General features: G+C 44.7%; 1 protein-coding gene across 1 annotated transcript; it reads left to right on the top strand.

Moving 5' to 3' along the window:
• The first annotated feature begins 15,050 nt into the window (after positions 1-15,050).
• On the top strand, positions 15,051-30,152 carry LOC143925735 (telomere length regulation protein TEL2 homolog). The gene is made up of 4 exons (XM_077450187.1): positions 15,051-15,085; positions 17,855-18,135; positions 28,750-28,818; positions 29,985-30,152. The coding sequence occupies exons 1-4, from the start codon at positions 15,051-15,053 to the stop codon at positions 30,134-30,136; spliced, it is 537 nt and encodes a 178-aa protein (XP_077306313.1). The 3' UTR covers positions 30,137-30,152.
• The last annotated feature ends 34,906 nt before the right edge of the window (positions 30,153-65,058 follow it).

Consider the following 65,058-nt stretch of genomic DNA (forward strand, 5'->3'; position numbering starts at 1 on the left):
CAGAGCTCTGAACTGTGATTGGCCAGGATTTCTTGATCGAAGATCACCGCGGAGTAGCAAGAGGCAGATTAGGAAGACTGGCTAGCAACAGGGGTTTGTGGTAAGGTAAAAAAAAAAATCCCAATTTTTTTCAGAATATTACTGCTGTTTTTTTTGTTGTTTTTTAGGGTGGCCCTCCACTTTAAGCTCATCACAGAGGACAAGAGGCACTCTTTAATCTGGAGCCTGTATTGCTTCTTTAATTTAATGTACATAATATAATTGGGTACTAACATTTATAAGTAAAATTGATCCAGGGAATATCCGATTGCCTCACCCGGAGTCAGGAAGGATTTTTTTCCCCTGCTGTAGCAAATTGGATCATGCTTTGCTGGGGTTTTCGCTTTCCTCTAGCTCAACTGTGGATGAAGGACTGTGTATATAGGATTGCATGATTCCCCCCCCCCCCCCCCCCCCCCTTTTATTGGTTGAACTAGATGGATTTGTGTCTTTTTTCAACCACAGAAAATATTTTAGTCTATGAAATTAACACTGAGTGGAGGTCATTGCCCAAACCTGCACATGTAGCTCTCCTATAACTTGTGTCTATTTGCCCCATATTGGAATTATATCCACTGGAGCATTTGCATTTTGCAGAGCAGAGTAGGGACTGGCCAGAGAGGGATTACTTTGACGCAGTTGGCCAGCTTAAACATGTATTGCAATCAGAGCTTTTTTTCTTGGAGAATAGGTGCAGGAACCCCACCCCCCCATCTGAGTCACCCCTTGTCTCTGCCCCCTACCCACCTCTGACCACCGTCCCTTGATTCCACCCCCTACCCACCTACCAGTACTGTCCCTTTTAGAGAAAACAACACCAAGTATAATTTTCAATGATAAAAAGAAAAGCAGTAAAATAGATCCCCTGCTGCCAACAACAATAGAATCCCAGCAATAGATCCCCACACAATAGACTCCCCTAGCAACAATGGACTCCACCCCCAACTACAATAGATTCCCTGCAGCAACATTGAACCACCCACAACAAAATATCACACCCAGTAACAAAATATCCATCCAAGCAACATTAGACACCCCCCAGTAGCAACAACAGATCTTCCAGCAGCTAGCATCAATAGATCCTCCAGCAGCCAATAAAAATAGACCTCTACCTCAACAGTAGATCCTTTCCAGCAACATAATACCCCCCCAAGCAACAATAGATTCCCCATCAGCAATAATAGACCCTCACACAAAATCAGATCCCCACCAGTGAGAATCCCCCAGCAGCCAACATCAATAGACCCTCCAGCACACCCCACGTCCATTCAGCGCTGGAGGTGCCGGAACTGCGTTCCCCTACGTTCCCACTGAAAAAAGGCCCTGATTGCAATATATGTGAACAAAAAAATCCCTGCTTTTGTGCAAAGTTTTTGCTAGAAAGGATGTATAGCAGTGTGCAAAGGGTTCATTCTGAATAATTTGAGGTGAGTTATGTTTCTCTTTCTGATGTTGGCCAGCAAGCACAAGGAGCAGAACAATCCACAGATTATGTCTGGTTCAGATGCTTAGGCAGGAACATGGTACAGAGATGTGCAGATGGATCAGTACAGAGGACAGGCAGAGAATACCTGTCATTCCAGGAGTACACATATCTTCAGAGGATGGCTGGTTCAGATCCTTAGGCAGGAACATGGTACAGAGATGTGCACATGGATCAGTAAGCAGAGGGTCAAAAAACAGGCAGAAGGTCTGTCCAGGCGGCAGCCATAAGACTGGTCCCCAAACAGGCAAAGGGTGAGTTCTGGTGGCAGGCACAGACGTGGTCATGGGTCGGTATACAGGACAGGGGTTCTTAACCTGAGGTCCATGTATAGGTTTCAGGGGGTTCTGTGAAATGTAATTAATTCAAATGTAAATAGCATTTGCATTTACTATACAGCCCTCCTCCTTGTCCCAATCAATGGTTTCCCATTGAAATAAAAAAAAGTACCCTGCCACTGCTAATGGCGCTGACCGCTAAGAGTCTCTTGACTCGTTGTTGGCCCATGTTTACCATTTAAATTTGAATCGTTCTCTGCACAACCGCCATCTAGAACCACTCTATAATAGCAAGTACTAATTCTAATTTTCTATTATTAGGCCGGGTTCACACTATTGCGAATTGGATGCGGAATTCCCTGCATCCAATTTGCAATAGCAGGAGAATGTGCCTGGCTCTCTATGGAGCTGGTTCACAAATCTCCGATGCGGCTTCAGTGCGGATTTGCACAGGAGCCCTGTGTGTCTTTTAGTCCCTTTCAGGTCCGAATTCAGCCCAAAATTCAGGCTGCAATCGGACCTGAAACGGTGAACCAAGACGCACAGGACCTCTGCTGTGAGACATCCAGTGTAAACTGTGCCTAAGTTGTAGCAGTAGTAGTAGATTTGAACAGAATTAAAATAATTTTGTTTAATTTGCAATTTACAAGATGATTGTATTTCATTTTGTAGTCTGTGGCCATTACATTTTGCATGAAGATGTGGGTTTTTGTCATATATGCAAATTTCAATAAAATAAAGTACTATTCGTTGCATGCAAGTTGTGTTTATGTGAATATTTCCGGGGGATGGGTCCATAGCTTTCATCAGATTTTTAAAGGGGACCTTGACTCAAAAAAAGGTTAAGAACCACTGACATGGGAAATAGAAAATACAGCCCAATGGCAGCGAGTTAGACATTGGGTAGAACCTAAAACAAGTCCATAGGGTTTGTGATGGCATAGGGCAGTGATTCTCAACCAGGGTTCAGTGAAACCCTAGGGTTCCTCCAGAGGTTGCTAGGGGTTCCTACAGCTTTGGGCAATTTCTGCCTCTCAGATAAGTTCCCTTGTAAGGAGGTAATTCTTCTCAATGACCACAAGTGTAAGGACCATTCTTCCCACTGACCATCACACTAATGTATCATGAGTTGTAGATTTCTAATTTTTAGCAGGGGTTCCCTGAGACCAGAGAACCATTTCAAGCGTTCCTCTGTGTTGAAAAGGTTGAGAAAGGCTGGCATAGGGTCTGTGATGTAAATTCACCCACTGATTTTGTTTCCAAAAAACTTTCCATTCAAGGCATATCATAAGTGTCAGGGTGTGGGTCAATGCAGCCGGGTATACAGAGTGTGAAAATGTGTGCAGTGTTTTGGTAAGACTGAAGGAACAGGCAAGGGGCTGGAAGTGAGGCCAGAGAAGCAGTGCTGCAAAGTGGAAGCCAGGGGGCTGAAGGTATTTTTATTATGGCAATAAATGGCAAAGACCCCTACAAGGGTAATCCTTTCATGTGATTATGAACTTTCTTTGAATAAATATGAGCAAGAAAGCCCCCCAAAAGCAAACGCACCACATAAACAAACTCCAAAGTGTTGTATACTGTACATTATTAGAGAATCGGAGGAAAATATCCATATTCAGAACAATCGTTCAATTTTCTGTTCATTATCATATTTCTTTTCGAGAACTGATGTCGACTATTCAGACGAAAACATCCAAAAAAATATGCTGTAAAATTTGTCTTGTTAGTTAACATAATGAACGATTTTCGCTTAATTAGTACAGTATTTATCCTAAAACAAATGAGCAAGGCTGCACATGATAAGAAACGATCTACCCTGGAACATAACTGCATAGGTGGAAAGTTTTCCTCCATCATTCAAGAATTTTTGTACCATTAATGGCATTCTTCGTTTTCAAACAAGTGGCCACTGCCCCCACCTATAACTGGTCTTTGCAGCAAGGAGCATTGGAAAGGCAACGTATGTCAAACAAAACCAAAGAAATTTCCAAGCTCAAACTTACCAACCAACCTGCAACCAAGTGAATTGACTTGTCTAACAACAAGTGTTAAAAACAGGTGTTTAGTCTGCACACATTTGCAAAGTCAAGGCACCCCATTTTCTGTAGTCCCTAACTCTAACTATTGAGAGTCTCCACAATGGAAGCACGTGCATTTTAATGGATAAGCAGAGGGCAGGTGAGCCTGGGAGGTGCCCACTCCTCCCTAAAAGCACAGGGGCCCACTGAACACTCAGCACATAGCACTATGGCGGCAAATGTGTCAATGTATGCCTGACCAATATATTATGGTAAAACCTTGAGGCCAACCAAATGTTCCAAGTTGCCTGATCCAGGGTCTTGCCCAGGTCAGCTTCCTGTTTCACCATGTACAAACGTTTCACACAGTTGGAGGTATTCACAAAGTAGGCATTAAGATCAGCCCTTTGAAAATGGATCTTTCTGGCACTGATTTTTAAAAACAGGTTAATTGCCTTGGGCGACCAGGCTGGTTTTTAAGGAGGCCTCTAATGTAATGGGAAAGCCTCAAAGGGCAATAAGTCCCAGTGTTCCCAGAAGATTGAAAGATTTGATGGAGAGTGTGGAGAGTTCATAAACTTATGTAACCCCTTTCCTTTGCCACCAGCAAAAATTCAACGTATTATCATGGGCCAGGAAGAATTGGGGTGTGTTGAGAATACACAATAAAAGAAGATGCATGGAGCAAAGACAGATCTTAGAGCCGGGGTCCATGTGCAGAAAGTGTCCAGAGAAGGTTATATATGGGGAAGGGGGAGCACTCACAAATCGGCAAGTGTACCCATATAGGCATTTCAGACATTGCGTGAAACAAAGCAGATGGCGCGATTTGGGCTGCAGTGTAATAGCGTTTGAGGCTAGGGACCACCATTCCACCCACAAACCTATGGTGATAAAGTGTCGCCGCCAGAAGCTGCGGGTGCCAAATGAAGCGCAAAATATTGCGCTGTTCAATGCACAGGATATAACTGGGCATGGGAACCGGAATGACCCTAAAGAAATATAAGAGTTTGGAAGGAAGGTCATGTGGAGAGCGTGAATCCTCCCAAACCATGATATTGGTAGGGAAGATGAAGAGGCAGAACAATGGAGGATAATTAGTGTGGTGGGAATATTTTTTTTTAATAACTTAAGTTCAACTTTAACTCATATTTCTTTTTTATAAAGATCCAAAAACTTTGGTAACTGACACAAAAAATGAGTAAATTATCATTAATATACATGTAAAATTAAACAGAATCGAAAAAAAATATATACAAAATAAAATAATAAAAATATTCACAGAATAAATGAACAATAACTTCACCTGCATGTCTTTGGAGTGTGGGAGGAAACCGGAGCACCCGGAGGAAACCCACGCAGGCACAGGGAGAACATGCAAACTCCAGGCAGGTAGTGTCGTGGTTGGCATTTGAACCAGCGACCCTTTTTACTGCTAGGTGAGAGTGCTAACCACTGCACCACTGTGCCACCCATCATTGATGTTTCATTAATATTTTTGAAATTTAAAAATGAATGAAAATGTTCATAGAATAATTTTCCAATAATTTCACACTATCAGAAACATGTCCACAGTGACATAATCAGTATTGTGCTGACACCACTGGAAACGTCCTCAGAGAAGGCATCGGTACTGATCACGGGCATTTTCTGAATGCGGTAGGCCTGCGTGTGAGATAACAAGTTGGACGCCTTTCCCAACAAAAAAAAAAGGCAAACAGTGGGAATGGTTTGCATTGTGCTAATTAAAATTAAAATGACCCCTACAGTAAACGAAATCAACACATATGAAAGTAATCATTTCCAGTTACATAAATCAGGTGAAAAATAAAACCAATGTAAAATGAATCAATAAAGTGCAAATGAAGCAAAATGTACACACAGTGTCAAAACATCAAACTACCAATATATCCAATGAGGGCAATAAACACAGCACCAATTTAAAAAATAAATGACCAACGTTATGGACCCCATGAAAAATGTTCATAAAAATAATTACGGTAATAACCACAACATCAATGTAAACTCATATTACCGTAAGTGAAAAAAATGGCATTATTTGGTGGAACAAAGCGGAGGTCCACCCTAAAATGGACCTCCGCTCATCGGAATCCCCCCCCTCCGGCGCCACAATCGGCACCTTTCAGGGGGGAGGGGGGTGCAGTTACCTGGATAATCCAGGTAACTGCACCCACTTCCGGGCTAGCTCTCTGCGGAACGGGCCGTACGTTACGCCCCGTTCCGCAAGCGCCCGCCCCCTTCAGCAAGTGCCCCGCTGCCTGCTGGGAAACACACAGCTCCCAGAGGCAGCGGGGACCGTCCGGATTGCGCCGCGCGGCTCGCGCATGCGCAGTAGGGAACCGGGAAATGAAGCCGAAAGGCTCCATTTCCTGATTCCCATACCCAAGATGGCGGCGGGACCCGGCAGCCGAGCGAGCGATCGGCTTCGGGTGCCGACATCGCGGGCGCGCTGGACAGGTAAGTGTCACTATTTAAAAGTCAGCAGCTGCAGTATTTGTAGCTGCTGGCTTTTAAAAAAAAAAAAAAAAAAACGCGGAGTCCCGGTGGACTCCCGCTTTAAAAGGGTTTTAGGTTTGGTTAAATAGAGTCTGAGAGCTCAGATATGTCTCTCTCTCTCTGATGTTGGTTGGGCACATGGTGTAGAACAATTGTGAATGAAGAGAACCTGTCATTCTAGGAGTACAGATGTCTGCAGAGGATGGCTGGTTCAGATCCTTAGGCAGAAGCGTGGTTCGTAGATGTGCAGATGGATCAGTACAAGCAGTACAAGCTGTAGGCAGAAACATGGTCAGAAATCATGTAGAAGGCCCGGTCCAGGTGACAGGCAGAGAAGAGGTCCATAAACAAATAGTGGGTCCGTTCTGGTGGCAGGCATAGCTGTGGTCAGAAAACAGGCAGGGGGTTGGTACATAGCACATCACAATATAGTCCAGTGGTGGCTGGTCAGGCTCTGAGCAGAACCCAAAACAAGGCATAGAGCCCATGATGAAGTCAAAACTTTACCCATTGATTTAGTTTCCCAAAATCATTCCATTCAAGGCATGCCAGGTATGATAACTGTCTCAGTTGCTTGTGCTCTCAACCAACCTGTCCAACCATCAAATGACTGGTGCCATAACTGATCACACATGCAGCACCATGGCAACCGCAGATCAAGCAGAGGCTAAGATGGCAGCTTCCTAGGCTGTAAAGGATATGAGGGTTTAGTTCCTCTTCAAAACAGATGCCCTTGGATGGGTGAACCAATAAAGGAAAGGTGTTGCTTAGCAACCAGGATGCCAAGAAGCTGAATCATAGGCATACTTCTCACCTGCATGACCCGGAGACCAATGGGGGGGGGGGGGGGGCAGGAGGAAGTTACAGGATTTATATATCACTAGCAGTGCGCAGGCGAAGGAAGGACCAGCCTGGGACACAGGAAGGGAGTGAGCCCGATGGAAACAGTTGCAAGTGAATGCCTGCACGCAGTTGAGGGGCAGATGCAGGCATCAAAACAAATACCTCATGCATGCGGTATCAGTGCCAGCACCCATCTGAATGAAACTTTATTCAGAAAATGAGTAGTACATATTCTGAAAAATAAAGCAGAATACCTATGATGAGGGCATCATCTATTTCCAAGATGACGTCATTCTACAATTTGAATTCATGGGTCCTCAGTGTCAAGGTTGCTTACCACCTAACGCACGATTCACATTTGTTTTGTTTTTTGACTCTAGTTCCAATTTTTTTTAATTTGAACAAAAAGGTCTAAAATAAACAATGTGTTAATGAAACTCAAGTAAAAAAAAAAAAAAAAAAAAAATTCTTACAATAAATTATCATTAATATACCCATAAAAATGAATACACATACTGTATATGAGGTACATTAAATGCATTACATCTGTACTATATATGCTATGCTATAAATTCAACTCATTACCGCTGTACTGTATTATATTTTATATTGTACAATAAATGTATTACCTCTGTACTGTATATGATACAGTATGTTGCACATTAAATATATTTTAAACCCAAGCAATATTCATGCTCTTGCTAAAATATATTTAAATCACCTTAGTGCATAAACTAAGTGACAAAAAATATATTTTAAAATTGATTAAAAGTACTGATGCATCTAAACCACAAAACCGGGTAGGATGTGTAATAAACAACAATAAAACAATATTCCAAAGTGTGCTTTCCTTCTACAAATGAATAGATCTCATAAGAAACACTGTAAAGTACATTAAACATATAAAAAACTAATTTTATATTAGCATATCCATATAAATCAAGTTGATATATAATGTGAAAAAACTATAGTGCAATTATTTTATAAAGTGCAAAAAGTGCTTAGTTCCAAAACATCAGCATTTCTTCTCTCTTGTGGTGAAAAAATGATGATGATGATGATGTGCACCACTATGAAAAGTTCTCCTGTGAGCCTCAGATCCCCAGACGACACTTGTTACTGAGCAACGCGTTGGGAGGGGCATCACACGTGACGTCATTCTGCAAGTCGAGCTGACTGTTTGGACCTGCTGGCTGTTTGTAACACATGCTGTGTAATTTCCTTGGAGATTGTAAGTGTAATTTCATTGTTCTATTAACCACTTGACAACTGGGCACTTAAACCCCCCTCATGACCAGACCAATTTTCAGCATTCGGTGCTCTCACACTTTGAATGACAATTACTCAGTCATGTAACACTGTACCCAAATTAACTTTTTGTCCTTTTTTTCATACACACAGAGCTTTCTTTTGGTGGTATTTGATCACCTCTGGGTTTTTATTTTTTATTTTTTGCGCTATAATTAAAAAAAGACCAAAAATTTTGAAAAAAAAATTTGTTTTCTTAGGTTCTGTGATAACATTTTGCAAATTATTAATTTTTCTTCATAAATTTTGGCCACAATTTATACTGCTACATATCTTTGGTAAAAATAACCCAAATTAGTGGATATCACTCTTGTGAAAGTTAGAGAATCTACAAGTTGTAGTGCAAATCTTACAAAATTTATCACACCTGATGTACTGGTGGCCTATCTCATTTCTTGTGACCCGAACAAGCCAGAAAAGTACAAATACCCCACAAATGACCCCTTTTTGGAAAGTAGACCAAGGTATTTAGTAAGAGGCATGGTGAGGTTTTTGATGTCATCTTTTTCCCACAATTCGTTGCAAAATGAAGATTGGCACTAATACGTGCCACTGATGACACGGTACACTGATGACAGATGGCACTTATACATGGCACTGATGACACGTTGCACTAATATGTGGCACTGATGACAGATGGCACTAATATGTGGCACTGATGACAGATGGCACTAAAACGTGGCACTGATGACACGTGACACTGATGACAGATGGCACTGATACGTGGCGTTGATGACACGTGACACTGATAACAGATGGCACGTGACACTGACAGGTGCCAATGACAGATGGCACTGATACGTGGCACTGATGACAGATGGCACTAATATGTGGCACTGATGACAAGTGACACTGATGTGGCACTGATGACAGATGGCACTATGTGGCACTGATGGCACGTGGCACTGATGACAGATGGCACTTATACGCGGCACTGGGGACAGATGGCACTGACAACAGGTGGCACTGGGGACAGATAGCACTGACAAAAGGTGGCACTGACAACAGGTGGCACTGGGGACAGATGGCACTGACAACAGGTGGCACTGGGGACAGATGGCTCTGACAACAGGTGGCACTGGGGACAGATGGCAGTGGGGACAGATGACAGTGGCACTAGATGGCAGTGGGGATAGATAACCACTGGCACTAGATGGCAGTGGGGACAGATGGCACTGGCACTGACAGTGGGGACATGTGGGCACTTCATTTTATTTTTTATTTTTGTTTTGTTGTATACTCACTGCAGCGTTCATCTCTCCCTCCTCACACGCTGTCTCTGTGTGAGGAGGGAGAGCCGGCGATGAGAGATGATCTCATATGTTTACAAGCCCGTGAACGAGGGTTGCCACCTGTCCAGGATTCACCCAGACAGTTCGGGTTTGGAATCATCCGTCTGGGTTTCAGACTGTCTGAGACTCGGACACATTATTTAATCGGAACTATGGACTCCCAGCAGGGTTTTTGGCTGCAGTTGTCTAAGCTGAGAGTGTCTGTAATGCCCCGTACACACGAGCGGACTTTTCAACATCCAAAGTCCGAAGGACCGAGTCCGTCAGACTATCCGATCGTGTGTGGGCTGCAACGGACTTTTGATTCGCCAAAGTCTGACGGACTTTAGAAATGAAGCATGCTTCAAATTTTCCCGAAGGAACTCCGCCGGACCCGGTCCCCTTCGAAAACTCCGCTCGTGTGTATGCTACTCCGACGGACTAAAACCGACGCTAGGGCAGCTATTGGCTACTGGCTATGAACTTCCTTATTCGAGTGGGGTCGTACGTCATCACGTTCGAATCCGTCGGAGTTTAGTGTGATCGTGTGTGGCCAAGTCCGTTCGGCCGAAAAGTCTGTCAGAACTCCGTCGGAACTCCGGCGGAACTCCTTTGGAAGTCTGTCGGACATAAGTCCTCTCGTGTGTACGGGGCATAACACTCTCTTTCACACTGCCCAAAGCCAGCACTAACAATTCCCCCTCCCCCCAAAAAAACACACACAGACGGGAGAGGAGAGAGGGCTCAATCTGCACCTCTTCCCCCACCCCTACCCCTCTGTGTCTGCCCACACGCCAATCCCTGGTGCTGTGCCTCAGAAAAGGATAGTGGGGGCTGGAAATTTGAAGTCCAGCAACCTCAGATACATCTGGATGAGAGGTGCTGACTGCCAAAGGGTGAGTGAGCTCACCATCCATCCCTGTCTGTGACTGAAGTCTCCCTCCTTCTCTTTTCTGCCTCTCAGTGAGTACACTAAGACAAACCAAGGTTCTCAGAGTACCCCTTACATCAGAGTTCTCCTTTACACCAGAGGCCACAGTGTTCACACTTACATCAGAGTCCTCTCCATACATCAGAGTTCTCAGTGTTCCCCCTTAAATCAGGGTTCCCAGAGCATCCCTTATGTTAGAGGCCCCAGAGTCCCGCCTTACAGTGAAAGGGAACTCTGGGAGTTCAGATGTAAAAGGGGAACGCTGTGGACTGTGATGTAAAGGGGGACTCATATGATTAGAAATGTTATTTAATTTCTGTGCGCCGCTAAGGTGTTCGGGTTTGACTTGAAGAAAAGGTGGCAACCCTACCGGCTGAACATGGATCTTATCTTTTTTTTTTTAAATAAACTTTATGCTAAGTTTACCAAACGTACACTTCATACATTGCAATGTAGAGCAGTGCGCTGCCTTACTTACAGTGCGATTTGGCACGGTGAACGGCAATAAAATGCAGCATGTCTACATTTTAGCGCAGCGCTAGGCTAGGTTGCAGTGTGCATGGGACATATAGGAAACAATTGTTCCCTTTGTGTCCCTGCGGTGATCTGGTGACAGACGTTTTACAATATGGTCGCGTAGAGAGAGAATTAGCCCTTAGTAAAGTTGAAATGTGCCTTCACTATAGGTGTAGGCCAATGAAGTGCCGCATGAAGCCTGACACTCTTTTGCACAGCTACTAGCCAGCAAATCTTAGGATTTCTGACAAGATCAGTAGGCAAGTTCAGTGATTTATTATCTTTGCACCCATAAAATTATTTACAATATCACCTGACACATTTTATGAGAAGATTGGTATTAATATGCTATAGTAATACTATAGCAATTAGTTCTGAGCTGTGTACTAGTTCAGAACGAGGCTTGGTTGTAGGCGGATCAGCTGTACTGTGATCCCAGAATGAGGCTTGGTCCTAGGCAGGTCAGTGTTCTGCCGTATAGTGTCCGGCCATCATATAGCGTCCGCCCCGTACTGCGCATGCGCAGTACGGAGCAGACGAAGCTTCGGAAAATTTCCGAAGCTGAACGGCGCCTGCGCCGTGAGTGGAGGTGGTAGCCCCACCATCCAAGCGGACATAGGGTTGTGAGTATTAAAGGGACCCTCGCGGGCGAGCTTCGCTTGCCACGCTTCGGGCTCGGCCTCGCTGCGCTCGGCTCTTTTTTATTCCTACTCTATGTCCACTTGGATAGTGGGGATAGAACCTGGACTCACGGCACAGGCGCCGTTCATCCTGGGCAATTTTCGGAATCTGTGTTTCTGTGTACTGCGCATGCGCAGTACACAGCGGACACTATCCAATGGAGGACGTTATTAGACAAGACATCAGCTGTGCAGAGGTTCCAAAAAGAGGCTTGGTTGCAGGAAGGAAGTAGCTTAGTACACAGTGTGGGAGATCCAATGAGGACTCCAAGCTGATCTCTCGACTGGACTATAGAGAGGAATCCTGGGGACAGGTACTGGGAGGTGCTGCTGCAGGGTTATCAGCCAGAGTGGGGTGGTGTACAGAAAACACTGGGGGGAGGGGATTATTGATGAGCATACATGTGATAAGGTGACTTTCCTGGCTGAGAGCTGTGTGACCACCATGAGGCTAATATGTATATATCCCAGTATGACATGAATTGCATTAGACTGGCATACGGGGCATTTCCAGGGACACTGTGCTTAAAGAGGAAGTAAACCCTGATGAGTTTACTTCATCTTTCATTCCCTGTAAAGGCAAAGCATAATGGACTACTATGCATCGCATAGTAGTCCATTATGTGTCACTTACCTGACACAGGAGCCAGCGATGTCACCGCTGTCCCCTGTAGTTCCGAGCGTCCATCTTCTTGGTGGGTCTCCGTGGGTCTCGCTGCTCCGGTGCTGTGATTCGCCGGAGCAGCGATGACGTCACTCCCGCGCATGCGCACAGGAGCCGAGACTCGTGGCATTGCCGTCATCGACGATGCCCCGCTCAGTGCGCCTGCGCGCCGCTGTCTATGGCGCATGTGCCGTAGATAGCGGTGCCCGTCTTCGGGCAAATATCTCCTAAACCGTATAGGTTTGGGAGATATTTATTGGACCTACAGGTAAGCCTTAATCTAGGCTTACCTGTAGGTCAAAGTGGTTTTTAAGGGTTTACAACCACTTTAATATCCCAGTATGACATAACTGTCACACATGGCATTTCCAGGGACACTGTGCTATATATCCCAGTATGACATAACTGGCACTAGACTGGCATACGGGGCATTTCCAGGGACACTGTGCTATATATCCCAGTATGACCTGAATGGCACTAGACTGGCATACTGGGCATTTCCAGGAACACTATGCTATATATCCCAGTATGACATAACTGGCACTAGACTGGCATACGGGGCAATTCCAGGGACACTGTGCTATATATCCCAGTATGACCTGAATGGCACTAGACTGGCATACAGGGCATTTCCAGGGACACTATGCTATATATCCCACTATGACATGAATGGCGCTAGACTGGCATACTGGGCATTTCCAGGCACACTATGCTATATATCCCAGTATGACATGAAGGGCACTAGACTGGCATACGGGGCATTTCCAGGGACTCTATGCTATATATCCCAGTATGACATGAATGGCACTAGACTGGCATACGGGGCATTTCCAGGGACACTGTGCTATATTTCCCAGTATGACCTGAATGGCACTGGACTGGCATACGGGGCATTTCCAGGGACACTGTGCTAAATATTCCAGTATGACACGACTGGTACTAGATTGGCATACGGGGCATTTCCAGGGACACTGTGCTATATATTCCAGTATGACATGAAGGGCACTAGACTGGCATACAGGGCATTTCCAGGGACACTGTGCTATATATCTCAGCATTCCCTGCATGGCACCAGGCTTAGATACCAGTCAGGAACACTTCTATATATCCCATTATATGATCTGTGACACCGGATTTACATACCAGTCATTTCCAGGGACACTCTCTTATATATCCCAGCATATTATGAATGGTATACAGGCCAATTTCCAGGGACACTCTGATATCCACATGAAGTGTGGGAGGGAAGATAGAAGCATGGTGGTGTAGATACTATTAGTTGCACATGTATTGAGTATCTTCACCTGTCAGAGATTCTTTGGCAGGAGAATTATTGGGGCAGACTCATGCAGACAGTGTATGTTGGCATGGCTGCATGTGGTCCCCATCAGGAGAGAATGTTAGAGGGTGACAGCGCTGGCGAACAGTCCAGGGGCACAGCGTTGTCACCTTATAGCAGGATGTGCTGGCACAAGGTCCTTCATGGCAGGATCACCAGCTGTTATATCTAATGAAAGCCACACATTTTAGAAATATTGTAAATGACTTCTGACTTGGCATGTGACGCCTTCATGGCATCGTAGTGATTCTATTCATTCTCTGATAGAAGGTCATCGTTTTCTGTACATGCCTCTGACTTGCCTGTGTTTCATGTTGTAGGTTACAGCGCCCCCCTATGATGGATCAGGACATTCTGTCTGTGCGCTCTGCTGTCTATGGTGCCCTCACCGACTTGTCAAAGATCTCTGATGGAGATAGATTGGTGGAAGTTCTGACCGGCATCAAACGTTTCCTTGGGCAGGGCGAGAATCCGGCAACTGCGCAGGAGATGGTCGAGTTTTATAGAACACACTACACTCCTTTTCTTAGGTTTTTGGTGACCAAAATGGGTCCCCAGTGGTTGGATCTTCTGACTTCAGAACATTTGGATCTTTGGGACAGTTTCTTCTTGGAGGGTCCTGCAGACCAAGCCTTCCTGGTGCTGGTGGACAGTCTGAGGCAAACAGGGTGAGTGTCTGAGTCAAGTAGAACTAAAGAATCAAGTGCAAAACTTTTTTACTTTTCATTTTAGATAGAATAAGGTCCCTTTCACACTTGTGCGACTTGTCCTGTGACTTGGCACTGCAAAGTCGCATGACAAGTCGTACCCCATGATTTCCAATGAGTACCATTCATATCTGAGCGACTTCAAAGTGGTCCCTGTACTAATTTGGTCCGATTTTCATACGAGTCGAGGTCCATAGACCTCAAGTTTGAACAGGCATTCCCTGAAATCGTGCGACTATCAAGTCGTGGCAGTGTGAAAGGGGCCTAAGGTAAAAATGTGGGATTTTCTTTCACTTTCACCATTAAGCTGCCATTGATGATTCATAAAAAATTTTGTCTAGCCGGTGCGGGAGAGGCTGTAGCTGCTGGAAAATGTTATATGTTCCATCCCAAATTCGGAAAATTTCCGAAGCTGATTTTTGGCTTTCATTAGATATAACAGCTGGTGATCCTGCCATGAAGGACCTTGTGCCAGCACATCCTGCTATAAGGTGACAACGCTGTGCCCCTGGACTGTTCGCCAAAATCACTTGCGGCTAAATTGTCGGGTCTCCGTAATACAGAAAACACTCAATGAGTGTTCTCTGTATTAGCCGACAATTCATTCATTCATTGATAAAAAAAAAAAAGCGCGGGGGTTCCCCTAAATTCAATTACCAGGCCCTTCAGGTCTGACATGGATATTAAGGGGAACCCCGTGTCAAATTAAAAAAAAAAATTGACGTGGGGGTCCCCCCAAATATCCATACCAGACCCTTCAGGTCTGATATGGATATTAAGGGGAACTCCGCATCAAATTTTTAAAAAAAATTGCCGTGGGGGTCCCCCGAAAAATCCATATCAGACCCTTTATCCGAGCACGCAACCTGGCAGGCAGCAGGAAAAGAGGGGGGGACGAGAGAGCGGCCCCCCCTCCCTCCTGAACCGTACCAGGCCACATACCCTCAACATTGGGAGGATGCTTTGGGGGTCTGTGACCCCTCAAAGCACCTTGTCCCCATGTTGATAAGGACAAGGGCCTCATCCTCACAACCCTGGCCGTTGGTTGTGAGGGTCTGCGGGCGGGGGGCTTATCAGAATCTGGAAGCCCCCTTTAACAAGGGGACCCCCAGATCCCGGCCCCCCCCCTGTTTGAAATGGTAAGGGGGTACAAAAGTACCCCTACCATTTCACAAAGAAAGTGTCAAAATGGTTAAATAAGACAAACACACTTTTGAAAAATTCCTTTATTAAAAATGAAAAAAATAAAAAAAAGTTTCCAGCGGTGCTAATCCACTCTTGCTATCCAGCGACGGATCTCCGGGGTCTAGCGATGGATGATCATATCCAGCGACGGGGGATCTCTCAGTCCAGCGCTGTCCATACATCCTTCTTCTGTCTCCACTCCGGAGACACTGCAGAGAGCCCAGCGCTGACGTTTCTTATATTAGGAGGGCGGGGCCACCCGTCACCTGACCCCCGCCCCCTCTGACGCTGGTGAAGGGAGCCAGGGGTTCCCCAGTGACGTGTGGGTGACCCCGCCCCCTCTGATGTAACGGAAACCTGCGTTACATCAGAGGGGGCGGGGTCACCCACACGTCACTGGGGAACCCCTGGCTTCCCTCTCCAGCGTCAGAGGGGCGGGGTCAGGTGACGGGTGGCCCCGCCCTCCTAATATAAGAAACATCAGCGCTGGGCTCTCTGCAGTGTCTCCGGAGTGGAGACAGAAGAAGGATGTATGGACAGCGCTGGACTGAGAGATCCCCCGTCGCTGGATATGATCATCCATCGCTGGAACCCCGGAGATCCGTCGCTGGATAGCAAGAGTGGATTAGCACCGCTGGAATCTTTTTTTTATTTTTTTCATTTTTAATAAAGGGATTTTTCAAAAGTGTGTTTGTCTTATTTAACCATTTTGACACTTTCTTTGTGAAATGGTAGGGGTACTTTTGTACCCCCTTACCATTTCAAACAGGGGGGGCCGGGATCTGGGGGTCCCCTTGTTAAAGGGGGCTTCCAGATTCTGATAAGCCCCCCGCCCGCAGACCCTCACAACCAACGCCCAGGGTTGTGAGGATGAGGCCCTTGTCCTTATCAACATGGGGACAAGGTGCTTTGAGGGGTCACAGACCCCCAAAGCATCCTCCCAATGTTGAGGGTATGTGGCCTGGTACGGTTCAGGAGGGAGGGGGGGGCGCTCTCTCGCCCCCCCCCTCTTTTCCTGCGGCCTGCCAGGTTGCGTGCTCGGATAAAGGGTCTGATATGGATTTTTAGGGGGACCCCCACGTCAAGTTTTTTTTAAAATTTGATGCGGGGTTCCCCTTAATATCCATATCAGACCTGAAGGGTCTGGTATGGATATTTGGGGGGACCCCCCACGTCAATTTTTTTTTTAAATTTGACATGGGGTTCCCCTTAATATCCATGTCAGACCTGAAGGGCCTGGTGATTGAATTTAGGGGAACCCCCACGCTTTTTTTTTTTTTTTATCAATGAATGAATGAATTGTCGGCTAATACAGAGAACACTCATTGAGTGTTCTCTGTATGACGGAGACCCGACAATTTAGCCGCAAGTGATTTTAAAAGACTTTTTTTTCCTGCACAAATGACACTTTGTGCAGGGACAGTTCTAAGCACCAGAAACATGCGCCCTTTCACAGGCATACTATAGATACCCCCCAGCTACGATATTTAAAGGAATATTACACTTTTATTGTTTCACTTTAATCATTATTAAAATCACTGCTCCTGAAAAAACGGCCGTTTTTAAAACTTTTTTTTGCATTGATCCATGTCCCCTGGGGCAGGACCCGGGTCCCCAAACGCTTTTTAGGACAGTAACCTGCATATTACCCTTTAAAATGAGCACTTTAGATTGTGAACGTTCGAGTCCCATAGACTTTAATAGGGTTCTAAAGTTCACACGAAGTTTAGGACTGTTCGCAGGTTCTGGTGCGAACCGAACAGGGGGGTGTTCGGCTCATCCCTACAGGTGGACCTGATTGGAAGCGCCCGTGTGATAGGGACCTAATGGACAGAAGAACAGATACTTTTCATTGCTCATGTTGTCTTGAGAATTACCTTTTATGCTTATAACTTGTCTTAAGTTATAATCTGTGAAGTCTAGTAAATTATTGCCAACTGTTCTTTTTTTCTAATAAATTGGAAACTGGCATTTGTGGGACAAAATGATCAGCATGTCAGTTGAAGTGTGAATAGCTGACCTTCTCATTGCTATACATCTGAAGTGTATGGTCATCGTGTTTTTGTTTCTTAAAGGCCCTCTGCTCGCTTGGATCACTGTGTTCACGTTCTTGAGAAATTCTTGCAGCGCGGGGCCCTGGCGGAAGTCATCTGGGAGGTGTGTGAGCAGCAGCTGGAAGCCACTCCGACTCCTGTCTTGCATGAAGCCATCTTGGCAAAAATCTGTAATTTGCCTGACCTTGTGGCCAATTGTCTGCAGAAACATAATAAGTCCATCTTCTATTCCCAAAACTACTTCCCTCGCATCGGAAATGCCATCCTGAAAGTGCTGCAGATGGTGTCTGTGTCATTAAGAGGTAACTTGACATCCATGATTTGAGTGCATTGTGTAGAAACCACTGTGAAAGTTTTACCTCTTAAGAAAAGGTCCAGCTAAAACTTTTTTTTCATACTTACTTTGTCATTGGTACATTTTTGGAGGGTTATGCTGAAGTCCGGGTACTCCTTGGGAAGTTTTTTAAATCTTTTTTTTTTTTCTTCATAATCAATCTTCAAAATTTTCATGACATTGAAATGAGAAAGAGACAGAATAGTGAGGCCAAGAACAAAAAAAACACATAAATGTATCAAACCTTAAGTCCGTTCCATGCTAGCCAGCATCCATCCAGCCCCAAATACCGTTAAAACTTTTTGTAGATTGAGCATGTTCAGCAATTCACGATATACTGTGTTCATAATGTTATGTACCACGGAGAACATTGTTCACCAATCACATTATGACCGTTGCAATATTTTTCTGATGTTCATAGCCAAGGGAACATAATGGTGATCTGCCATATTGGAAGCAGCCACAGAGGTAGCCCCTGAAATGTGTCCAGGTACTTCAATGGGTACCTTAATGGATATACGTACTGTAGGTTAAAACACACACTGCTCTATGTGTAGAGCAATTTATTACATATATATGTGTGCGTGTGTGTGTGTGTAGTAAATATATATATACACACACACACACACACACACACACACACACACTAAGGCCGCGTACACACGCGGGGACTGTTCGCTCAACTTTGTCCGCTGAACAGTGTTTCGGCGGACAGTCCGCTCGTGTGTGGGCTTTCAGCGGACAGTTTCAGCGGACAGTCTGCTGAACAAAGTTTTTCGGAAATTCCGAAAAACTGTCCGCTGAAACTTTGTTTCAGCGAACAGTCCCCTCGTGTGTAGGCTTGTTCGTCAAACTAAGTTCCGTGCATGCTCAGAAAGGATTTACACGCCGAAGTTTGCATTGCAGTGTATAGGACGTTGTTTTCTAGTCCCGTCGTACGTGCCGTTCACGTCATCGCGCACGGTTTCAGCGGACTGTTCGTTCGTCGTGTGTGGGCAAGTCCGTCCATGCTAATTTTGAGCGGACTGTCCGCTGAAACTGTTTGACGGACAAAGTTGAGCGAACAGTCCCCGCGTGTGTACGCGGCCACACACACACACACACCGATCAGCCATATCTTTACCCACCTAATATTGAGTAGGTCACCCTTTTTCCACTAAAACAGCCCTGACCCATTGAGGCATGGACTCCACTAGACCTTAGACCTGAAAATATGCTGGGGTATCTGGCACTAAGCTGTCAGTAGCAGAGACTTTAATGCCGCGTACACACGGTTGGAATTTCGGCCAGCAAAAGACCACTGAGAGCTTTTCGACTGAAAATGTGACCGTGTGTATGCTCCATCTGAATTTTGCTGGCCGAATTTCCGCCAGCAAAAGATTGAGAGCAGGTTCTCAATTTTTCCGACTGAAAAAGTTTCTATCGGAAATTCCGATCGTGTGTATGCAATTCCAACGCCCAAAAACTCAGGCATGCTTAGATTCAACTACGAGATGGAAGCTATTGGCTACTGGCTATTGAACTTCCTTTTTTTAGTCCCGTCGTACGTGTTGTACAGCACCGCGTTCTTGACGGTTGGAATTTGGTGTGACCGTGTGTATGCAAGACAGCTTAAGCGAAATCCCGTCGGAATTCTGTCGGGAAAACCATCAGAGCTTTTTCTGACCAAAATTCTGATCGTGTGTACGGGGCATAAGTCCTGTAAGTCACGAGGTGGGGCCTCCATGGATCAGACTTGTTTTTCCAGTACATCCCACAGATGCTTAACTGGATTGAGATCTGGAGAATTTGAAGGCCAAGTCATCACTTCAAACTCGTTGTGTTCCTCAAACTAATCTTGAACCATGAACCCATTTTTACAATGTGTAGTATTCTGCTGGAAGAGGCCGCTGCTTTCAGGCAATGCCGTTTCCATTAAGGGGTGTACTTGGTCAGCAACATTGTTTAGGTAGGTGGTATGGTCAAGTAATATCCACATAAATAGCAAGACCCAAGGTTAGCCAGCAGAACATTGCCCAAAGCATCACACTCCCTCCAATGGCTTGCCTTAATCCTATACTGCATCCTTATTTTTTTTTTACCCCAGGTAGGCGATGCACACTCCCCAGGCCATCCACATGATGAAAAAGAAAATGTGATTCATCAGACCAGGCCACCTTCTTCCATTGCCCTGTGGTCCAGTTCTGATAGTTACTTGCCCCATTGTAGGCACTTTTGTCTGTGGACACAGGTCAACATGGGCACCCTAACCAGTTTGCAGCCACACAGCCCCATACGCAACAAACTGTGATGCCCATTTTGTCTGCTTTCAACACATCAACTGCAGGGACAACATGTTTACTAGCTGCCTAATATATCCTACCCACTTTCAGATGCTATTGTAATGAGATCATCAATGTTATTCGCTTAACTTCCCAGTGGTCATAAAGTTTAGGCTGATCGGTGTGTATATATACAATGGAGGAAAGGCAGTGCATGCACTCTGCAGACTAATCATTGAGCAGTTAAAATAAATCTGTGCTGTGCTTGTGCGGGTTGAAGCAATAGGTTAATTTTAATGTAGCTCTCTCCAGCAGCACATGCTTACTTGGCTTTTACTTGCCTGCAACTCCTTTTATCTGCTGGAAGTGATGGAAAGTCCTGTGTAAACTTCAAGTTGTTGGAGTTGTAGCAGAGGACTATGGACTCCCCATTATACAGTGCTGGTTATCCCAGTGCTGTCACATGGAGTGAGTCAAATGCTCATTCATATTTTTGTCCCTGAATGATCCCTTTTCACACTCCGTACCCAGATGTACCAGCTATTTCTTTTTAGCTCCTGGTTCTGAACAGAATAGAGGAGAAGTGAAGGAAAGGTAAGTATATGTCACCAGGAATGGGGAGTGTAAAGTGTAAGGATTGAGGTATGATGAAACAAAATGGTTGACCTTATGTCTTACTAATTACTTGTATTTCTCTCTGTAAAATAAGGATTCGTCATCTATTGTCACGTACTCATCAAGAAGAGGCCGCATCAGCCCTAAAAAGCAGTCTACGCCCAGAAGATTGTCTTATCAGCTGATAACACCCGGAGAATTGTCTTTACTTTGAAAATGTTGTTTTTTTTTACATTTGCTGATGTTTGCTCTTTTCTGTCTATAAAAGATGTAATAAAGAAGCCTCAGAGCCACAGTCAGTCAGAGACAGTCAGAGTTAACGACGGACTTCTGAGCAGAAATACTGAATAATATCTCTGTGTCTCTTTGCTTGGATAAGAACTCTAACTAACAATTGGGAAACGGTAACATAACCTGACAAATAGGTGACTTGTTGAGGTCACACCTAACATTTCTGGCGCCCGAACAGGGACTCGCTGAAGAAACTACAAGAGGCGAACGAACATAAGGACGGAACGAAATGGTCGGGCACATCAAAGAACCACAGACAAATCCTGCGCAGGTAAGAAAAGCTTTATTTTCTTATAAACTCTGTGCTTCTTAGATTTGTGCCCACCTGATCTGTCTGAATTGTTCTTCAGGTAAACACCAACCTCTGTAGTAAGCGGGTCTTGAACTTAATATTTTGGCTTATGTTACCGTTGTTTCTTGTCTGTCTACTTGTCATCTGTCTGTTGTGACTGAGATAAGCTCTGTTTGTATGGTGTGAATTGAAACATATATCATCCCAATGGGTAACGGAATGCGCCCTTAACTCGTAAGAGTACTTTGGGGGTCCGACACTTAAGTTTGATATACGCTTTTTGATTCATGAGCCTAAAAACGGGTTGAAAGTATAAGTCCTGACTGCCTCAATAAAGCAGGAATAAGAAACGAATGCTGAGAGATTCCATGGTAATGGGAAGGGAAATAAGGTCTCCACAAAGCCCGGAGACCTAGTCATATGTGTTTGGCCACCAAAAGGGAATGCTTGTATATGTTGTAGCTGTCAGTCTGGTCATAATATTTGTCAGTTGGCTAGCATATAAGGTAATTCGATTTCAGAAATCTCATCCAGGAGAGGTTTTTAGTATTTTGGCACCCTAGGAGGAGAAGGCAACGAGACACTTAGTAAGTGATCCAAACGCCACCTAGGCAGGACTGTCAAAATGGGCCAGACACATGGTAAACCCCAGGAGGAATCTCAGAAATGTTATGCTGTTAAAGACATAATTACAATGTTGTATGGGAAGGATAAGGCACAGGGCACAAATAGGATTCTCAAGAAATTGGGGATGGATGGAGAAAATGGGCTAAGTGTAGAAGGTTGGGAAGAAATAAAGAAAGACAGACAGGGAGAGATATTGCAGAACAGATGGGTATCACAAATACAATGTTTAATTAAGGTTTCCAACAGGGCTAAAGAGGAGGGATGGGAGTATTGTCAGGAAAAGGGTGGATGGGATATGAAGGTCCGACACAAAAGTCTTCCTTCTGCTCCCGACGATAGGGTAAATACGGGAGGTATTCCACCTCCTTATAACACTACCACACCCGGTAATGAAAGACCAAAACTTTATCCTTCCTTAAGAGGAAGAGGATGGGTATGCCGAGTATGCGGTATCCAGAACCCAGACTGGGCACAGGAATGTGTGCATTGCGGCGCTCAAAGACCAGAGCCCGTAGCTCCAGTCCATAGTCGGACTAGGGTAATACAAGTAAATAATCCAAATGCGGGTCAAGCAGGACAGCCACCTACAGTGACCCGACAAGTCGTTCTGAGGACATGGACACCTTGGTCGGCTGACACTCTTATGGCATTAATACAGAATGCTCCTGATCCCGTAGCAAAACCTGCCGCATTCTGTAGATTCGTGACACAATTACTAGACACACATGAAGCAACTTGGCAAGATGGGGAAGATTTGTGTAGACATAAAATGACACTAATGATGTTTAATCAATTCATGACTAAACTTACCCCACTTAGACCGAATGGGGATCCTACCACAGATCCACCAGGAATACACCCTCGTCATATAGACTCTAGACCCCTGTTTATAGCTCAGTTACGAGAATTTTGCCAAGGGAAACAGCAGGAAAGGGGTTCGACAGCGCCCATAAAACAGGCCCCAGGTCAGACTGTTACAGAATTTTACCTCAACATGGAAAGCATGATGGCTGACGAAGGTCTAGATTTAGCCTTACCCGTCACCATTAGGGCTTTCAATCGACAGTTTATGGAAGGACTAGTACCCCAAATAGGTGACAAACTGAAGACATGTACTCCCGAATGGAGAGCCATACGGGACAGAGGAACATTGTTGCAGAAAGCACAAGGCATAGAGGCTGATTTAGCAGAAACTAAACCCAGAAGGACACCGGGAGTTAACACTGTTGCCCGGGTCAATGAAGGAGGGAATTCCTCCCGTAAACCTCTTACCTGTTATTACTGCAACAAGGTGGGACATATAAAAAGAGACTGTAGGAAAAGGATAAAAGACGAACAGGAAGGAAACACGGACAGAGACACGAGGGACTACAGACAGAGGCGTACCAATGATAGGGACGATCCGACCGCATGACTTGCCCCAGTCCTAGCTGAATCAGAGAACAAAATGCTCCACATGTTGATGAAGGTGGAAGGTAAACATATTCCTTGTTTGGTTGACACAGGAGCGTCACGCAGTCTGTTGTCTGATTCAGTAGTCCCTCCACACATGACGTCCCGTGACACCATACCCATAAGTGGTTATGATGGTCTTTTGACTGATGCCCCACTGACTAAACCTTTAAAAGTAAAAATAGGGGGAATGGCTACCACCTGACACTTGTGTATTGTTGCAATATGTAGATGACCTATTGTTATGTTGTCCGGATAACGATACTTGTTTAAAAGCCACTCTATCATTGTTACAATTCCTGGTTGAAAAAGGGTGCAAGGTGAATAGAACTAAGTTACAGGTATGCCAGAAAAAGGTTGTCTTTTTGGGCCACTGTATATCCCAGGGTACTCGACACCTCACTGAAGACCGAGTCCAGGCCATAAGACAAATGAATATCCCACGCAACTTTAAGCAACTTCGTATGTTTCTGGGAATGGTATCATATTGTAGACAATGGATACCACATGCCAGTTCTCTGATGCAGCCATTATATGATTGCTTGAAAATAGTACCCTATGTACTCACAGAAGCAGGTCATGAATCTTTTAGCACCTTAAAAAGGTTACTAATTTCGGCACCTGCGATCGGGATCCCTGATTATACCAAAACATTTCATTTGTACATTGCTGAAATCACGGGACACGCAACAGGGGTGTTGACACAACAACACATCAAACAAAGGCCGGTAGCATACTTCTCGGCGGCCCTCGATCCTGTCTCTAGAGGATCACCGTCCTGTGTACGAGCAGTTGCAGCAGTGTCAATTATCATTGACAAATCCTCAGAAATTGTCTTAGACAATCCTGTAGTGGTACATACCACACATGACATACACGCCATCTTATCACAGGTCCAACCAAAACACATATCAATGGCAAGGCAGCTGCGTCTACAATGCACTTTGCTCCTACCCCCCAATGTTACCTTTCAGCGATGCACTTCTTTTAACTTAGCACAGCTTTTACCATTACAGACAGATTTGACAGGGGGGAGTAATGATGATAATGGTGTAGACACAACACAAGATACTCAGGATTCTGACACACTTTCATTTCATGACATAACATCTGATGAACACGATTGTTTTCAACTTATGGAACAAGAAACCACGGGGTTCCCACATGTCACAGACATACCCATTACAAATGCAGAACACACACTGTACATAGATGGTAGTAGATTTGCCGATGACAAAGGTAAATATCACACAGGTTATGCTGTGGTAACGGACACACAGGTAATTGAGGCAAAGTCACTACCAGCACACATGTCGGCACAAGAAGCGGAACTAACCGCTCTAGAGAAAGCCCTAGAACACTTGGAGGGACAAGAAGGGAACATTTACACTGATTCCGCATACGCCTACGGTGTTGCACATGATTATGGCCACATATGGAAAGCTAGAGGTTACCTTACAGCAGCAGGCACACCTGTTAAACATGGTGAAGGAATCAAAAGAGTCCTGAACAATCTTCAAAAGGTTATAAGAGTAGCCATCATGAAGATAGCGGCACACACGAGCGCAAAAACAACTGAGGCAAAAGGAAACGCATTTGCAGATTTAACTGCAAAGAAGGCAGCTCTAGGGGAAGTAAGCCCTGAGACCTTAGCCACGGTACAGGTGAGTATGCCCGAAACCACATGGCAGCAGCTAATCGAACTACAGGAACAAGCAGGGGCTATTGAGAAGGACCGTTGGGTTAAGGAGGGAGCTGCACCAGGCCTTGACAATGTATGGAGAGAAGGAGACAAAATATGTCTACCCGCTTCTCTATACCCAGCAATGGCAGCGGCTGTTCACTTACCCACTCATGTCAGCTCCAATTCTATGTATAGGATTGTAAGCCAAGGATGGCTAGCCCCTGGATTCAGTAGTACTGCAAGGAACTACTGTGCTGCATGCCAAATCTGTCTGATTAATAACCCAGGACAGAGAGTGAAAACCCCACGTAAACATCAGGTCCGGGCCCAATATCCTTTTCAGAGACTGCAGATTGACTACATACAAATGCCTAAGAGCGGCCCCTTTGAATTTGTTCTCGTGTGCATCTGCCTATTTTCAGGCTGGTCCGAAAGTTATCTTGTGAAATCAGCTACGGCAAAAGCCACCGCCAAGAAACTGATTACTGAGCTGATACCTAGGTTTGGTCTCCCAGAAACAATAGAATCAGATAAGGGGACACATTTCACGGGGGAAATAATGCAGAATGTGATGGCAATGTTAGGGGTTCAACAAAGTTTTCATACTCCTTACCACCCACAGAGTTCAGGATCAGTAGAAAGAGTAAATGGTACAATCAAGCTGAAAATACAAAAAGCTATGCAAGAGTTAAATAAACCATGGCCTGAGTGCCTAGCTTTAGCTTTGTTCTCTATTAGGTACACCCCAACAGGAAAAACAGGGTTATCCCCATATGAAATACTGTTTGGAAGTGCACCTAGATTAGGTTTATATTTTCCTCAAAGTATGCAATTACAATGTGATAGTTTAACTACGTATGTAATACAGTTGCAACAGCGTCTGACTAAAATCCACAAGAGTGTGTATTCTTCTCTTCCAGACCCTAATTCTGTCACAGGTACTCACGATCTACAACCAGGAGACTATGTGTATGTAAAGAAACATACCAGAAAGACACTGGAACCAAGGTTTGAAGGTCCTTTCCAGGTGCTATTGATTACAGCAACCTCAGTGAAATTGGAAGGGAAACCTACCTGGATCCACGCTTCTCATTGTAAAAAGGAGCCAGTTGGCAAAAGACAACATGTATCTTTTTATTGTTTCAGTAATCCTGGCTAATAGTTTGGTTACCTCACAGAATAAAATATACAAGGATGAAGGATTTTCTAAAAAAATGTTATTACTGAAGTTTAAATATGCTTATGCCCAGAAGTCAGGATATGAGAAATGTTGGATTTGTAGCAAATTACACCCCAGCACAGCAAGTATACCACTGATGGCAGTTCCTATAAACTATACTGATCTTGCTAACAGTAGCATTAACATAATTAAAACAAATACCAGTGAGACAGTAATGTTTAAGTCAAATGGTCTCGCCTTTTTCCCTGATTGGTGTTTCAACTTAGGGAACACAACGGGAGGAAATGGAGAATGCCAAGACAGCAAGTTTAATTTGTCCATTGTCGTATTAAATGGAAGCTTCTACCCTAGTATAACCCACACACACCAATCGTTAGCTGAGTTCCTCGGTAATATTTCAGACAACAACACCAGATGGTTAGTATCCAACTTATCCCTCTATGGATACACCTCTCGTTATAGAAATGATATCAGTTCAAGATCAGTAGCACTGGGAAATAATATATATATCTGTTGTGAGGATAAATGTTATACTTGGATACATAACACCAGCATTGAGGTACCTGACTATTATGACATCATTGCACAACACCGTACGGAAGTAAAGAATTTACAAGAGAAGGCCCGAAATATTGGTCGCGACTGGGATCCGTTTGGTGGAACTTTTAGTTTCTCAGGGTTATTCTCTTGGGTTAAGAAGGCAGCAATGACGATTATAGTGGTGCTCTTATTCGTATTTTTCTTTTATGTATGCTTTAAGTTGTTTATGTGCTTTTGCAAGAAAGCCAAGGTAAATGATGCGGAAAAGATGGAACTTTTGTGAAGATAGGTAGATTTAGTTTCTTGACATCACCCATCTGTCAGAAAAGCCACTCTTCCTGAATTTTAGATGTTGGTACTGTCCAGGGGGATGGGTGTATACCCCTCTGACAACTCGCGGTCAGGGAGAGTACTCTGGATATAGGCTGACTAGAACTTGTTCAGGTGGACCCAGGGCAAGAGGGAGGGGTGATGTCAAAGGGGGAAATGTAAGGATTGAGGTATGATGAAACAAAATGGTTGACCTTATGTCTTACTAATTACTTGTATTTCTCTCTGTAAAATAAGGATTCGTCATCTATTGTCACGTACTCATCAAGAAGAGGCCGCATCAGCCCTAAAAAGCAGTCTACGCCCAGAAGATTGTCTTATCAGCTGATAACACCCGGAGAATTGTCTTTACTTTGAAAATGTTGTTTTTTTTTACATTTGCTGATGTTTGCTCTTTTCTGTCTATAAAAGATGTAATAAAGAAGCCTCAGAGCCACAGTCAGTCAGAGACAGTCAGAGTTAACGACGGACTTCTGAGCAGAAATATTGAATAATATCTCTGTGTCTCTTTGCTTGGATAAGAACTCTAACTAACAATTGGGAAACGGTAACATAACCTGACAAATAGGTGACTTGTTGAGGTCACACCTAACAAAAGCAAACCTGTTGCCATGTCCTCTGGGCTGCTGTTAGAAATCACAGGGCCCTTTACAGTCTACCTGACAGGCACCACCCAACAGGACAAAGATTTATCAGTTCCTCTCTCTACAGCTTCAGCTGCACAGATGAATGACTAGGAAGATCTCTGAATCTTCCTGCTCATGTACAAACTGAAGCATAGTAAACTTTGCTTCAGTGATGCATAGACACAGGAGTGATTGGTACTGATTGCTCACCGTGGGCATCCAGGAAAGGAAGGTTCCCGTATATTACACATTTATCCTGCTCTCCATCCTGAAACGTACCACTGTGCTCCCGTAGCATCTTCTGGTGGAAGAGGGGAGGAGGGAAGCCGGCAGTGCTGTGGGGGTAAGGGGCACACAGGGGGCCCCGGCAGCAGATGGAAGGGGCACATGTGCTAAGACCAATCCCCCTGCAGTGCAGCAGGAGGGAGAAAGAGGAGGAGAACCTGGAAGCACTGCAGGGGGAGGCAGAAGGGGACCTGTGTCTGCAATAAGACAGTACAGCCAGTCCCCCGGCTCAGCAGGTGCCTGGCCCCGCTTTTGAACTGATGTGGTCTGGGCCCAGTATAGGAAGGCTGGCTGTACTGCGTTATCAGCAGCCCCGCTTGTCATATTAGGGAAACAACTATTTACTATTAACCTATTTTATTGTTTTAATCTTTTCATTTATTTTTCTCTTCTTCATAGATGGCAAAGGCTGCTCCATCAATTTTGTGTCTCAGCTGCTTGGCAAAGTCTGCATGCAAGGCCGGCAAAGTGAGTAGACTTGAACAACATGGTAGAGGCATAGCGGCGACACAAATTGCCCAATAATACTGATCACAGAGCGACTGACTGCTTTTCCTGTGCATAGCAACATAATTTATTACAGTGGTTTACTATATTTGCTCCTCTTTTTTTCTGAATTTGGCAGCCTGTCAAAGTTGACGAGAATTTTAGTGGTGAACCTTTTATACACAGATCAACAGTTCAAAGTTGTTTCTATTTTGATATAACCGCGCTCTGTGAGCATTTTATATGCTACATTTTAATATTAAGACAATCGATCAATAAAAAAAATATATAAGTAATACAAAAAATTGTGTTCCCACAACCCATATAAAGAAAATTATTTTATATATAGCAGTGCTGCGCCTACCTTAATACAAAGTAATATCTTCACAATTGCTATGTGGAGCCGGGTGTCTAAGTGCCGAAACATGAAGTGACACCGGAGCCGCTGTATGTATTGCATGCAAATGTACTTTATCAGATGTAAGTGCAATTTTAACTAATAAAACATTTCTAAAAACGCACTACACCATGGGGGGACCTCTCTAATGTATGAGTCCATTGCACGGAGAAAGTTTGATCTTTTAAAGAGCCATACAACTATATATGTGGCAACACAAGGAGGCAATCCAAGTGAGGCTCAAAAAACAAAACGTAATATTGCAACTTGTAAGTCTTTAGATTTGGTGGCTGCATTATATTTTATTTTTTCCAGGCTTTTTTTTTTTCCTTCGTTATTTTCATGTGCTGATCCTGCCAGTAACATGCTTCCTGTTCTAGGATGACAATCGCACTGACTGTATCCATAGAGAAGCTGCGTTGTCACCCTAGGACAGGACTTACACATACCTCACCCTCTCTTTTTCTTTATAACATAGAAGGAAGGGGTTCTGTAGTCCTCATATCACTGGGACAATGTAACTGATAATGTAGCACAGAAAGTTATCAGCTCCCATGTTTACTGACAGGATCAAGGGGTATTTTTTGAACCAATATAATAGAACATTGTTAATGGTCTATTTCCCGACGCAAAGGGAGTAAATAAGAGAAGTGCATTGTTGGGTTCTTCACGTGCCTTAAATTTCACATAGACCTGAAATGCATACCAGTGTGTTAACAATAATGGTGCACATTCTCTTGTTTATTTACAGGGGAGCTGTTTTCAGTTCTGTTGCCACGTTTGACTGCCCTGGTCCAATCAGATTGCATCTGGCAGAGGATTTGCTGGAGCCTGGTGGAGTCTGTCCCTGACAGGTGGATGGAGCCGGTGGTCACTGGGCTTGCACAAATGGCACCCGGGTAATGTCTTCTCTTGTGTGTTGTTCTGTTGTCATCTTGGCTTCAGATTCCAACAGGAGGGTTATCAGAATTAGGTTTGTATGTTCTCCGCATGTATAGATTTCCCCTGCTATACTGGTTATAATCCAAAAACCTATTGGGAGGTCTCACAGCCTCCATGCAAACTGGTTCTACTGGGTGACTGTGGTAGAGTATTAGATTTATTTCGGGAGGAAGGACTGACTTTCAAGGCAAAGCCCTGTATGTGGCGCTAACTAAAGTGCAGAAATGAATTCATATGTATATAGATACTAAATAGAACCGCTCACACACATGAGAAATACGCATGTAGAACAGAAACTTACCTGTACTGTATACTTGATTTGGTCCATGTTTGTTTGTTTTACTTTTTTATATGTTGGCAGCTTCTCCCATCCATATTTATATATCTTATTCTATACCGTTTGGTTTTGCCCATTAGTTCCCCCATTTCTTTAAAAGGCAAAACCCTGTAGTTCCTGTCTAGCTATTTTCCATCTGGGGATATCATGAATATGGTGCGAATAGACATGGAAATGTCTGCTGTGCAGGGGATGACAGGAGGATAATAGCAAGGAAAATTCAGGTACAGTGCCTTGAAAAAGTATTCATACCCCTTTGAAATTTTCCACATTTTGTCATGTTACAACCAAAAATGTCAATCTATTTTATTGGGATTTTATGCTATAGACCAACACAAAGTGGCACATAATTGTGAAGTGGAAGGAAAATGATAAAATGGTTTTCATTTTTTTTTTTTTACAAATAAATATCTGAAATGTGTAGTGTGCATTTGTATTCAGCCCCCTTTAATCTGATACCCCTAACCAAAATCTAGTGGAACCAACTGCCTTCGGAAGTCACCTAATTAGTAAATGGCGTCCACCTGTGTGTAATGTAATAGTATAAATACAGCTGTTCTGTGAAGCCCTCCGAGGTTTGTTAGAGAGCCTTAGTGAACAAACTGCATCATGAAGGCCAAGGAACACACCAGACAGGTCAGGGATAAAGTTGTGGAAAGGTTTAAAGCAGGATTAGATTATAAAAAAAATATATATATCCCAAGCTTTGCACATCTCATGAAGCACCGTTCAATCCATCATCCGAAAATGGAAAGAGTATGGCACAACTGTAAACCTACCAAGACACGGCCGTCCACCTAAACTGACAGGCCGGGCAAGGAGAGCATTAATCAGAGAAACAGCCCAGAGGCCCATGGTAACTCTGGAGGAGCTGCAGAGATCCACAGTTCATGTGGGAAAATCTGTCCACAGGACAACTATTAGTTGTGCACTTCACAAATTTGGCCTTTATGGAAGAGTGGCACAAAGAAAGCCATTGTTGAAAGAAAGCTATAACAAGTCCCCTTTGCAATTTGTGAGAAGCCATGTGGGGGACACAGTAAACATGTGGAAGAAGGTGCTTTGGTTAGATGAGACCAAAATCTCAACTTTTTGGCCTAAAAGCAAAACGCTAACACTGCACATCACCCTGAACACACCTAAATCCAATTGAGAATCTGTGGCAAGACTTGAAACTTGTTGTTCACAGACGCTCTCCATCCAATCTGACAGAGCTTGAGCTATTTTGCAAAGAAGAATGGGCAAAAATTTCACTTTCTAGATGTGCAAAGCTGGTAGAGACGTCCCCAAAAAGACTTGCAGCTGTAATTGCAGCGAAAGGTGGTTCTGCAAAGTATTGGCTCAGGGGGGCGCCATACAAATGTACCCCACACTTTTCACATATTTATTTGTAAAACAAATTGAAAACCATTTATCATTTTCTTTCCACTTCACAATTCTGTGCCACTCTGTCTTGGTCTATCATTTAAAATCTCAATAAAATACATTTATGTTTTTGGTTGTAACATGACAAAATGTGGAAAATTTCAAGGGGTGTGAATACTTTTTCAAGGCACCGTACTTAAAGTGGTTGTATACCCATTTTTTATTTTTTATTTTTTTTAACTTACAGGTAAGCCTTTAATGAGGCTTACCTCTAGGTAAAATGAATATCTCCTAAACATGTGCGGTTTAGGAGATATTCACTTTGCATGCAGCCATTGACATCAGAGGCGCATGCGCTGTGAATGCCCGGCTTGCCTGGAAAAAAGACTCCCACGCATGAGCAGGAGTGACGTCATCGTGGCTCCAGCCACTCACCGCGCCGGAGCCGCAAACCCGGAAGACAAATGTCAGCTCCCTCAACGTGGACAAGCTTGCAATATGGGGACCTCGTTCTAAGGTATTTCATATTGAGCTAGTATGCGGTGCATATTGACTCATTATGCCTTTGCCTTACAGAGTTTTTTTTTCTTCTTTTTTTCTATACAGCCACTTTAATCGCTTGTCGACCGGGCCATAGCCAAAAGACAACTACAGCGCGGTCGTGGTTTTCTGGGTGGACGTCCATGGACGTCCTCCCAGAATCTTGCTCCCGCGCGCCCCCCTGGAGCACACACCCGGGAACATCTGTGACCGCCGGTTGTTTACCACGTGATCGTTCCGTCAAATGATGGAGTGATCACTTGTAAACAAACCGGCGTCGCGTCATGACACCGTTTCCTCCCTCCCCTCTCTTTACCGATCGGTACAGTGAGAGGGGAGAGATGGAAGCAGCACTGTGGGCTGGATGTGTAGTGCCCACAGCGTTGCTCAGTGACAATAATCTGCAGTACTCTGCTCATACTCTACCAATACTCTGCAACACTGTGCAATGCTCTGCAACGCTGCAATAATCTGCCAATACTCTGCAATATATTTTAACCACTTAAGGACCGCCGTATTGCCATTATACGTCATCACAATGGCACAGGCAGGCACAAGCACGTAGATGTACGTGCCTGCCTTCCAGCGGGTGGGGGGTCCGATCGGACCCCCTCCCGCTGGATACGGCGGTCCGGTTCGCTCCAGAAGCGATCCGTGATGAGGGGATGGCCGTTGGTTTCTGGCCACCCCCTCTGGATCGCTCCTGGCCAATGAGAAGCTTCCTCCCACTGTGTATTGTTTACACAGGAAGGAGGAAGTGATGTCATTCTCCTCGGGGCGGTCTTTTTGACCGGACTACGAGGAGAAGACTAAAAGTAAGTGTGCACCAACACTACACTGACATGTAGGTACACACAGGCACACAAACCCCCCCCGATCACCCCCGCCCCCCCTCCCCCCCACTCACAGTGTCACTGATTGCATTGATCATTTCTTTATTGATCACTGCATTCAGTGTCAGTTGTAACAGTTAAAACTGTCAGGGCAGTTAGTGTTAGGTCCAGGGTAGCCCCCTATCACCCCCCAATAAAGATTTAACCCCCTGATTGCCCCTAGAGTTAACCCTTTCACCCCCTTTTGCCAGTGTCACTAAGCGATCATTTTTCTGATCGCTGCATCAGTGTCGCTACTGTCGCTAGGTAGCTAGTTATTTTTTTAGGTTCACCGCCAGGTTTTTATATCGCTAGGTACCCCGATATACTACCCAATAATGGTTTTAACCCCCTGATTGCCCCTAGTTAACCCTTTCACCCCCTTTTGCCAGTGTCACTAAGCGATCATTTTTCTGATCGCTGCATCAGTGTCGCTACTGTCGCTAGGTAGCTAGTTATTTTTTTAGGTTCACCGCCAGGTTTTTATATTGCTAGGTACCCCGATATACTACCCAATAATGGTTTTAACCCCCTGATTGCCCCTAGTTAACCCTTTCACCCCCTTTTGCCAGTGTCACTAAGCGATCATTTTTCTGATCGCTGCATCAGTGTCGCTACTGTCGCTAGGTAGCTAGTTATTTTTTTAGGTTCACCGCCAGGTTTTTATAGCGCTAGGTACCCCAATATACTACCCAATAATGGTTTTAACCCCCTGATTGCCCCTAGTTAACCCTTTCACCCCCTTTTGCCACTGTCACTAAGCGATCATTTTTCTGATCGCTGCATTAGTGTCGCTAGTGTCGCTAGGTAGCTAGTTATTTTTTTAGGTTCACCGCCAGGTTTTTATAGCGCTAGGTACCCTGATATACTACCCAATAACGGTTTTAACCCCCTGATTGCCCCTAGTTAACCCTTTCACCCCTTTTGCCAGTGTCACCAAGCGATCATTTTTCTGATCGCTGCATCAGTGTCGCTACTGTCGCTAGGTAGCTAGTTATTTTTTTAGGTTCACCGCCAGGTTTTTATAGCGCTAGGTACCCCGATATACTACCCAATAATGGTTTTAACCCCCTGATTGCCCCTAGTTAACCCTTTCACCCCCTTTTGCCAGTGTCACTAAGCGATCATTTTTCTGATCGCTGCATCAGTGTCGCTAGGTAGCTAGTTATTTTTTTATTTTCACCGCAAGGTTTTTATAGCGCTAGGTACCCCGATATACTACCCAATAATGGTTTTAACCCCCTGATTGCCCCTAGTTAACCCTTTCACCCCCTTTTGCCACTGTCACTAAGCGATCATTTTTCTGATCGCTGCATTAGTGTCGCTAGTGTCGCTAGGTAGCTAGTTATTTTTTTAGGTTCACCGCCAGGTTTTTATAGCGCTAGGTACCCTGATATACTACCCAATAACGGTTTTAACCCCCTGATTGCCCCTAGTTAACCCTTTCACCCCTTTTGCCAGTGTCACCAAGCGATCATTTTTCTGATCGCTGCATCAGTGTCGCTACTGTCGCTAGGTAGCTAGTTATTTTTTTAGGTTCACCGCCAGGTTTTTATAGCGCTAGGTACCCCGATATACTACCCAATAATGGTTTTAACCCCCTGATTGCCCCTAGTTAACCCTTTCACCCCCTTTTGCCAGTGTCACTAAGCGATCATTTTTCTGATCGCTGCATCAGTGTCGCTAGGTAGCTAGTTATTTTTTTATTTTCACCGCAAGGTTTTTATAGCGCTAGGTACCCCGATATACTACCCAATAATGGTTTTAACCCCCTGATTGCCCCTAGTTAACCCTTTCACCCCCTTTTGCCACTGTCACTAAGCGATCATTTTTGTGATCGCTGCATTAGTGTCGCTAGTGTCGCTAGGTAGCTAGTTATTTTTTTAGGTTCACCGCCAGGTTTTTATAGCGCTAGGTACCCTGATATACTACCCAATAACGGTTTTAACCCCCTGATTGCCCCTAGTTAACCCTTTCACCCCTTTTGCCAGTGTCACTAAGCGATCATTTTTCTGATCGCTGCATCAGTGTCGCTAGTGTCGCTAGGTAGCTAGTTATTTTTTTAGGTTCACCGCCAGGTTTTTATAGCGCTAGGTACCCCAATATACTACCCAATAATGGTTTTAACCCCCTGATTGCCCCTAGTTAACCCTTTCACCCCCTTTTGCCACTGTCACTAAGCGATCATTTTTCTGATCGCTGCATTAGTGTCGCTAGTGTCGCTAGGTAGCTAGTTATTTTTTTAGGTTCACCGCCAGGTTTTTATAGCGCTAGGTACCCTGATATACTACCCAATAACGGTTTTAACCCCCTGATTGCCCCTAGTTAACCCTTTCACCCCTTTTGCCAGTGTCACCAAGCGATCATTTTTCTGATCGCTGCATCAGTGTCGCTACTGTCGCTAGGTAGCTAGTTATTTTTTTAGGTTCACCGCCAGGTTTTTATAGCGCTAGGTACCCCGATATACTACCCAATAATGGTTTTAACCCCCTGATTGCCCCTAGTTAACCCTTTCACCCCCTTTTGCCAGTGTCACTAAGCAATCATTTTTCTGATCGCTGCATCAGTGTCGCTAGGTAGCTAGTTATTTTTTTATTTTCACCGCAAGGTTTTTATAGCGCTAGGTACCCCGATATACTACCCAATAATGGTTTTAACCCCCTGATTGCCCCTAGTTAACCCTTTCACCCCCTTTTGCCACTGTCACTAAGCGATCATTTTTCTGATCGCTGCATTAGTGTCGCTAGTGTCGCTAGGTAGCTAGTTATTTTTTTAGGTTCACCGCCAGGTTTTTATAGCGCTAGGTACCCTGATATACTACCCAATAACGGTTTTAACCCCCTGATTGCCCCTAGTTAACCCTTTCACCCCTTTTGCCAGTGTCACCAAGCGATCATTTTTCTGATCGCTGCATTAGTGTCGCTACTGTCGCTAGGTAGCTAGTTATTTTTTTAGGTTCACCGCCAGGTTTTTATAGCGCTAGGTACCCCGATATACTACCCAATAATGGTTTTAACCCCCTGATTGCCCCTAGTTAACCCTTTCACCCCCTTTTGCCAGTGTCACTTAGCGATCATTTTTCTGATCGCTGCATCAGTGTCGCTAGGTAGCTAGTTATTTTTTTATTTTCACCGCAAGGTTTTTATAGCGCTAGGTACCCCGATATACTACCCAATAATGGTTTTAACCCCCTGATTGCCCCTAGTTAACCCTTTCACCCCCTTTTGCCACTGTCACTAAGCGATCATTTTTCTGATCGCTGCATTAGTGTCGCTAGTGTCGCTAGGTAGCTAGTTATTTTTTTAGGTTCATCGCCAGGTTTTTATAGCGCTAGGTACCCCGATATACTACCCAATAATGGTTTTAACCCCCTGATTGCCCCTAGTTAACCCTTTCACCCCTTTTTGCCACTGTCACTAAGCGATCATTTTTCTGATCGCTGCATTAGTGTCGCTAGTGTCGCTAGGTAGCTAGTTATTTTTTTAGGTTCACCGCCAGGTTTTTATAGCGCTAGGTACCCCGATATACTACCCAATAATGGTTTTAACCCCCTGATTGCTCCTAGTTAACCCTTTCACCCCCTTTTGCCAGTGTCACTAAGCGATCGTTTTTCTGATTGCTGCATTAGTGCCACTAGTGTTGTTAGGTAGCTAGTTATTTTTTTAGGTTCACCGCCAGGTTTTTATAGCGTTAGGCACCCCCATATACTACCCAATAATGGTTTTAACCCCCTGATTGCCCCTAGTTAACCCTTTCACCAGCGATCACAGTATAAGTGTCACTGGTGACGCTGGTTAGCCAGTTAGTTATTTAGGTTCCCCATCAGGTTTTTATATAGTGCCAGGGACCCCCATATACTACCTAATAAAAATTTGAACCCCCTGATTGCCCCTAGTTAACCCTTTCACCACTGATCACCGTATAAGTGTTACGGGTGACTCTGGTTAGTTTGCTTTTTATAGCATCAGGGCACCCACCATTTATTACCCAATAAAGGTTTAACCCCCTGATCACCCGGCGGGTGATATCAATTAGGTTTTAGGGTCAGGGTCTGCGTTGCCCCAGGCAGCGCTAGGTTAGTGCCAGTACCGCTAACACCCACACGCAAAGCATAAACCTCCTGTAGTGGTATAGAATCTGAACAGATCAATATCTGATCTGATCAGATCTATACTAGCGTCCCCAGCAGTTCAGGGTTCCAAAAAAACGCATTGTTAGCGGGATCAGCCCAGATACCTGCTGACACCTGCGTTTTGCCCCTCTGCCCAGCCCACCCAAGTGCAGTATCGATCGATCACTGTCACTTACAAAACACTAAACACATAACTGCAGCGATCGCAGAGTCAGGCCTGATCCCTGCGATCGCTAACAGTTTTTTTGGTAGCATTTTATATTTAAATCCGGAAGGCAGTGCTTGGTTTTCGGGGTCCCGTACATGGCTAGGCTCCCAAAAAGTTTCGGGAGAAGCAGCAGAATTTATTTTGGGGTGTAATTTGACTTATGCCCATAGCATGTGTGAGCAATATATCATTTAGTGACAACTTTGTGCAAAAAAAAAAAAGTTTGTAATATTCCCGCAACTTGTGGCAAAATATAAAATATTCCATGGACTCAACATGCCTCTCAGTAAATAGCTTGGGGTGTCTACTTTCCAAAATGGGGTCATTTTGGGGGGTTTTGTGCTATTTTGGCATTTTATGGCCTTCGAAACTGTGATAGGTAGTGAGGAGTGAAATCAAAAATTTGCACCCTTAGAAATCCTGAAGGTGGTGATTGGTTTTTGGGGTGCCGTGCGTGACTAGACTCCCAAAAAGTCCCACACATGTGGTATCCCCATACTCAGGAGAAGTAGCGGAATATATTTTGGGGTGCAATTCCACATATAACCATGGCATGTGTGAGCAATATATCATTTAGTGACAACTTTTTGTAAATTTTTTTTTTTTTTTTTTTGTCATTATTCAATCCCTTAGGACAAAAAAAAAATATTCAATGGGCTCAACATACCCATCAGCAATTTCCTTGGGGTGTCTACTTTCCAAAATGGGGTCATTTGTGGGGGGTTTGTACTGCCCTGCCATTTTAGCACCTCAAGAAATGAGATAGGCAGTCATAAATTAAAAGCTGTGTAAATTCCAGAAAATGTACTCTAGTTTGTAGACGCTATAACTTTTGCACAAACCAAAAAATATACGCTTATTGACATTTTTTTTACTGAAGACATGTGGCTGAATAAATTTTGCCCTCAATGTATGACTAAAATTTAGTTTATTCGATTTTTCCTATAACAAAAAGAAGAAAATATCTTTTTTTTTCAAAGTTTTCGCATTTTTCCATTTATATCGCAAAAAATAAAAATCGCAGAGGCAATCAAATACCATCAAAAGAAAGCTCTATTTGTGGGAAGAAAAGGACGCAAATTTCGTTTGGGTGCAATATTGCATGACCGCGCAATTACCAGTTAAAGCAGCGCAGTGCGAAATTGGAAAAAGACCTCTGGTCCTTAAGGTGTTTATTGGTCCGGGGCTGTAGTGGTTAAAACAAAAAACAATTTTTTTTTTTTTTACCGAATTTTCAGTCTTTTTTTTTGATTAATAGCGCAAATAAAAAAAAAAAAAAAACAGCGGTGATTAAATACCACCAAAAGAAAGCTCTATTTGTGTGAAAAAAAGGACAAAAATGTCATTGGGGTACAGTGTTGCATGATTGAGTAATTGTCATTCAAAGTGTGAGAGCACGAAAGCTGAAAAATGGTCTGGTTAAGAAGGAGGTTTAATTGCCCAGTGGTCAAGTGGTTAAAGCAGCTTTGATTGCTTTCCTTTTCCCAGCCTCCAACAAATTTGCAGATTTTTTTTTTTTTTTTTTTATCTGCTCCCATTTCCTTAATCTTTGCCAAGGCAAGAATGATGTTTCTTCCATCAGAACAATTCACCCCAACCCTACCATCACAAAAAAATTGTTAGCAGTCGTACGTTCCCTCAATACAGTTCTAAAGAGTAGCAACTGCCTTTATATAAAGGTATAAGTAGGGAAATCTCTGTATATCAGTAATACATTTCAAGCAACAGAAGTACACCAGGAATCATAGAACATACTTGGCGCTACTCAGATCCCTCTACACACATGCACAAAGGGGATCAAAAAGGTTTTAACAGTTTTTACTAAGCAAAAATAAAACAAAGGGGCCTACAGTATTTTTATCTGCTGGCTTTTTAATTTTCACAAGCCCGGGTGAAGTCTTCTTTAAAGGGATCAATTCACACCACAAAGTTTGCATTGAGCACCAGGGTGATTTGATTTATATCACTAGTAAAACGGCTTGATTTAAAAAACCTCGATTTTAAATAATAATTTTTAAAGAGAGACAGTCATCTCTGTCCCGCAGTGGCTCCTTCTCTGACCCGCTGTTGACTCACCGACAGTCCCATTCACTTTAATAGGATGGCTGCTGATGCGGCAGTGACACAACCAACAAGGTGAGGGACGTGGCGGCAGCAGGTGAGTGGATGCCCGCTAATAGGGATGAGCTTCGTGTACGTTCGACTCGAACATTGGCTGTTCGTCCGTTCGGCGAAATCCGAACTCTTGGTCCGTTCGCGTCAAAATTCGTGTGGCGCTCACGGCCCACAATGCACTGCGATGGCGCAGTGCATTGCTGGCTCATGATTGGCCAAGCATGCACTGTGACCCCACATGCTTGGCCAATCGCAGCGCCAGCAGCGAGGAGAGCCATGATTGGCCACAGGCAGGATGCCTGTGGCCAATCATAGCTCAGGCTGTGTAGTGCATGCCCCACACTATATAAGGCCGCCATTGAGGCGGCCTCGTGTAGTGTGTTGGCATCTGAAGCAGTGGGTGTTCTGTGTACCTTCAACACCGTTACACACCGATCGTTTTTGGCTGATTTCCTATCTTGCTCTTGTGTAGTGGTTATTGTCTGTGCCCTGACCGCAGTATACACCACTATATTCACCTCACCTATATAGCTAGTGATCTATCTTTAATAATAGAGCTTGCAGTCAGTAGTGTTAGGAGATAGTGCGTTCTGTCTGCGTGCTCTGTACCCAGTACATACCGCTATAATCCACCTACATAGCTGTTCTCTATTTGAGCCCAATTGCCATCTGCAGGAGTTATTGGAAGTTGTGTGTGCCTCCAGCACAGCACAGTATACATCTGTATATACCCCTTTATCTCTGCTGTTTTCTGGTTATTGTCTGCGTGCCCTGACCGCAGTATACACCGCGATATTCACCTCAGCCTAAGGCCCAATTTTTCTGCCCCTCTTTAACAGGGGCGTTTAAGTACAATTTTTGATGCAATGCTTTGCAGCAGGGCTAATTCCAGCAAAAAAACTAGAGTATATGGAAGAGGTTGCAGTGTGGTGGCACCAGCAGCAGTGCCTAAGGCCAAATTTTTCTGCCCCTGTTTAACAGGGACATGTAATTACAATTCTTGATATAATATTTCACAGGAGGGCCCCTTCCTGTGCCCACCCAGAGTAACGGTGAGGACTTATAGTGTTGTGGCACCAGCACCACAACCACCAAAGGTCAATTTTTCTACCACTGTTCAACAATGGCATGTAATTACAATTCTTGATATAATCATTCACAGCAGGGCGCTCCAGCGCCCACCAAGAGTCACTTTGAGGGCTTACAATGTTGTGGCAAAACCAACACCTTGTTCCGCCATTTCTGCAGAGCATATAGGGCAGGCCCCTACTTTCAAACATCCAACTTACAAACATCTCCTACTTGCAAACGCAAGGAGACAGCAGCAAGTGAGATGAAAAAAGATGGACGACAAAACAAATTATACAGGGGTGATAACCCTTCCCTATGTTTTCCAAAAAGCTTAAAAATAGTTTTTTTGACTGGAGCTACACTTTAAAAATGTACCAGTTGAAAATTACAAACAGATTCAACTTAACACAACAAACCTACACAGTCCCTGTCTTGTTTGCACCGCCTGTATACTGCTGTTCTGAGCATATAGGGCCTGGGGGCCACACGCATTTCCTTTTTTTAATATGGGTACAGGGTTCCCCTTAATATGTGTACAAGACCCAAATAGGCTGGTAATGGGCAGGGAGGGCTACCCATGCCATTTTTCTCAATGATTTTCAACCATATTGCAGGAACCAGATATAACATTAAAACCGCAAGCAGTTTTAAATGACGTTATTTCCGTTAAATGTCATTTTGTGCAAGGACTGTTCTAAACAAGGGGAAACACGTGGCACTTCACAGGCATACTACAGACACCCCCCAGGCACGATATTTAAAGGAATATTTCACCTTTTTTTTTTTCACTCAAACGGCCGTTTTTAAAACTTTTTTTTGCATTGACCCATGTCCCCTGGGGCAGGAGCCAGGTCCCCAAACCCTTTTTAGGACAGTATCTTGCATATTAGCCGTTAAAATTAGCACTTTTAATTTCGAACGTTCGAGTCCCATAGACTTCAATGGGGTTCTAACGTTCGTACGAATTTGGGGTCCGTTCGAAAGTTCTGGTGCGAACCGAACCGGGGGGTTTTCGGCTCATCCCTAATGTAGAGCCTCTATGGGGGATTCCTGGTCCAGGGCACTTTGTAAGGAGTGTATTGAGGGGATGGTTAGGGAGCAGGCAGCAGAACAGGGTGCAGATCTGGCGGCTTTTGTGAAGGAACTCTCTAGTACTTTCCAGTCCTTCAAAACGCTTTCCAGTGGCCTCAGCCCCAGAGCACTCCTCCACCAGCGCAGCAGAGTGTACCACCTAGCCCAGTGGATGTTCCTCCCGCGGTTGGGGAGAATCCAGGGGGTTCCAGAGAGGAAGTTGAGGAAGAAGTTGACAGTGCCGTCTCAGACTCCCAGGGGGAATCTGATGGTGAGAGATTGGATGGGGAATCCAAAAGAACCTCATGGTATAAACTTTCCCTGGAAGAAGTGGATGAGCTCTTGGGAGCTATTCATACCACTTTAGGCATACAAGAGGAAAAGAAGGCATTGTCACTCCACGATCAGATGTACAAGGGCCTGGGGGAACAGAAAAAGCGGGTGTTCCCGGTTCATGACGTCTTGATCAATGCCATCAGGAAGGAATGGCAGGATCCCGAAAGAAAAGCTTTCTTTTCTGGTGCATTAAAACTAAGGTTTCCTTTTGCGGAAGAGGAGGCTCTTGTCTGGAATAAATCTCCCAGGTTAGATGCTGCCTTTTCTCAGGTGTCCAGACATACTGATCTGGCCTTTGAGGACATGGGGGTACTTTCAGACCCTATGGATCGAAGGATGGATTCACTGCTGAAGAAAGCCTGGGATTCATCACAGGGAAATCTTAAGCCTGCCATGGCAGCCACAGTGGTGGCTTGTAATATGGAGTATTGGCTTACCCAGATTAATGTGCACATTGAAGCAGGGACGACAAAGGAGACTATTCTATCCTCCTTTCCCATGCTGCTTAAGGGGATAGCATACATTGCGGATGCTTCAGCTGAATCTGTGCGAATGTCTGCAAGGCTCTCGGCTCTGACTAACTCAGCCAGGAGGGCCTTATGGCTGAAGACATGGCAGGGGGACAATGCGTCCAAAGCAAAGCTCTGTGGGATCCCTTTTACAGGAGACTTGCTGTTTGGGCCAGGTCTTGAAGCAGTGCTAGATCGCACGGCTGATAAGAAAAAGGCCTTTCCCGTTAAGAGGAAATATGGGGAGCAGTCAAGAAGAAAGACTCGTCCTCAGAAAAAATTTGAAGCCCCTAGAACTGATCGACAGAAGAAAAGTTGGGGGCTCAAGGGCAAGGGGCGTGGGGGAGCAATTTTTCGCCCTCCTAAACAGCCCAAAAAGTCTCAATGACAGGGTCACAGTGGGAGGAAGGTTAGGGGCCTTCCTCCCACAGTGGGAGATGATCACCTCCAATCAGTTTGTGTTGGGGATCATCAGAAGAGGTTGCCGTGTGGAGTTTTCAGAGCTCCCCCCTCTGAGACTCCTTGTCACCGAGCTGCCAAAGTGTGCAGAAAAATCGTCTGCCCTGCTTTCCTCTCTTCAGGAGTAAGAGGAACAGGAAGTGGTAGTACGGGTCCCAGCAGGAGAGACAGGCAAAGGCTTCTATTCTCACATTTTTGTGGTTCGCAAGGCTTCGGGAAAGTTCAGGCTCATCCTGAACCTGAAGCCTCTGAATGTCTCAGTCACCTACAGAAGGTTTCTAATGGGTTCAGTTTACTCGGTGAAGGCACTTCTTCCACCAAACTGTTTCATGGCATCGATAGATTTAAAAGATGCATACCTGCATATTCCCATCGCAGAGAGAGCCACCAGCGTTTCCTCAGGCTGGCAGTGAGAACCTCAGTAGGGGTGCTACACCTTCAGTTCAAAGCACTTCCCTTTGGGCTATCCTCTTCCCCCGTATCCTCACCAAAGTGATGGCAGAAGTTCTGGCATTCCTGCGTCTCAGGGAAATCTCGGTGATCGCGTATCTCGACGATCTTCTCCTGTTTGCCCCTTCTCCGGCGCAGTTGATTCGGGATCTACAGGTAGCAAAAGACCTGTTAGTGAGCCTGGGTTGGCTTCTGAACCTAGAGAAATCCAACTTAATTCCTTCCCAAAGGGTCACTTTCCTGGGGTATGTGTTGGACTCAACAGAACAAAGGGTCTTCCTTCCCTTAGAGAAAATCCAAAAGGTAGACAAAGCACTGTTGTTTCTCCAGGGCAGCAGTCAGATCTCAGTGAGGAAGGTCATGTCGGCCTTGGGCTTGCTGACATCCACGCTCCCAGCAGTTCAGTTGGCGGGGTTACATTACCGTCCTCTGCAACTATTCATCTGGAAGGTTTGGGACCACAGTCAGGGTCTCTGGACTCTCTGGTTTCGGTTCCAACTCAGGTAAAGAGGTCCCTTTGGTGGTGGAGAAAGGGAGCAAATTTGTCACAAGGTCTAGAGTGGATTTTACCAACATCCAGGGTGGTTACAACCGATGCGAGCGGCTCAGGTTGGGGTGCGCACCTAGACTCCCGTTTGGTACAGGGTACCTGGGAGAGGAGGGAGTCAAAGAGATCCTCGAATTGGAGGGAGCTGAAAGCAGTAGATCTGGCTCTCAGGACCTTTCAGAGAGAACTCCGGGGACATCATGTAAGAGTCAGGTCACACTGGCCCAGGAGGCCGTGGTTCTCCGTTCTGAAGGGACTGTCTGTGGAACCCCCCTGGATTCTCCCAGTCCAGGAGGATCTCCTTTCTCAGGGTCCAATCTGCTGTCCTCAGGTGGAGCGGTGGAACCTTGCAGCTTGGCTACTGAGGAGGAATTGCTGAAGGGCAAAGGGTTCTCAGATCGTTTAGTAGCCACTCTCCTAAGTTGCAGGAAAAGGGAAACTCAGACCATTTACTTGAAGGTATGTAGGCGGTTCAATAGTTGGTGCTTAGAGAACTCCTTCAATGTGCGCAGCTCGGTAGCCGTTCTAGAGTTCCTGCAGGCAGGGGCAGATAAAGGTTTAGCCCTTGGAACATTGAAGGGTCAGGTATGTGCTTTTAAGCGTATTTCTGGAAAGACATCTAGCATCAGACCCTTGGATAGTGATGTTCTTTAGAGCCTTAAGTAGGCAGAGACCCGTTACAAATTCCCCCTTCCCAGTTTGGGATCTTTTATTAGTTTTACAGGTTCTCACAGGAGAACCTTTTGAGCCATTGGAATCTTGCTCGTTAAGACTGATCACTCTCAAAAACGGTGTTTTTGGTGGCGATCACTACGGCAAGGAGAGTGAGTGAACTCAAAGCCCTTTCTGTTAGGGCACCTTTTTTTCAGGTTTTTCCGGACCGTTTGGTTTTTAAGACGGATCCGGCCTTTTTACCTAAGGTAGCCTCTAGTTTTCATAGAGTCCAGGAGATTGTGCTGCCTACTTTCTGTTCAAATACGGTGAGAGAAGAGACATGCGGCTCGGGCTCAGTTTTTGGAATCCGCACCACAGTCTGCCCCTAATGCACTTATGGCCATAATCAAGAGCTCTGATCCCCGTAAATTAACCTCGTCCTTCTATGACATGCTTACTACCCCAGTCTCCACCAAATTGGCATACAAACTCAAACCTCGCTGGGAAAGGGTGATAGGCCCTCTGGAGGATGCGGAATGGGAGGAGGCTTTGGAATCCTGTAAGACTGTCTCACCCAAACTTAATGACAGACTGACTCAAATTTATATTATCCACCAGGCATATCTCACCCCCCTGCGGGTTGCCAGATATAGAAACTCTCAATCTACCCTCTGTCAGATGTGTGGGAAGGAGGTGGGTACATTCTTTCATTTAATATGGTCGTGTCCCAAAATACAAGGCCTCTGGGCGCAAGTTGTCACCTTTCTACATGATCACATGGGCTCTCCGGTCATATTGGACCCAAAACAATGCCTACTTGGGGTGCTTCCAGAAACCACAGACAAATACACAAAGGCATTCTTGCATGAGATGCTGTTCTCAGTGCGCAAAGTTATTGCCCGAAATTGGATGCGTCCCATACCCCCTGGGCTGGTGGAGTGGAAGGTGGAGGTCAATAATAATTTACCATATAAAAAGGTTATGTAAATTAACAGAGAATGCCCGACCAAGTATGACAAAATATGGGATCGTTGGTTACGAGACCCTGACACCTGCATGTAAGGTACCTTGAATATATGTTTCCAGATGAGTAGTTTGCCCCTCACTGGGAGTATAGCCAGAGGTCAGGCAGACCCATATGGCTGGCACCGGTTATCACCCTATACCTACTCTTGTCCTCTTTTACATACAATGTTACTCGAGACTCCGGTTTTGGAATTTCTGTGCTTTACTCACTGTACGCCCTTCTGCTATCAGTGACACGTAGGATATATGGAATAATATGTATACGCTTCTTGCCTGTTCTTTATTATATATATGGGTATGTATGTATGTGTATATAAAGTTAGTTAGCATAGGGAGGGGGGTGGAAGAAGTAAGGGGATAAAAGAAGAATAAATAATTATAAAATAAATAAAAAGACATTTGAGAGATGTACTCATAAGCTGTTGTACCTTACCTCGCAATTGTACTTATTGTACTCTTGGTGCCTGTAAAAAATTTTTTTTTTTTATACCTCAATAAAAACTTTTGTTTAAAAAAAAAAATACGGTGAGAGAACAGGAACACATTTTTCATAGATTGGATGTTAGAAGATGTGTCCTTCATTATTTAGATTGCACAAGTCAGTTCAGGAAGTCTGATTCACTTTTTGTGTTATTTTCAGGGGCTAGGAAGGGTTCCAGAGCCTCTAAACATACGATAGCCAGAAGGTTAAGGTCAGCCATTGGGCAGGCTTACGTGGCAGGGGGGTTAGAACCCCCAGTGGGGATTAGAGCACACTCAACCAGGGCAGTGGCAACTTCTCAGGCAGAGTGGGCTGGTGCATCTCCTCAACAGATCTGTAGAGCTGCAACGTGGTCCAGTTTTTCTACGTTCGTGAAGCACTATAGACTGGATCTTCTGTCAGCCAAAGTAAAGTGCTGCAAGCAGTGGTCCCACCCTAAGGTAAGGTGCTCGCTTATCCTCTCTAAGGTGGCAGTCCTGAAAGACGGACTTGGCAAAAACTGAGTTACTTACCGGCAACATCCTTTTCCGGGAGTCTTTCAGGACAGCACCGGTTCCCACCCAGGTTTTTGGAGATCTTCGGGAACTCATCACATGAGACAGTCAGGTAAGATTAAAAGTTTGTTTGTTTGACGTGTTCTTGTGTCTCCCCAGTTGGCCGGAGGTACTCTGGAAGAACTGAGGGATGGATGAAGCTTAAATTGTGAAATTGAAGGCAGTGTTTCCTAAGAGGGGAGGAGCCAGGGTCTCTCTAAGGTGGCTGTCCTAAAAGACTCCCGGAAAAGGATGTTACCGGTAAGTAACTCAGTTTTTTATACTTACCTATAGGTACTGTAAATATCTCCTAAACAAGCGCCATTTAGGAGATATTTACGGTTTACTGCGCCAATGTCATTGTGGAATGGGCTTTGGAGAAACGGCCGCCCGTGCTGTTTCTTCAGGCGAGTGTGCAGTCCGCGGAAGGAAGACTGGTGAAGATGGATGCGGCCCAGCGGGGACCGCACAAGGTTTGTTTGCAGGTAAGTAGCACATTATGCCTATACTTTGCAGTTTACTTCCTCTTTAACAGAGGGCCATTTCTGTGTATGTCTGATTAACTGGATGGACTGGTGTCTTTATTCAACCTTACCAACTATTTAAGGCCTCATGCATACAGGGTGTTTACTTTGCTCCTTTGAATGCTCCTTTGCTCCTTTGAATGCCAGAACTTCTAGCAGGAGAAAAGATGTTTAACCACTTGCCGACCTGCTCGCGCAGATATACTGCGGCCAGGCCGGCTCTCCTGCACAACAGAGTTTACTTCCTCTTTAACAGAGGGCCATTTCTGTGTATGTCTGATTAACTGGATGGACTGGTGTCTTTATTCAACCTTACCAACTATTTAAGGCCTCATGCATACAGGGTGTTTACTTTGCTCCTTTGAATGCCAGAACTTCTAGCAGGAGAAAAGATGTTTAACCACTTGCCGACCTGCTCGCGCAGATATACTGCGGCCAGGCTGGCTCTCCTGCGCAAGTCGTCGTACCCGTACAGCGACTGGTGCAGTTGTGGGTGCACGCCACCCTCTCGCTCCCGCTGCATGCTGCAGGGGCCGTGCCCGAGGGTCGGGCAGGCTTGATGTCCGCTGGTGTCCTGGGATCGCCTATTACAGAGAAATTACCTTTGTAGACAAGAAGATTCCCCAATCTGACAGGGGACATGTCAGAGGTCTACTGTTCCCAGTGATCTCTGTCCTGTCCCTGGTAGCCCATCCCCCCCAACAGTTAGAACATGCTGAGGCAACACAGTTAACCCCTTGATCTCCCCCTAGTGCCAGTGTCATTATACCATTGATCAGTGCATTTTTATAGCATTGATCAATGTAATAATGCCACTGGTCCACAAAAAGTGTAATTTGGGGTCAGATTTGTCCACCGCAGTGTTGCAGTCCCGCTAAAAATCGCAGATCTTTGCCATTACTAGTAAAAACAATAAAAGTCCCTAAATCTATCCCATGGTTTGTAGACATGCAAACCAATCAATATGTTTGGGTACAGCGTCGCACGATTGCGAAATTGTCAGTTAAAACAACTCAGTGCTGAAAAAATGGCCTAGTCATTAAAGTGATTGTAAAGCTACTTTTTTTATTATTATTATTTAAATAACAAACATGTCATACTTCCCTCCACTCTGCAAAGAATGTTTTTCCAGAACTGGTCTGGCTTTTTTAGATGTTTTTTGGCAAAGTCTAATCTGGCTTTTCTATTCTTCAGGCTTATGAATGGTTTGCACCTTGTGGTGAACCCTCTGTATTTTCTCCCGTGAAGTCTTCTCTTGATTATAGACTTTGACAATGAGGATCCTGCAATCAACCACCACTGTTGTCTTCCGTGGATGTCCAGTCCTTTTTATGTTGCTGAGCTCACCAGTTTTCTCAGAATGTACCAAACTGTTGATTTGGCCACTCCTAATGTCGCTGCTATCTCTCTAATGGATTTGTTTTGTTTTTGAAGCCATACAATGGCCCACACCTGGCCATGAAACCGCTTTTGATTCGATTGTCCAATTACTTTTGGTCCCTTAAAAAAGGGGATGGCTATTCTTAAGAGCTATAATTCCTAAATCCTTCTTCCGATTTGGATCCACATACCCTCAAATTAAACCTGTGAGTGTGAACTTTCAGTGTGTATCCATTATATAACTATAGCTTGAATATGTTTTGGTAAATACCTTAAAAAATTCTAAAATTGTGCCTGTGTCTAAATATATATGGACCTAACTGTATATAAAACATAGACGTCTATTTTCAATATTGCATTTTGGGGTAACATACACTTTAAGTTTTGCATTGTAGGAGGTGGGTGTCTATTCTTCAATATGAATAAATGAATGGCCATTTTTGGAGGACTATATTGAAAGCCCAGACCAGACCAGAACTGATAACTCGCAATTATGTTGCCCACTAAAGGTGTCAAGTGAAATGTGTGGATTTTTCACAAAGGTTCAGTTAAAAAAAAATTGGAATGTCTTCATTATCCAGTCTGACACTGGAATACAAACAAGACATGAATGAATTCTGCTCTACAATTGTCTGCACACAGGTAACACAAGTCAGTGCAAGTCTAAAAAAAAATTTAGATGTTTCCCCCTAGACATATAAAGCCCTCTACCAACTTATTCCGTATTGTAAGACAGAGCATTGAGATCCTGAGTCTTGTAGTTGGATTGGATTCCTGTGTAGTTTTATCACACTGGCTCAGGTTCTCTCTGGAAATGTCCAGATTTTGTGAACATAAACTGAAGATGCAGATGCGTCTATAGAATGTTTAGAACCTTTATATGTATTCTCACTGATGGTTGGGCCAATTTTGATATAACTTGGATTGTTAGTGCAGTTCCCCAATGGAGAACAAATGTAATTGGTTGGTATGAACTTTTTAAATGAAACATCCAGCCTGTCCCTCTTGTAGACCCAAATCATCTCTCACCTCAGTGTTGCCAACCTACCAGTTTTTAAAATTTACTGACACGGCACCCAAAATTCACTGGCACAGCCAAGTTTTTACTGGCATTTCCAAAAGTTACAAAATTACAGTTTTAAAGTGGTTGTAAACCCTTACAGACCACTTTGACCTACAGGGAAGCCTAGATTAAAGTGGTTGTATACCCACATTTTTAACTTTTACCTACAGGAAAGCCTATAATAAGGCTTACCTGTAGGTAAAAAAAAATCTCCTAAACCTGTGCGGTTTAGGAGATATTCCCCTGACTGCAGCGGCGCATGCGCACAAGGGGTTTCTCGCCGTCAAAATCCGGCAGCAGCCGAGCGGCCGGACTGAAATCTCCCGCGCGCATGCGCGGGAGTGACGATATCGCGGCTCCGGCCACTCACAGCGCCGAAGCCGCGATACCCGGAAGAAACGCCGAGGGAGCATGTCAGCTCCCTCGGCGTGGATCGGGCCAGATGTCGGGGCCTCGTTCTAAGGTAAGTATTTCATAATGAGCTAGTATGCGGTGCATACTAGCTCATTATGCCTTTTGCTTTGCAGGTTTAAAAAAATAAAATAAAAATGTGCGGGTTTACTACCGCTTTAAGGCTTCCCTGTAGGTCCAAGAAATGTCTCCTAAACCTACATTGTTTAGGGGATATTTGCCAAAACACAGGCACCCATCAGGGTTTACTTCCTCTTTAAGTTCAAATTTCAGTCTTTAGGCTACAAACTAATATAATATGCAATTATCAATATGATTTGAGGTAGATATTAAGGCAAAAAACATATTTCTTATTTTATTTTTGATTTAGTAAGTAGGTAGCTCAGGGACAGGACTCAGGAGGCCAAGAAATTAGAATGGGTAGGTGCGCACACACACATGAAAATGACTCTCACAGTGACACGGACAGCAGTGTGCAGAAGCAAGGATGATGATGACACCTCAGTGATACGACACGTCCCCTCCTGAGTCACAGTGACAGTCTCTTTCCATGCCAGGTGGTCGCTTCAGTCCACTCTAGTTCATTCAGCACTGACAGTCCAGCTCTCGGCTTGCCTTGTTCCCATCCTGCAGACCCACACACAAGGCTCTAACCACTCAGCTCGGCTCCCTTGCACCATAACATCACGCGGCATGCATGGGGCGCCGCCTCCACCAGACCCACGCAAACACACTGTAGCAGGCACTTGGATGGTTTCTGCCAGCTCCAAACCATAGCTGTGCATGTGCAGTTCCATGCTGAGCGTCACAGCTATATTTTTTACTGGCAACCTTTTCCTGTCACTAGCAGGAGAAAAGTGCCTGTTTTTTACTGGCTGCCAGTAAAAATACTGGCGGTTGCCAACACTGTCCCACCTTTTCCTAACCAATTGCCCACTTGAACCACTTGCCGACCGGGCCATAGCCGAAAGACGGCTACAGCGAGGTCGGCTTATTCTGGTTTGACATCCTCCCAGAATGTTGCTCTCGCACGCCCCTTGGGCCCCGCTCCCACAAACATCTGTGACCAGAAGACTCGGCGCATCATGAATCGTGGTAAACGCCCGCTTGCAGCGGCCATTTACCACATGGTCGCTCCGTCAAATGACGGAGCGATGACTTGTAAACAAACCGACATAATGTCGCCGGTTCCTCCCTCCCCTCTCTCTACTGATCTGTACAGTGCGAGGGTAGAGGGGGAGAGATCATTTGTAGCAGCGCTGTGGGCTGGATCTGTAGTGCCCACAGCGCTGCTCTGTGCCCATACTGTGCAATACTCTGCAATACTCTGCAAATAATGTGCAATACTCGCCAGTACTCTGCCAGTACTCGCCAATACTCTGCCAATACTCCAATAAATTTTAACAGACACAAATATTTTTTTATTTTTACCTTATTTTCTGTCTTTTTTGATTCATAGCACAAAAAATTTAAAACCCAGCGGTGATTAAATACCACCAAAAGAAAGCTCTATTTGTATGAAAAAAAGGACAAAAATTTCATATGGGTACAGTGTTGCATGTCAAATATGGTGCCAAAGACAGTCACCAACGGTGAACAACCCAAAGGCACTAGCAGCGCTTTATTTATTTTAAAAATAACCATAAAACTACAAGTATGGATTTAAAGCGTAATAGAAAACTAAATATATATAAATATCAACCAACACACAGTAAGAAGCCTTATAGTATATATAATTACTGTACTTTCAAACCGAAAGCATAAATACTGTATGTTATTTAAACTCAATTCGTTCTTCTATGGTTCACTCTACCTCTATATTTCTCATATTCAATAGGTATATGTATATTCATATATTTGGTCGCAATACAAATGCAAGAAACCAAAAAAACGTGTTACATGTACCAGAAACAAAAAAAGTACATCAATGTTTCAATAATAGTTCATAGTCGGCAAAATTACTGCAAGCAAAAAAATAAAAATAAAAAATGTGGCAAGTGTTGCTAGCAGATCATTCAGAATCTCAGTAGTCCACCACCACACCTCCTGTGCAAATCCCTACAGGTTATGAACTTACCAGAAGTACCTGGTTCAAAAGCACATCTCTTATCAACAGATGACCGATCGTATCTTCAGCTCTCACATATGACAAGGCATCGGATATATCCCATCGGTTATATATTAGTCACTTTTCCAAAAGGGGATTTGCACATGTGAAGGAATGAAGAAAACTACATAGCGTAATCCGTTTGTATCAAACCATTTATTTATATTAAAAAAAAACATCAAAATGCGCACTCGCAAAATCAACATCTTGAATAGTACAGAAAATTCAAAACCATATTACGATCGGTCCGGTCTAACCTTACACCGCCGTTGCATGACTGAGTAATTGTCATTCAAAATGTGAGAGCACCGAAAGCTGAAAATTGGTCTGGATAGGAAGGGGGTTTAAGTGCCCAGTGGTCAAGTGGTTAATATATGTACAGATCTGTAAAGGTAGGCTGCTCCCAAAAATGTTTATACTGTAAATGCTCTTGAATATTTAGTGTACACACTGAAAATTGTCTCAAGTACATGGAAATAGTAGTGATGTTCCGCTTACAATTGGTCATGGTCTAGCTTACTGCATAAATATGCCTGAACGTGGATGCTATAGGGCTACACAACTAGCACTAGTCTACGTTCGTGCGTTTTAAGTATTTTGATGCTAAAAGTTGTATTGAAAATTATAAATAAAAAATTGGAAAATAATAAAAAAAGTCATATTGATAATCAGTAGGGATGAGCTTCATGTTCGACTCGAACATCGGCTGTTCGCCCGTTCGGCGAATTCCGAACATTATGGGCCGTTCGCGCCAAATTCGTGTGGCGCTCATGGCCCACAATGCACTGCATCATCGCAGTGCATTGCTGGCTTATGATTGGCCAAGCATGCACTGTGACCCCGCATGCTTGGCCAATCACAGCGCCAGCAGCGAGGAGAGCCATGATTGGCCACAGGCAGGATGCCTGTGGCCAATCATAGCTCAGGCTGTGTAGTACACGCCCCACACTATATAAGGCCGCCAGCACGGCGGCCTTGTGTAGTGCGTTGGCGTCTGAAGCAGTTAGTGGGTGTTCTGTGTACCTTCAACACAGTACACACAGATCGTTATTAGACGATTTTCGATCTTGCTCTTCTGTAGTGGTTGTTGTCTGCTTGCCCTGACCGCAGTATACACCGCTATATTCACCTCACCTATATAGCTAGTGATCTATCTTTTATAATAGAGCTTGCAGTCAGTAGTGTTAGGAGCTTGTGCGTGCTGTCTGTGTGCTCTGTACCCAGTACACACCGCTATATCCACCTACATAGCTCTTCTCTATTTGAGCCCACTTGCCATCTGCCGGAGTTATTGGAAGTTGTGTGTGCCTCCAGCACAGCACAGTATACATCTGTATATACCCCTTTATCTCTGGTGTTCTATAAAAAAGGCATCTGCAGGAGTTAGTGGGTGTTTTGTGCCTCTAGCACAATATACACCTGTATCTACCCTTTAATGCTGTTCTCTAATAGAGCCATCTGCAGGGCTTTGTGGGTGTTGTGTGACTCCATTACAGTATACCCCTTTATCTCTGGTATTCTATAATAAAGGCATCTGCAGGAGTTAGTGGGTGTTGTGTGCCTCCAGCACAATATACACTACCCAACTGCTGTTTTACCCAACTCTCTTCAGGCCATTACCATGTCTGGAAGGCCAGCAAGGAGAGGCAGACAGGCGCGAGCCGATAAAAGAGGGCAAGCAGGCTCTGTGTCTAGAGACAACAGTGCTGGTCGTGGACGCGGTGCATTGTCATCAGCACGTGGCCATGGGACACGCTTGTCTTTCTTTTCGGCAGCTGGACATGTTGAACCGCAACATGCCAACGACTTGGTAGAGTGGATGACCAAGCCCTCTTCATCCTCCTCATCCTCTCTCACCCAGTCTCAGGGTACTAGCAAAGCATCTGCCAACGCATCGTCTTCCCTCCTCTCAATGTCATCATCAGTGACTCCTTCCCTATACCCACCACGTCCTCCTGAGGAGTCTCCTAAACTCTTTGAGCACAGTGTTGGGTACATGCTCCAGGAGGATGCCCAGTGTTTTGTAGGCTCTGATGATGACACTCAGCTAGAGGAAGGCAGTGTAGGCAGTGAAGGCGTGAGCGCAGAGAGAGGGGATGCTCAAGAAGGACAGCATTCTGGCAGTCATGTTCCATAAGCTGCAGCATACTGCCAGGTTTGCTACAGCGATGAAGAGGGAGGGGATGATGAGGGCACTGACTCCACGTGGGTGCCTGGTAGGAGAGAGGAGGAGGAGGAGGCACATGTCCAACGAGGCAGGATGCCCTCCGGGGGCCAGCTTAGGGGCAGCACACCGACTGAATCACACCGCAGAGCTCCGCCTGTGCAGGGCGCTGCCTCTGCGCGTTATTCTAAAAGTTCTTTGGTGTGGGCCTTTTTTGAGACGAGTGCATCAGATCGCACCGCTGCTATTTGCAACATATGTCTCAAGCGTATCTCGCGTGGCCAAAACATCAGCCGCTTGGGCACCACATGCTTGACCAGATATGTTGACCTGCCATGCAGCTCGTTGGCAAGCGTACCTCAAAGACCCACACCAAAGAACAAAGCGGACCTCTCCTTGCTCCTCATCAGCTGGCATCTCCAACCCCACTAGACCTTCAGTCCTCTCTGAAACCTGCTCTGAGAGGAATGAAGGTGTAGAATTAGGTGTGTCACAGCCAAGTGCTTCCGGGCACTCTGCTAGCAGTACACCCACGTCCGATTATAGCAGGCAAATGTCCCTGCCCCAGCTGCTGGACTGGCGAAAGAAGTTCACTCCCAGCCATCCACATGCCCAGCGGTTGAATGCTAGCTTGGCTAAATTGCTAGCACTTCAACTTCTGCCTTTTCAGTTGGTAGACTCGGCCCCCTTCCGTGAGTTTGTACAATGTGCGGTTCCTCAGTGGCAGGTCCCCAAACGCCACTTTTTCTCATGGAAGGCGATTCCGGCATGTGGAAGGCAATGTCCTTGCCTCGCTGGACAGGGCGATCAGCGGTAAGGTGCATATTACCGCTGACTCATGGTCCAGCAGGCATGGACAGGGACGTTACCTGTCTTTCACGGCCCATTGGGTCATTCTTCTGGCAGCTGGGAAGGATGCAGGACAAGGTGCAGTAGTGTTGGAGGTTGTTCCGCCACCACGCCTCCAAAATGCTACTATTGGTTGTGACACACCTCTCTCCTCCACCCCCTCCTCTTCTTCTTCCTCCATGGCCTCTTCCAGTGCTCTGTCCTCAGAACCAGCGGTGCTCCGTAGGCGTTCCAGGGGCTACGCAAGTACGCAGGCAAAACGATGCCATGCCGTGCTTGCGCTGGTTTGTTTGGGGGACAGGAGCCACACTGGGGCGGATGTTCTGTCAGCTCTGCAGGGGCAGGCCGAGAGGTGGTTGACGCCACACCAGCTTAAGCCAGGAATGGTGGTTTGTGACATGGCACCAACCTCCTCTCCGCCCTCCGACACTGACAACTGACCCATGTGCCCTGTGTAGCTCACGTCCTTAACCTGGTGGTGCAGCGGTTCTTGGGCAGGTACCCCGGCTTACAGGATGTCCTGAAGCAGGCCAGGAAAGTCTGTGTGCATTTCCGCCGATCATTTAATGCCTGTGCTCAGCTGGCTGAGCTCCAAAAGGAGTTGAATCTGCCCAAGAACCGCCTTATATGTGACATGCCCACCAGGTGGAACTCAACGTTGGCCATGCTGCAGCGGCTGCACACGCAGCAGAGGGCCATCAATGTGTACCTGTGTGACTACGGCACCAGGACAGGGTCAGGGGAGCTCGGTTTTTTCTCACCACGCCAGTGGGGCATGATCAGGGATGCATGCACTGTCCTGTCACAGTTTGAGGAGGCCACAAGGATGGTGAGCAGTGACAGTGCATGCATCAGTGACACTGTACCTCTTGTCCACCTCTTGGAGCATACACTGCGTGGAATAATGGACAGCGCACTTGAGGCAGAACAGAGGCAGGAAGAGGAGGACTTCCTTGCCTCTCAAGGCCCCCTTTATCCAGACAGTGTTCCTGCTGTGCCACCCATCACACAGGAAGAGGATGAGGAGGAGGAAGAGGAGGAGGAGGATGATTGTGTCAGCATGGAGGTGGAGGCTGGCACTCAGCATCAGCAGCAGCAGTCTTGTAGGGATGATTTACAGTCCCAAGAAACACGTGGACTTGTACATGGCTGGGAGGAGGTAGCTGCGGATCATGTTGCCCTTAGTGACCCAGAGGACTCCGGACCGAATGCCTCAGCTAACCTACGCTGCATGGCCTCCCTGATCCTGCAAAGCCTGCGGAAGGATCCTCGTATTCTTCGGATCAAGGAGAGGGACCATTACTGGCTGGCCACTCTCCTTGATCCACGGTACAAGGGTAAGGTTGCCGACCTTATCTTGCCATCGCAGGGGGAGCAGAGGATGAGACTCCGGGAGGTTACAAACTCCTGGTCCTGGACAACGTGTTGCTGAGGCATCGGTCAGAAGGAGCGGTGGAGAAGGTGGCGGTCTGACTGATGCTTTCAGACAATTTTTTAGTCCGCAGCCCCAAGGTGTGATCGGTTCCAGCAACCATCGCCAGCGTCTGGTTTACATGGTGCAGGAATACCTAGGGGCAAGGTCAGACTTGGACACCTTTCCCACCGAAAATCCTCTGGCTTACTGGGTCTTGAGGATGGATCACTGGCCAGAGCTTGCACAGTATGCAATTGAGCTACTGGCCTGTCCTGCATCCAGCGTTCTTTCGGAACGCACCTTCAGTGCTGCTGGTGGCTTTGTTACCGATCACAGGGTGCGCCTGTCCACCGAATCAGTTGATCGACTGACCTTCATCTAGATGAATCAGTCTTGGATCACCCACAGCTACCAAGCACCTGAAGCTGATGTAACCGAATAATTTTTTTTTTTAAATATCACATCCCTTCAAGACTGCCTATGCTGATGCTGAGTGACTGTCCTGTTATGTTGATTGTCTATCCTCTTCCTCTTCCGCTGATATGTTGGAAGAACATTTCTGGTTCTGGGTGATGCCATCAGCCCAATTTTTCTGCCCCTGTTTAACAGGGGCGTTTAATTACAATTTTTGATGCAATGCTTTAAAGCAGGGCTAATTCCTGCAATAAAACTAGAGTATATGGGAGAGGTTGCAGTGTGGTGGCACCAGCACCAGTGCCTAAAGCCCAATTTTTCTGCCCCTGTTTAACAGGGGCGTTTAATTACAATTTTTGATGCAATGCTTTGCAGCAGGGCTAATTCCTGCAATAAAACTAGAGTATATGGGAGAGGTTGCAGTGTGGTAGCACCAGTGCCTAAAGCCCAATTTTTCTGCCCCTGTTTAACAGGGACATGTAATTACAATTCTTGATATAATATTTCACAGGAGGGGCCCGTTCCTGTGCCCACCCAGAGTAACTGTGAGGACTTATAGTGTTGTGGCACCAGCACCACAACCACCAAAGGTCAATTTTTCTACTACTGTTCAACAATGGCATGCAATTACAATTCTTGATATAATCGTTCACAGCAGGGCGCTCCAGCGCCCACCAAGAGTCACTTTGAGGGCTTACAATGTTGTGGCAAAACCAACACCTTGTTCCGCCATTTCTGCAGAGCATATAGGGCAGGCCCCTACTTTCAAACATCCAACTTACAAACATCTCCTACTTGCAAATGGAAGGAGACAAAAGCAAGTGAGATGAAAAAAGATGGACGACAAAACAAATTATACAGGGGTGATAACCCTTCCCTATGTTTTCCAAAAAGCTTAAAAATAGTTTTTTTGACTGGAGCTACACTTTAAAAATGTACCGGTTGAAAATTACAAACAGATTCAACTTAACACAACAAACCTACACAGTCCCTGTCTTGTTTGCACCGCCTGTATACTGCTGTTCTGAGTATATAGGGCCTGGGGGCCACACACATTTCCTTTTTTTAATATGGGTACGGGGTTCCCCTTAATATGCGTACAAGACCCAAAGGGGCTGGTAATGGGCAGGGAGGGCTACCCATGCCATTTTTCTCAATGATTTTCAACCATATTGCAGGAACCAGATATAACATTAAAACCGCAAGCAGTTTTCAATGATGTTATTTCCGTTTAATGTCATTTTGTGCAGGGACTGTTCTAAACACGGGAAACACGTGGCACTTCACAGGCATACTACAGACACCCCCCAGGCACCATATTTAAAGGAATATTTCACTTTTTTTTTCACTTTAATCGTCATAAAAATCAGTGCTCCCGCCAAAACGGCAATTTTTAAAAACATTTTAGGCATTGACCCATGTCACCTGGGGCAGGAGCCAGGTCCCCAAACCCTTTTTAGGGCAGTATCTTGCATATTAGCCGTTAAAATTAGCACTTTTAATTTCGAACATTCGAGTCCCATAGACTTCAATGGGGTTCTAAAGTTCGTACGAATTTGGGGTCCGTTCGAAAGTTCTGGTGCGAACCGAACCGGGGGGTGTTCAGCTCATCCCTAATAATCAGTAATGTTAGCAGAATCATTCATGAGCTGGCAGGCTGGAGTATGGGAAAGCCCTCCAGCCAGCAGATCTTGATTAGTTTTGACATAAACAAAGCCATATGGTTTGATGATCTGCCTTGTTATATGGTCTGAATGGTCCAGTTTGCCCAATGCTGCTTTCCATTTATTCCATATCCTCATTAGGAGTCACATGCATCAGTCTATGCTGCTTCCTGTCTCAGGAAAGAACATGATGCTAATCATATCAAAGGAAAATAAAATAATTAGTTTACCAAATAAGGCTGGCTGGAGACGTGTCAGACATTAGAAATGTTTTACCTGCTCAGGGTCCATTTACACCCGAATTTGTTTAGGTAGTGCATTGCGTTACCCCACCACAGGGGAAGCAACTTTTATTTCATTTCAGCACACTGCTGTAGCACAAGTGCATTGTTGACACGTTGGGGTTCCATCCATTCACAAAAAATGGCACTGCAACAAACTGCAGTGTGCTTGGTGTGTTGGGATGCATTGCGGTAACACGTTACTGCAACACGGTGGTGTAAATGGGCTCACAGATCTGCACAATCATGTCTTAGCCCTTGTACACACGGTCGTAGATTCCAACGGAATGTGTCCGATCGGACCGTTTTGTCGGCTATTCCGATTGTGTGTGGTCTCCATCGGACTATCCGACGGACCAAGTTTTCCAACTTGTTGGTAAAATTTTCCACCAAAATGCTCCGATTGGACATACTCCGATCATGTGTAGAGAATTCCGATCGGACAAAGTGCCACGCATGCTCAGATCAAATTCCTACATCAAAGCTATTGGCTACTAGCCTGAACGTAGTCCCGTCGTAACGAAATAACGTCATCACGTTCTGAACGATCGGATTTTCCGACAACTTTGTCCGACCGTGTGTATACAAGCTACTAGCCTGAACGTAGTCCCGTCGTAACGAAATAACGTCATCACGTTCTGAACGATCGGATTTTCCGACAACTTTGTCCGACCGTGTGTATACAACAGTTTCAGGCAAAATCCAACGGATTTGGTTGTCGGAATGTCCGACCGTGTGTAAAAGGGCTAAGAATTGTGAATTCACAAGGATTCACAGCAACACATTTCCTGTAGAATGACACTGGGTGAACAATAGGCCATCACCTGAAAATTCCAACCAAATATTACATTTTCCATTAGTGGAGTCACCCTTAAGCCAGCCATAGATGGAGCAATTTTCTTTCCTGCAACCACAGGAATCCCTCCTGCTGAGCTTTTGTGTTCAAGGGAGCCATCCCTGCCAGGAGAACACAGTGATTATTGCTAGCGGCTATGGTCAATAGATCGACTTGGGTACAATCAGCCTGCCCATACTGTAGATGGTTTGCATCTCAGCTGGTTCAGCAGGTAACTCTCTATGGCCGGCTTAAGAGTCCAGCTTTAAGTGCCGGTTCAAATAGGTGTGAAGTGGAAACACTGCAAATCCACTGCAGGTTCCCGCATCGCACCCGACTCGCAGGGCAGTTGGCACTGCTATGTGAACTGCTGGGAGTGTCAATACAATGTTAATGACACCCCCATTTCAGCTTGCACGTCACACTGCAAACTGACAGTTTGGAAATTAATTGGATGGTATGGGTGTGAGCACCCATGCCATCTGATTCTGGCACGACCAAAAAAAGGTCCAGTGCGATTTTGGTCCGAATGCAATGCAAATTCAGCCATATAATCTGTATCTGTATACTTCATCAAAGCTACTTGAAGTTTTGCAAAGCTTGATGTACACAATGCACCAATGCACATATACAAGCTGAGGTCCAGTTGTACAAAGTCTAATGCCACGAACACACGACCGGCAGAATAGGGCCGACGGTTTTCCCGATTGACTTTCGGCAGAGTTCCGACAGACTTTCCGAATGAACACAGACTTGCCCACACACAAACGGACTAAGTCCATTCGAAAGTCAGTTCGTTTTGAATGTGATGATGTAAGACAGGACTAAAAAAGGAAGTTCAATAGCCAGTAGCCAAGCCAGTAGCCAATAGCTTCCCTTGCGTTGTATTTGGTCCGTCGGATCAGCATACAGATGAACGGTTTTTCCGATAGGAATTGAGTCCGTCGGACAGATTTGAAGCATGTTCTATTTCTAGGTCCGTCATATTTTTAAAACGAAAAAGGATAGGTTTAGCCCACACACGATCGGATTGTCCGACGGACTGATTCCGTCGGACCTAGTCCGGTTGTGTGTACGCGGCATAAAGCTATGTTTCCACTATTGCGTCCCCAAAGTCGCGCCATTTTGCCATGATTTTTTACCTGTGATTTTTTTCTGACGACTTGAAGCAATGCCTGTGTATTCTTGAGGTCTATGGACCTCAAGTCGCATCCAAGTGGAACCAAAGTAGTGCAGGGACTACTTTGAAGTCGCTGCGTCTTTAAGTCACACAGATATGAAATTTACTCATTGGAAATCATGGAGTACGACTTGTCATGCGACTTTTCAGACCCAAATCGCATGAAAAGTTGCACTAGTGGAAACCTAGCCCTAAGTCCCATACACACTATCAGATTTTCTGCTGAGTTTTTCCTTCGGGTTTACCAAAACCATGTGGTGTAAGGGCCTGCCTGGTTGCATACACATTGAAACTCCTAAGGTTTGACCTCATAATCATATGGTTTTGGTAAATTTGAAGGGAAAAATCAGCAGAAAATGGGATAGTGTGTATGGGGCTTAATAGATATATTGCTAGGATGTTATGAAATCCCCTAGAACCAGATTCCATGTAAACCTATGATTTACCATCCCAGGACTCTACTGAGCAGACGCACCGTAACACCACCACAACAAAACTTCACTCCAACCATTTATAAATGCTAGAAATGTTAAGAACACATGCACAGAGGTAATGGGCCAGGGTAAAAGATCAGGGCAACTTGCTTACAGGTAGATGACACATTGTAAATGGCCATTTCCCTTTGATCATTTTATGTTTAGTGTACAGCAGTGTCCAAAAGTTTTGAGAATGACACAAATATTCCTTTTCACAAAGTCTGCTGCTTCAGTGTTTTTAGATCTTTTGTCAGATGTTACGATGGTATACTGAAGTAAAATTACAAGCATTCCATAAGTGTCAAAGGCTTTTATTGACAATTACATTAAGTTTATGCAACGAGTCAATATTTGCAGTGTTGAGCCTTCATTTGAAGACCTCAGCAATTCGCCTGGCATGCTGTCAGTCCACTTCTGGGCCCCATCCTGATTGATGACAGCCCATTCTTGCGTAATCAATGCTTGGAGTTTGTCAGAATTTGTGGGGGTCACCTGCCTCTTGAGGATTGACCACACGTTCTCAATTGGAATAAGGTGTGAGGAGTTTCCTGGCCATGGACCCAAAATGTTGATATTTTGTTGCCCAAGCCACTTAGTGATCACTTTTGCCTTATGGCAGGGTGGTCCATCATGCTGGAAAATGCATTGTTTATCGCCAAACTGTTCTTGGATGGTTGGGAACAAGGTTTTTTCCGGATGCCCCAAACAATCGAAAAGGGGATTCATCAGAGAAAATGACTTTACACCAGTCCTCAGAAGTTCAATCCCTGTACCTTTTACAAAATATCAGTCTGTCTCTGAAGTTTTTCCTGGAAAATAGTGGATTCTTTGCTGCCCTTCTTGACACCAGGCCATCCTCCAAAAGTCTTCACCTTACTATGCACGCTGATGCACTCACACCTGTCTGCTGCCATTCCTGAGCATGCTCTGTACTGGAGGTGCCCTGATCCCACAGCCGAATCAACTTTAGCTTGCTGGACTTTCTTGGGCGTCCTGAAACCTTCTTCACAAACCCAGTGGAAATGTATTTTATGGGATTAAGTTAATTTTCATAGCAAAGAGGGACTTTGCAATTAATTGCAATTCATCTGATCACTCTCCATAACATTCTGGAGTATATGGAAATTGCCATCATAAAAACTGAGGCAACAGACTTTATTAAATTAATATTTGCGTCATTCTCAAAACTTTTGGCCATGGTTGTAGATTTTGATTTTATGTCCACTTTAAACACCCCACAGACCATTAAGAGTTTTATCAGAGAATCCAAAAACAAACTATACAGTCAAATGTTTGTACAGCTCTGACCATTACGTCTACGTTGAGCTTGGTGAACATTTGGTTCAAAAACCATGGGCATTAACAATGAGTTACCAATTCCACGCCCCCCCCCCCCCCCTTTCGATAACAGCCAAAAGGTTTTTGAATGTGCCCATTCAGCCAAAAAAAGCATCTGTGAGGTAGGTACTGATATTGGATGAGAAGACCTGGCTTGCAGTGGGTTTGAGGTCAGGGGTCTGTGCAGATCACTTGGTTTTCTCCATACTATGTACTTTTTAACGGCATTGCATAGCAAAATCAAGAACCATGTCAGCAAACAGTCAACCTTCTGTCATTTGACCCACCAATAATGAGTGACAGTACAATGATCACGTTACACCATTCCAAATTTTTTACAATGACTGCTTTGTGGTTAAAATTCCTTTATATTCCTATAATGAAGATAAATGAGTACAGGCTCATGCTGGGAAGTGAAAACACGAGAAATTGGCTGTCTTCAGGATTTCATGATTGCTATTATCTAACTGAATACCTAGAAAGCCAGATTGGTTCCAAGGTGGTACATTCTTGCACCTAGAGCACAGCACTGGTAGTGGTCAGTGTGGAGTTGTACCATCAATAAAATTAAAAGAGCATACTGGCAGCAAGAGGAGTTAAAAATGAAAAAATATTGTGGTGCCCGGATCTACCGCACTATTAGTATACAACTATTTAGATAATTAATATAGTAATTACTTTAGCCTTTCACCGTGTAGTATCAACAGCATAGCGCAGTCCCGGCAACCAGAAAAACTGCATATAAGAAAAAAAGAAAGGGCAAGGCCTTCCAAAGGGTTTGCAGTAACTGAACACTACGGTTGAATTTAATTCAATTTTATTTCGAAAAAAGACACCATAATATCAAATATGACAAAATACCAAAAATAGCGGTCTGAGTATAACCTTCCAAAACATTAAAAAAGACAACGTTGTCTTTTTTTAATGTTTTGAAAGCAAGAGTAGGTACCCTTGAAACACGCCAGTCTGTGTACCTGTATGGTAGTGATTAAGTGAAGCTAGACAAAGTGGCAGTGGGTCACTTGCACCCAGTGTATGAAGTGAGCTTTCACCTGAATTGGTGTGTTGGTTTATTGGTTATAGGTTGTATAAAACAGTGATCGGTAGAATGGAAATTAAGAAAATTGCAATTGAAATTTTTTTCTTGAAGGAACAAAATTCTGTGAATGTGGTGTTCATTGGGGAAAAATCAAACTTATTGTAATGCACATGTGCATCCCAAAATTAAATGCAGACTTCAAAATATTGGCATGGCAGTCGAATTAAAATTTTCAATGTTTTTTTTTTTAATTTGTTGTGTCCATCATGGTGCTATTGAATGCTCTGAGGGAAATGCTCTATTGTGTAGCCAGATTAAGAACTATTGGAATGGATTACTAAATCAAGGAGAAGCGTCTGTGGTTAGAGGCATTCAATTGTGATGTTTGTGAAACGTGGTCTGCGGTGGATTGCTTTTCAGACAACGGTATACCAACGGCAAGCAGGCATTCAGGAGGTGCTACTTCTTCCTCCTCAAGCCATTTTTTTATTCGTTTTTTTTTTTTAATTGGCAAAATGGCAATTTTATAATGCAGAACCACCATAGGCATGCTCAGGTGAGGTACTGGGTGTGCCTGGGCACACCCTAATCACCTTGTGCAGCGCCAATTCCTACTGCTGCCTGGGCAGTCCCTTCATTTTCTCAATGAATACAGTAAGTGATTGGTACTGATCGCTCATTTGTCCATTCATAACTGAAGCATACTAAACTGTGTTTGTAAAGGCATAGGAAGCTGCTTAGCATGGAGCACTCCCCATTCATGGACTGCAGAGAAAGACTAGGGAATTTCTGTCCTCAGTAGATTTCTCTGTTTCAAAAGTGAGACATCAGGGGTCTGTATAGACCCCTGATATTTCTCCAAATTCCCCCAACAGGGCTCCTAACAAAATACAAAAATAAAATAATAATAATAATAATATTATAAAAAAAATTTGAAAAAATAATAATAAAAATAAAAAACTACTGACACTATCCAGTACTCTACTGACATTGTCCATGTTTTAATACACTTTAAAATGTTTGTTTCCAGTTATTTAT

The sequence above is a fragment of the Lithobates pipiens genome, unplaced genomic scaffold (assembly GCF_037356315.1).
Source record: "Lithobates pipiens isolate NorthernLeopardFrog02 unplaced genomic scaffold, aLitPip1_a1.2 Scaffold_22, whole genome shotgun sequence".
NCBI classification, from domain to species: domain Eukaryota; kingdom Metazoa; phylum Chordata; class Amphibia; order Anura; family Ranidae; genus Lithobates; species Lithobates pipiens.

Coding starts and splice junctions, on each gene's coding strand:
- LOC143925735 (XM_077450187.1), top strand. CDS start 15,051: ATGAAGGACCTTGTGCCAGCACATCCTGCTATAAG. Junction 15,086..17,854: donor CCAGCACATCCTGCTATAAG/GTGACAACGCTG, acceptor TGTTTCTTAAAG/GCCCTCTGCTCGCTTGGATC. Junction 18,136..28,749: donor GGTGTCTGTGTCATTAAGAG/GTAACTTGACAT, acceptor TCTTCTTCATAG/ATGGCAAAGGCTGCTCCATC.